We start from the raw sequence: 72,089 nt of genomic DNA, 5'->3' as shown, positions 1-72,089 counted from the left end.
TGGGGGGCGGAGGGCGGCTCCGAGGGGCGAGGCTGCCCGTGAGGGTGGCGGGGCCTCCCTTCCCGCCTCGGGCTGCGGCCCCGGGGCGAGGGGGGGGCAGAGGCCCTGCGCGATCACGGCCCCTTTCTGTGGATTTTGGGGACCGCCCGACGTAGGTGCCTGCAGGGGCATGGGTACCTCGTAGGCAGGTTGTCCCTTGTTGCCCTTGGAGAGGAAATTGGTTCACTCGCCGGCAGCTGAGAGGCTGTTAAACGAGGTGGCCCGTTCAGGAGGAGCCAGGACGTTGCCTCAAGGGGTCTGTGCAAACCCATTAATACCCCAGCTTTTCTGCTTTAGGGGGAGGCTTCAGGACTTGGCAGAGAACAGATCAATGCTTGGTTTACCAAGAGGTATGCCTCCACGCTCATCGTACTCCAAGTGCTTGCCTGAGATACCAGAGAAACCAAAGGACTAGGCGTATGGGTGGTGTACTCACATTTATAGGTTACTAACTAGTAACCTGTATTTTCTTCCTCGTTAGACAAACTCAGGTCACAGCACTGTAAAATTTCAGTAGTAGTAGCAATCCAGGCTTCAAGGGCTGTCTCTCAAAACAGTCTCCACTCCAGTATGTGAGTGGAAAGGAGACCACCAGGCAAAGGCTGGGGGTGTGCCTTTTCCTGGCACCCTGTACATTCCCGCAAGAGAAGACTGGGAGCTATAGCAAAAAGGCTGTCACACCTAGGACTAGCATAGCTGTCTGCATACAGCAGGTCTTAAAACACCACTACCATTTACATAACTTAAGCGTTAGGGTGTGCACCTCTCTGAGCCTTTTCCACTCTTTTACCCAATGTTTTTTCAGGAAGAAGACTGGGTGGCGCACACAAATGAGTAATGCAGGGGACATTTCAGGTCTTTGAAGTTCTCTTAGTGAACCAGGAAGGGAGCAGTAAACTAGGTGTGTATTTATAAAGTAACCCTTCTGAGCACCTAGCATTTAAAGACCATTGGAGAAGCCCAACTACTATCTCTAGTTTTTAATCACTAGAGGAAAGAGAAATGATATGTGAATGCTGTAAGTATTTTTTTCATCTAAGCCTTGGCCTTGCTTAATCCACAAAAGACAAATTCCTCTGCTGTCACTAGCAATGCCTCTATGCACAGACACCTCGCTACAAATACCTCAACGCATGTGCCAACCAACCTTGTGAGATCAAGAAAACTTAATTTCTTTGGTCAGCCCTGAAACCTAAACTGAAGTACATATGTTACTGACCGAAAGGCTGGAAATTGCCTTTAGCTGTCAATACTTTATAAGATAGTAATTATTGTTGTTTTCCCCCAGACTTTTTCCACACAAAATGCATGGTCTGTCTGTAGAAGGTCAAGAAGAAAGATTATGTTCTCATTCTGCCAATATAGAATTAGAACAGAATAGAGTATTTCAGTTGGAAGGGACCTACAACAACCATCTAGTCCAACTGCCTGAACATACGAACTGTGGTCAAAAACACTGACATAAAAAAGATTGCCTTTTTCCAAATATTTAGTCAGCAGCTTTAACTCTTACTTAAGGTGCAGTTGGGGTAAGAGCAGCACTGCAAGGGTCAGTTGTAGCATTTAGAATTTCCTGGTGCTTTTTATGTACGCTTCCAGATCACTAATGGCTCATTCACACCTAACAAAAGAGTTGTTGTAATCTACATCAAATGAGTGAGGTCATCTTCAATGCCTTCCAAGTTTGAGTGACCTTGAAACATTTCTCAGTACTGAACAGAAGTAACAGGTTGCCCTGCAGCTACTGATCATTTATTACTGAGCTCCAAAACAGCAACAGTGAAATACTGTTTTGAATGGTATACTTACTGAATGATGGTAATATGTTGGTCATTTCTCTGGGAGCCACAGACAAGCTTGCATATGTTTATTTAGTTAACCCTTGATTCTTGAATCTTCTGAAGGTATCAAGGACAACTAGGGACTGACATCTAAAGAGACTTCTTTACTGTCTCTTGATGTTTATCTAGTCAGTCATAAAGTCCTCTTTCACCTATCCATTCCTGTTGATGCTCTCTACAGTTCTTACACAGCAATTTTTCTCTAAAACAGATTCTCTCTTGTAAATTACGCATGGCAGCAACTTGCACTCTTCTGATGTGATTGCTAAGAAAAGCACTCACCGCTGCTGTTAGTTTCCTGTAGCACGTAGGGTTACATTTCTTTCTTGTTGAATTAGATGGGGAATTCGTTGGGACATCAAATAAACAGGAGAATTTGAGAGAAACAGCATTTGATTTTGAAAAGTTGCTGAAATTAGAAAAATTGTTCTAGTTAGTTCATGTTTCTGAAAGACAACAGATAAGCCTTGTCTGCATCCACTGACAAAGAAGAGAAGAGCTGGAACTGGGTTTCAGATTAAGCAAGACCAAGCTGGCATCATCATTCATTTCTGCCTTACCTGGTAAGAGAGAACTCAAGGGAAAGGAAGGGGAGAAATATGTTAAAAGCGTTCTGTTGTCTTGAGAGACTGCCTCTCTGCGCCTTCTGCCTTTTTCCCTGTTAGGAAAGAAATAGCAACAGCTACGATGGAATGCAAATACAGATCTCTGGAAAGCCTTCACTTTTTACAACTCTCGCATGCTGGGATGATTTGCGGTTATTTTTTCATTGACATTTTCTTATATTTGTTGTGAGGTTCTAGAAGGTATGCATGTATGCAGGCAGTTACGGCAGAGTACCTGCAAATACACATTTTCATCCGCCAAGTGGTAACTTGTTTGCCTATCTGTACTTTGTCACACTAAATTATTGGACTCAAAACCCAAGTATGCAGATTAAGTTCTTTAGTCTGGTTTACACTAAGGTCAGATTAGATTCCTCAGTGGTCCTTCTGGCCTTGAAATCTGTGCCTCTTTTGTAAACTACTTTAAAATATGTGTTGAGTTTAAATGTTTTTCTGTTTTATTAAGGCGAGAAGCTAAGATGCTGCCTTAATCGAAATCTGTGTATTCTAGCTATGTCTTTTGTCTAGTAATTCTTTTTCATAAAACATTCCACAGATGTTTTCCCTGGAGCCTGAAATTTTGTTTCAAAGACCCTTTCAGCAAATACTTTTGTGCTAGATTTATCAGTGTGTTCTTGTATAAATGTGGTTTAGGACTCAATCTTGCAAACCTATGGCATTTGATGAGTCAGTTTTAGGCTCTCTCTCATATGTCTTTATGTTAACTTGTGTTAACTCATCTGTTTTTGCCAATTTCATTGCAAGAGCATGACAGAATTATCCATCCAGTTCTTTCAGGATCATTTCACCCTTATTTTTATTAAACATTTCATAGCATAGATGCTTCTTACCGTTTCAGTGGCCTTTGTTTGCAATATATTTTTATCCATGTCTTCTCAAAATATTATTACAGTCACCAGTTGTTAAGATTATCATACCACTAGCTCTTCTGGTAAGGTTACTAACGTTGAACTAATATGTCTTTCTTGCTTCTACATCAGAATGTGACGTCAAACTATAGCTAGAATCAGTGGTAATTAACAATTTTCATAATAGTGTATACTACTAGCAGTAGACCATATCTTAACTTTTGAGGAAAAAACTGAAGATACAAACAAATAAATATTTATCTAGTTAGCAAAGCAGTCCATTTCCATTCTCAAACTTCAGGATTTCCATGTGAAAGAAATACTCAACCATTGAAAAGAAGCCATTTAAGCACTTAGAGCCAGCTAATTAACAGATTTTGTTTACTGCCTGCTCAAGTTGTAAAGTGTCATGAATGAAAAGAGAGCCTTTTAATGGTATATGCAAGCCCTTAAGAATTTATATAAAGAGAGCTTTTGCGTATCAAGCTGTTGAAACATGTCCCTCTCCCTAACCTCTGTATTAATACCATACAACATCACCTCTGTTATGTGTCATTGTATTTACCTTGTATTGTCCAATGTATTTGCCTGTTTTCAGGATTAATGCATTTGTTACATTAGCTGCATATCTGTGCTAAGATGATCACCAGTGCAATAGTTAATAAATGAATCATCCCTGAAGCTTCAGAGCTACAAAGTTCACTTGAAATTCATGAACAATTTATACTCAAAACTACATCGATTGTGGCAGCTTATACTTGCTTCATGCTTGCTTTTTCCCTTCTGCAAATCCAAGGAGGAAAAAAAGGCTCATTTTTTAAATGACACTGAGGATTCCAAAGTATTCATTAATGAACAAAATTGTCAACTACTGCAATATAAATAAAACAATTAATAATAATTTATTATAGTTAGCTATTTATCAAATCACAAATATCAGAACCTTCAAGAAAATAGAAGCCAAGGAAAAATACAGAGGTTTGTTAAAAAAAAAAAAAAAAAAATCAAACATCCTTTTGCTCTTCATATTCAGGTTTCCTCTCCTGCAATCCATTTCCACCTTTTCTCCCAAAAGAAGGGATAAAGAACACTGGATATCAGGACAAAAATATGTATTCCATGTCAGTATTTCTATGAGAAACAATGTACGTCTTCTGTTATCGTGAGGAGAGAGAAGTGATAATGGAAAGAGAAGATATTTGCATATACAAAATGATTTCACATATTGAGTAACAAATAAAAATAATACTAAAGAAGAGCTGCCGCCTTCATCAAGTGCCATCGAGTCTGCCATGCGAGATGCAGTGTGTTGGGCAGGAATGAAAGCTCATAATCTCCCTGTTGAATGTGGCTTTTAGAAACCAACCAACCAACCACATTAATCTTTCAATACTACTTTTGAGAAGAAAACCAAATGTGTTGTTTGAAATAAATAGGAATGTGCCCTTAGAATTCAGAGTTTAGGGTAGCACTCCCGGCACCATAGTTCATTCTCTTCCAGCACTTTTGTCATTTTGGACAGAGCAAACTGTTCATCTGTTAAAAAAAAAACAACAAAGGCAATAGTTTCTAGAAGGACTGTGCAACTAAATTAATTAGATTATTTTGAGACCATTTAACACGATGATGAAGAAACATTTAAGTACCTGGACTGACATAAGCAGAAATGGTTCTAAAACAGAAAAAAGAAAAAAAATGCTGTTTCTGCAGCCCCTCAGAATTTATACCATGAGTAAACACAGCTGAAAAGAGTCCCCTTGCAAATATAAAAATCAGAAGAATATAGACCATTAAATATGGCTTTTAGCATTACCAGACTTAAAGATTCCCACGAAAATAATAATCCTCTTGCTCTCCTCTCTACCCCCCACCTCCCTGCCAATATTTTTGCTGTGACCTTCTGCAAGGGAATACATCTGGAAAATATCAGTTTGTCTGAACAAATCCTTCTGGGATAATCCCCACTTTAAAGTGGTGGTAGGGGAACCTTATCTAGTGCTCTGTCACATTCAGGATCTCCCATGGGTCCTTTCTAACTTCATGCTGGATGATAAACATTTTATTTTTACAATGGCTAGTTACAACAGGTGGCTTAATTACTGTCTTATGCATTGTCATATTCTTCTGTTTTAATTTTTAGAACATCTAAATTTGGCTGGAGGGAGCAACTGTAAAACCTGTCAAAGCAAACATCAATTCAGCATATGATTTTGCTATTTCAGAATGCAGCCTCAGAAATTAGCCCATTCCTAAATGTCAGACCAGAAGCTGGGTCTTCCAAGGGTGGTAATTTATTTGCTTCCCATATGAGAAATGTAGCAGAGTGAAGAAAAACAAGACCATGTATTTTCTATCTGGGTTTAGTATCATTAATAAAATTCCTCCTTCAAAAGGGTTCTGTGAAACTTTCTGTTCAGAAAGTGAAAGGTATTAAATAATTTACAGAAATAATACTTCACTGTAGAAAGCTTAGCAGGATCTGCATAATTTACATTTAATAAAATCAAATAATCAAACTATTAGAGACTGGGAAAGCATCTATTTCCTGCTTATTTTTCTCAGAAATAAAACTCCAATGAATGAAAACAAAATAACTGCTCTAAAAAGTAGAATTTAGACTAAAAAAGTATGAAGCATCATTTCCATTTTACTGATGAGAAAAATCACCTACAATGATACAGTCTTTCTGCTATAATCTACTTTGAAATCAGGAAGGAAAATTTTCCTTAAAGGTCAGGTAGATTAAGTCTACACTTTTTCTCCCATCAGCTCCCATCAACTTGCCAACGATGATACGCGGAACTTTTGGTCATGTTCTTCCCTGCGTAAATGCGTTAGCTGGTCTATCACTGTCAAAGATCCTATTTAACCTGTTCTACGTCTGTAGCAACTTGGGCTCTGCCTGGGAGTTTTAAGTGTGAGTGATGAATGCTCTCCTCTTTCCTAGGTTCTCATGCTGAAGGATGGACAGGGAACAGTTTTTGTTTAGTCTCTTAATTTTCTGAGATGCATGGTACAGGCGAAGGTGGTATGAGTTGTTCCCATGCCAAGGTTTTTCCACCTAATATAATCATTCATAATTCATTACCACTGCTTCCAATTAGATAATTTTCCCGCTCTACGTAAGAAAAAAAAAATTCCCTTTGCCTGTTGCTACTTGTATTTTTTTCTGTTTCCTCAGTTAGTGGTCTGCATGTTATGTATGTCTGCATTCCCTTCAGCATTATGGTGTTCCATAGTCTTTCAGTTTATTGTAGTTTTCCAATAAGTATTTTAAATGTGAGATTCACTGTTTGCTCTGACAATGAAACACAGAAAGCAATCATTTCTAGTTTATCACTAAACTTTAGGATACATTTGTCCTTGAAAAATATTGCAATTTTCTGTTACCAAAAAGAAAAAAAAAAGAAAAATAATCTTATTTTTTAAGTATTAGATTTCAAAATTAATATGAACTTAATATATAACTGGATTGAATTCACACTGCTGAAATAGGACAGACTTAACCAGAATAGTTCCCAGGAAATGTTTTAAAAGCACCAGGAGTTTTAATAATAGTCTGTACTAAATTTAACCAGTTCTTTATTATAAAGATGCCTATCATCTTAGCTTTTAAATTCTGAAATGCATTATTTTCTGTGATATTTCCAATTGCTTCACCATCACCTGTTTAGTTTGTTCACTCCACAGTCTCTCTGCAGTTGTTGACAACACTGGGTATTGCACATCTGTACTGTGCCATATCTCCCTCTGGCACTGGGGAGGAAATCTTAATCCTTATTTCCTGCTGTAATCTCTCCTCCTAAAGAGGCAGATCAGTAACAAAAGAGCGCAGTTCTCGTAAAACTGCCCAAATATTAAAATGGTTTAATCTTCTACTAGGGAAAGCCAGCGAGTCTCACTGTGTGCCTTACTTTCTACTGCACTTTGATCCTTTGTGTAAGTTACTAGAATTCAGCATTTCAGATTTGCCACATTTGAATACATGAAAAATCCATTAGCTCCTTCAAAACAGTGCAGAGAAAAAAGGATAGAACGTTTTATCATGCTTTTATTTGATTATATATTTCTCCTTTGTCTTTTATTTAGAATACACGTAATGCTTAACAGTGTCAAGATAAGAAAATGGTTTTTGCTTCTCAGGCCCCAGAGCAAGTGTCTACATGAATATTAGCACTAAGATATGTTTTACATGAAGTGATTCCTGTTCTAATTGATCCTGTACGACCTGGGTGAAGAATTATTTGTATCTCACAAAGACCCGTGCAAACATAGCAAGGAGATTTTGATCTGTATAAACAAAACCAGGGAGGGAAAAAGTGAGGAGAGGAATGCTGTAATGAAGGATGTGTACAAATGGCCACGTGAAGCCTGATCAGAGAACTGGGTGTCTTAACAGGAGATACACTAAGGGAGCCTGAGGGAAAGAATACAAGAAATGGGACAAATGTAGAGTGATCCTTTCCCTAGCCTACTCTCCCAGCTTCTGACAGCCAATGATTTATGAACAACTTAAGCAAGAAGTTTCCTCAGGAGCACCTTCCATATTAACCATTCACAAACCTGCCCTTAAAGAATTGGTCTGATTCTTTTTTCGACTTTCAAACACATCCATCAGAAATTAGTTTCATGCTTTAATTGCAGTGAGTGAAAAAATACTTCACGTTGGTTTTAAACATCCTAATACCTTATTTGGGTAGCATTTGATCTTGTGCTAGGAGAAACAGTGAATTGTTCCCTCTTCACCTACTCCCCTACATACGTAACTGTGGATAACTGTCTTACTTCCCTTACGTGAAGAGCCCTAACCTCTTTGGTTTCACCTCAGATGGCTGCACTGCATACTTCTTAAACTTCTCACCTCTTTCTCAACCTTTCCAGTTCTGCTATATCCCTTGCCCAGCACTGGCATCAGGACTGTGTGCAAAGTCAAGGCAGGGGTGCACAGATGTTTGCACAGAACAGCCCTGGCAGTGGCAAGGGCAGTCAGTGCCTGCTGCTCAACTCCCTCCTTAAGAAGGAAGAGGAATTCTTACAAGGAAAACCAACCTAAAGTCATTCAGCATTGCTCTTTTTCCAACCAAAGCAATCATTCTCTTCCACCATAATTACAGTATTACCAGAGAAATTTCTGATTTCGGGGAAAATTAATTATGACTCTTCTTTAGATGATGCAATAAAAGCTTGCTTGCATTTTGAAGTTAGGGATGGTATTTCAGCATAAGGGCAAGAGAAAATATTTAGGTGTCCATGTCTCACAGCTTAGACACAAAGTCCATGTGATTTGTTGTCAAGAAGTTAATTTTTTAAATTTGTTTGAATTTTCAATACACTTTTCATAAAGAAAAACACTGGCAGCTGTGTTAAAGAAGAAAAATAGACCTACAAAATGCACCAACTGAAACCAGACAGTCTTTTCTATAGGACTAGCAAGGACTCTGGTTCCAGCAAACCAAATGCTACAGACTGGATGGCTGAGTGATGGGAAGAGTCCGATTCCAGCAACTTGGGCTAGGTCATTTTATATATAGTTTGTTTCTCCCCCCCCCCCCCCCCAGGGTAATAAATATTATGTGACAAGATTTTAATAGCAATGAGGGCAAATGAGGATTCCATCTTCTCATATTTCATATCCTTTTTTTTTTTCCAGTTAACCCTTTTTAACTTTCCACTTGAAATGTATTTTATCACACTTTGCCACCTCCAGCAATGTCTTTAAGCTTTTACTCATTTTAAGGACAGGAATCCACAATTTATGTTAAAGTAGAGCCTCAGGAGCTCATCCACACAGCTGCCGTTCCTTTTCACTTGCTCCCAGAGACTGACAGGAAACCCTGAATGAAACTCATTTTCTCCTTACCCTGCAGATGAGGAGAGGTAGCAGGTTCCAAAGACAGAGTTTTCCTTCGTAGTGGCATGTACTTTATTCAGACTTTTTAATGATGGGAGAAATGGGGATAGGGAGAAGACCTAGTTAAACCTGTATTGATTTAACACTCCCCCTTTCTCTTTGTTTTCTTTCTCTAGGGTTGCAATAGGCAGTTCTCAAGACCAACTACCTGCTCTGTGCACATTTCCAGTAAACAGAAGTTACAGTTTAACACTCTGCCTATAAAATGGTCCTATTAAGAAACAGCCTCACAAAAAACTAGGGACTGTACAGTAGCAAACTTCCCTAGTACAAGTGCATAGCCTTCTAATATTCAATTGTATCGTCTCCATCTACTGGCCAGAAGAAACTTAGCTGGAGCACAACACTGGTGAAATACAACCAATTGCATCCACACACTTCTAATTGTTGATAAGGCCCCATTTTAGCAATTCTTGAAGGTTTGGCATTGTTTTTTGTGTTTCATTTTTGGGGTTTTGTTTTTTTGGTTGGTTTCATTTTGGTCCCCGCCCCCCGGAATACCAACTCCTAAACAGACAACACTCCGGACTAAAAACGTCTCTTGGCATTTTATTCTCAGATATTTAAGAATTGTGATGTTGCACAATTTTACTTCAAGTAATTCAGGCAAGGTTAGCTTCCCTGATTCAAGATCCTGTGTTATGATCATATTTTTCACCGGTCTGAATCCAAAACGTGAGTTTTATTCCAAGCTTTTTTGGTTGGAAGATTAGCATTAGTTTTTAAGATAGTATATGAACTGAATATTAAACCTTGTAATTATTTTACATCCAATCCTATCACCTCAAGATAGGACCATGCAGTTATTAAAGAGCAATGTTTTGTTAACAGCACATATTACATGAAAAACCATACTTCAGATGTATTTAATATATAACCTTCTGTTGCTACTTAGGAAAAAAGCAGTCACACATTTAATGTAGAAACAGTAAGCTGAAGAAATATCCCCTTTCTTTTTTCCTCTTTCCCCACCCTCAGAAGACACCAGCCATCCCCAAAAGGTAGCAACTAGTGGTAATGGTGTTGGCAAAATGAGAGACAAGAAACCACCTTCTAAGCAAAACCGACTGAAGTTAAACTTGTCATTCCCATCAGTCACTACTAACTCAGGAATACTTCACTATTTACTCCTGGGTAATGGTCCCCTGGGGAGCATCTGCCAACATGCATCCTTCCCACTTTTCTGGAAGAAAATTCCAAAATTCCATTTCAGCAGCCAGTATTGCTCATCTGGTGCCTCAGGAAAGCTTTGAAGCTCTTCTGCTAGGAGCAACACACACCACCACATCCTCCAAAAAAACCCCCAAACCAACCAATCAACTCCAACCCCCTTAAGGCATTCACTGCTTACTGTTAAATGTTCAGTATCTATTGCTAAGTAAGTGAAACTCCACTACAAATACTTGTGTGCATCTAGTGTTATATTAGCTTGTTACTCTTAAACCAAGAGCAGTACCAATACTAAACTTAAGACATTTTGATTTCGTGGTTTAGCAGTCACAAAAATGCCCTGCACCTGAAGTGAAGTAATGGGCAGCCTCTTGAGTGAGGAAGCAAAATCATAAAAATCAAAACTGTCTTGAACATACTAAGTCCTACCTTACCTTCTTGAAAACATACAGAGAAAATTACGTCACTGGTCTGAACTGGAATGACAGGAACAGATCTGACAGAGATTGTACAAACAGTCTCCTCAGAGCAGAAATTGCCATTTCTTGTCTCCAAACCGAAGAGGTGAATTTCACAGTAACTCCAGCCTTGCAAGAGCACTCAGAGATCATCATCCCAGGGTGCCGTTCCCAGGCTGATTTTCTAAATAGGCTCAGAATAGCTGAGAGGCTATTTGGTTTCTTCTCTATCAGGTAGAGATCAGAGTCAATTCTGCAAGCAAAATCTGTGAACGCATAACAAATGTAAAGACCAAACATTTGGGCCTCATGAGCCGTGAAGGAACAAGACACCGCCTTTGAAAAGCAAATACTCTGATACAAGAAAGTTCTAAACCTCAAGAGACAAAACCTGGATTTCTACTGGAATAACCATACTGTTACTGAGCTTAGCATTTTGTATTCAAAGATACGAAACACACAGCTTTCATGTCCTGAATGGGTCTCCATTCCTCATCTCCGAATGCTGTAAAGATGCCGTAGAAACCTCTTCCTGAACTAAAAGCAAACCAAATTTATGGCTTCTAGGGCTATAGCAGTGGGTACTGTCTCCTGAATGAGGCTCCTGTGAAAGAGGAAAATTAATTCAGTAGTGGCAGAGAGGCACAAACTTGGTGTTATACCTGTTAATATTGTGTTAATAGTATGTTAGTCTGAGGTTAACATAAATCAGAGAGAAATCTGACTAACTTGGTGACAAGAGGAGGTATCGACGGAGGTAGCTTACACCTGCCGGAAATAAAAGCATCTTCTGACTCGCACCTTTGAATGGGGATTAAATAGCAGGTAATTTACCCATCAGGTGAGATACCTCAAGAGTTAGTGAAATCTCCTTCAGAACTGACATGGTGAGGCAGCAGGGGGTCTGTCTGATTTTTAGAGAAAGGGGGTTTTTTTACTGGTTGATTCTAGGAATAGGAAAAAAAAAATAGATTCCAGGAAATCAAAGTGTTTCCAAGTAGCTACATTACAGTACAACTACTGAGACTATTCAGTGAGCCATTGAACTGCCAATTATAAACACCATCCCAAGGACCACCTGAGATACTAACACTTTCTCATCTACCAGCACCAACTCCGATGGTAGTCTCCTTTGGTCTCAAACTCTTCCCTATGACAAAATCTGTCATCATCTAGACACACCTGTTTTCCTTCACTGAATGGGGTCACAGACAATTATTTATGTACAAACTTTGTTACAGATATCCAGTATCAGGTGAGATGAATCCCACAACTTTTATCCAACATTAAGCCCATACCTCTGAAGTCTCAACAGATGTTAGGCTGTCCTGCGAGATGTTCTTTCTTGAAGCAATACAAATATCTTCATAGTAATCATAAAAAAGGAAAAGGACCTCTACTAGACAGAAACTTAGATCCTGTTTACTGCTTCTCAGAAGACAACAAATGCGTTTCTTAGAATTTAAGAGACCATCAAACCCCATGCAAGTAAGTACAGATGGCTACGTTAGCAAATAATAGTGAACTGAATGATTAAATAGCAAAGACTAAGGCTGCTCTGATGCACAGCAAAATACTTCGAAGTTGAAAAAAATAAGGGGTGGCAAATACTTGACTTTTCTATTATTTTTAATACCACCCTCATTATATTTGGAAGACTCAGTGTATGTGTGCACCCCTACAGACACCACGAAGGCAAAAGTAAGGCTCCAGTTCAAGAGCCCAAGGCAGCTGCATACCCAGTACATACATGCATACACAGAGTCATTAGGAAATTCACCTTCCTTAATTCTTTATTTCATCAAAAATTCCAACTGTGCAACATGTCTTACTCTCATGCATGTACCCCATACATGAGACTGAAAGATCTAGATGTGTAGAGAACAACACACAACATTTGGCATAATAACATCTGCTCTATGCTGGGGAATAGCAGCCCTTGCACTCAGCATTACTTTGAAGTCTCTGCAGAGAAAAGGCAATGACAGAATGCCACAGCAGCACACAAACCCCACATTGAAAACATGAAGTTGCTTTCTTACACAGATTTTGCACAGGATTCTCAGGGAAACCTTGTAGACAAAGCCAGGCAAAAGAGACTAGACATTTATCTGCATTAATATCTTTCCATGAACAACCTAGGGCTGCAAACAAAAAGCAAGTTAGTTTCACCTTCAGAACAGTACAAACAGATGAGAGTTCAGAAGCTTCAGGAGATGAGCTACTTTTGAAGCAATGCTCATGAACGCTAGTTACTATTATATGCTTAAATAAGCTAATGAAACTACAATACTGGAACACTATGTCCAAAGCATGGAGAGTTTTCTAGTTGGTTTTTGTTGTTACCGAGTACAACTGTGAACACTTTTGCTTGGATGTCCAGGGTGGATTCGGTACCTTTGTTCTGCCAAAGCAGAGCACTGCTACTGTTTGCAGCACTCTTCATGCTACATTAGGTACATCTTGTACCAAATGCAACGGCTGAGCATTTTGATAAAGCATGATTTGGGTTATACTCAGGAAAAACGGTTGAAATAAAACTATGGCCCTTCCCATATCAGTACCACAGTCAGATTTCTTCAACTCCTTCCGAAGGATGACTTCTTATTTTTGATAGCTGCAGATAAAGCTACTGTTCTACTACACTTTGTTTGGGTAAGAGTACTTCAGTGCTGTGGAAGATGAAGAATGGTTGGCTGCTTAAAAATTCTGTTCTCCTTTAAGCATCAATTAAGGAACCTGAAAAGCTAAGATTAGTGATTCAGGCAGCTTTTAAATGGGTGGAAAGGGAGTGTAGTTTTTAAAGCCTGCGAAAATGCTACAGAAGCTTTTGGATTAATCCCGACAAGTTCAGTGGGGACAGACAAGATGAGCCCTCCAAGTACCCCCCGGAACTGACCTACCTGTGAGGCTGTCAGTGACCAGTGACTCACTCAGAGCCCTTTTCTTTGATAAAATGATTGTTTACAAGGCAGAAGCAACTGCACAAAGTTGCTCTGCACTGGCTCTGGCACACGGAGCAACCCCATCTCCTGGTTGTATTTGTTCTCGTTTACTTGGACTGAAGGAAGATTCAAACTGACCCATTAGGAGAGCAACTCGAATGCTGCTCTCTTACGTTACAGACAGCCAAAGTTGATGCTCTTTCAGGGAAATACCAAATATGCTACTATTTTCTCCACATAGCGGTAGTCCAAAGAAGGAAAAAGAAAAAAATTCTAAACCTGAAGCTTTGAGAAAAAGTAGAAAAAGCAAGCTGCAGAGAAAAACTTGTATGTTTTCGATGGCGGGGAAATTAAAATAAAGAATACTTAAAAAAACCCCAACAAACAAACAAGACGAAGGATAAGATATAGCCCAATTTTTGTAGTCAGGACCAGTGCTTGAGATAACTGACCTGACTTACTAGTTCTCTCACAGTACTGGTGTCTAAACCTTAACAGTTCATTCTCCAGATGTATGAATGTTTGAATTTCTGCAAATAAGATTAACAATATTTAACAAAGTGGAAACTGGACCAGTAGATACTTTGCTACACTGTTTCAGCTGCCTCTAAGCAAACCACAGTGTCAACCTGTACAGTTAAGGCATTTTATGTCACAAACATTTGGATATAATGGTCCTAGGCAGTTTTTGATGCACCTCATTCTGTATTGGGTTTTTTTTTGGAAACATTTTCAAAGGCAAAACTAAGTTTATTCTTTAGTAAGACAGGAATTTATTACATGTAATGTTCTACCTTTTCTTGTTATAAAGGAAGAAAATTTACACCCTCTTTGAAGAGATTTGTATGTTTTAAGAGACTATTGAGACTGACTTGAAGAACACTTCAGTAAACAACTGACATTTTTGAAGATCCATGCGTATACTAACAGCTTCAAAGTAATGGAGTGCAAAAACTTCACTCACCTTTGTTGGAAGTCAGATACTGTATGCTTATGTTTGCTGCTATGTTAGCTGGTACATGATGTATTGTTCTTGCAGCACCAAAAAGACCTGAAAAGTTTTTTTGATTCTTTCAGGTCAGGCTATCAACTATCTGATTGTTTTAAACAAAACACAGACTACTATAACAGTATCGCTGGCTGCCAGATCATGTTGCACATTTGCAGCTGGAACAACACTACATTTTCTAAGTTACGAAATGCAATCGCATCTGAACATGAAAAACTAAGTCAAGATACGCAAATTTACTGTCATAAAAGGAATGCCATTAAGTTTCCATTCTACACACTCGGGTGAAAAATTTGATAAAAAGTCACAAAAAATGCATAAAATCTGTAATAGGCAACAATATACAAAGTTTCAAATATAAAATCATGACTTGTATAGTTTGTTACTTGCATCTGTTCACAAGAGGAAATTAAAAGAACCACACATCACTGAACTTCTACACAAGCTTCTTGTGTTTCAATGTCATTTATTGAGGAGTGAATGAGATACTGTCAGACATGCCAAAGAGACTTCACATTCAAGGGCTGGAAGCTGAACAGCTTTCCTCATTGAATCCCTGTACAAGTTGTTTTGGGAATCTGAAAGTGCGATCAATGAGGTCTTCATGCGCGATGTTTGTCTTCAGTTTTTCATCTTTTGATCTATTAACTTGTTGGGCAGAAGGACACTTTCTACCCTACAAAGACTCACACTCCAATTAATACAATTAACACTAGATGTAGAGAAACGTTTATCTGTTATAACGTACATCTACTGCTGAATACAAGGTCTTAAAGCTGTTTCTTAATTCATTATGTCTAATGAGAAAATTCAACTTGTTTCCCTTTCACCATCATATGGATGGCTTATACCGTTAGAAAAATACTCTTCAGTGCTATTGTAGGGTTTACAGGAAACTTCTTCCGTGTTGTGGGATAGAAACCGATTTAAACACCGTTCTGAAAGAATGCTTCTTCCTGCTGCCGCTGCCTGTAGGTTGCAGAAGAATGGCCTACACGCACTACAGTTCTGGTTTTACTCAAAAAAGAAACAAAAGAAACCTAAACAATAGGGTAAACGTTTATTTGGAGTTAGTTTTCTTGCAGATGATAATTAAGGCCCTTCAAGCAGAGTTCAGGAGCTCCTGTATGGCTGCCTGTTGATCTGCATTGAGCTGTGATATGCATTCTGTCCACAGTCCTCCAGATGTCTAGAAAACAAATGAGAAGTTGTCTTTATGCAGGCTGACAAGCTTCTAAGGCACATGCTAAACTTCCATACGTTTACAAAGATCAACATTCACTGGCCTTATCCCTGTAATATATATGCCAAAGACAACAGACAGAAATTTTCAGTTATACACAGTCCTACAAAGGTTCAACTAAAGATGCTCTAAAATGCTAAACAGAGCCAAGCTCTGTTGAATAGCACCAGTGTAATTGATTTGAAACTCCTGGGAACTCCCTATAACTAAGTGGGTCAAATGATAATTGACACCCTTACGTTAACCACAGCCAAAACCATTTGCTCCATTTTGCACAGAAGTTAAAAGATCAACGTTCAGGCAAAACTGAACCATGCCTAAATGCGAGAGTATCTTTTGAGCACTGGTGCACCAGTAACACATTCAGAGAAAGGGAGCACTGTGATTACAGCACGACAGGCTACACTACATGTGTACGTGCAAAATTCTGCTGCCAACACACGGCATTACTCTTTAGTGAAAGGAATGGTAAATTACGCCCCAGAGAGAACAGAACATACACAGCATCTATCTGGGTAAATGTAAACCTGCACTTCCCTTCCCTTTAGTATACCTCACTTGTGTTACCACAGCCCTTGGCTGAGACATTAGCTTTTAAAGTCACCGTCAGTAGGGACTGGTTCTAATGGTACCAGAAAATGATGAAAATTAAAAAATGTTGGGAGTATTTATTCACTTATCAATAGAAACTGGAAGCAACTGGCACCCTGCTTTCTTTAGAAGGACAATGATAGGAAAAAAACCTGCAAGTGACTGGCTGTAGGTCTTTAGATTGGTTTTTGTGATAGCAGTATGCTTGAAGTAAATCAAAAAGAATTGTTCTCATATTTTATGTTCAGATCTATTGTAATGCCCTTTTCTCACACACTCTTTTAAAAAATAAAATAAAAATGGATTCACAGAATTTGAAAACAAAGTCCTCAAGTTGAGCTTGGGTTTGTGTTTTTAATTTCAAATAATATTAGGCATTTTAGACTCTCAATGTATAATGGAATATTGCAGAATCAGATGTGCTCTTCTAGCATTTCTGACACACATTTAAATTGATACTCTACACTGGAATATTTCTGGCCTGAGAATACCTAAGCATGAGGAAAAAAGTTTATGTTTAATTCTAACTATGACCATAATATTACCCATGTCAGATGCTGGCAGTGGAACACCTTACTGAGATCATTTAAAAAAAAAAAAGTCTTTCTCCTGGAATCTGGGAAGCAGCAGCAGCAGGCAGACTGTTAGCAACTACACAGCCTTTAACATTCCTACCATGGTATAAAACATTTACAGTGCTTTACTAAAGTCAAAGTATTATGTGTGAAGAGAGATAGGATTGGTAATAATTGGTAACAGTAAGCTAAAACTGTATCTTTAAAAAACCATGACCTTTAAAACTTTTTTCCCCCGCACAGTCTGAAGGTAAATCATTTAACCAATGCAGAATTCTTCCTATCATTCCCAGCCAAAACAAGACTTTGCTATATGCAACTGATCTTTACATGTATGTGCCATTGTACTGATCAAAAAAACCAATCAACTAACCTTGAGCGGTTAAGGTAAACTGAACAAATGCATTAGCATACCCTAATAAAGTTCCATACCCAGACTTTAAGTACTAACAGCAAGGATTTCTATCTGTCAGCCAGAATCTAGAGCAGCCACTTACACCACTTTCACTTTGAAACTTTGCTTGTTTTCATTCTTTTTATGCCTTCAGAGTTTTAACAAGTCATTTTCTACCAGGCATAATGGATCTCACAGGCTGATACATTCATCCAAGTGAATCCTTTCCAAAATCAAGTATTCCTAAAATTCTTGAACCTGAGTTTTGCCAAAGCATGCCAGGTAGAATGGACAATAACAAACAGCTGCTGCTCTAAATCCTCTACAAATTTTTCTTAGCTATATGCTTGCCAGGCACACTGATTTCTATCATTAGGTGCTGCAACTGTCAGGTACATCCACCTGATAATGATAACATTTGGCCCTGGATCAGATCTGCCCTACGAGCACTATCACTTACAACACTGTAGAGAGGTGCAGCTTAAATACCAGAACATCCTCATCACCCAGCACCGTAAGTACTCATTATGACATAAAGGAAGTGAACCTTGAGGCAGTTCCCCACAGGTAGGGAAAACATTGAACAGCCGCCTGTATTTGCACTGGATTAAAGAGGGCAGTAGTAAAATTACTTGTGGTTTGCGCTCATTCTCTAGCAAAGATCCCACGCCCATGCTATATTAGTAAGTCACCACAGGGTGCTGGGGAACCTTACAGGAACCACATGTTGGATCAAATCCTGCAGTACTGTTCACTGATACAAATATAGGCAGATTTCTCTCCAGATTTTAATTTTGGGCTCAGAAAGAAAAAAAAAAAAACAACCAGAAACAACTAATACCAGCTAGCATGTTAACTATCCAGCTGCATATCTTAAAACTTTTTTTTTAGAATTAATAAGCTTCTGAAGTTTATCAAAAGAGACAGACTTCATTCAAGTGCAAATGTTACCAAGTTCTATCATGAATGGTTCAAGGAATGTCCAAGAAATTGATTTCCAAGATCACTGGTTGAAGCATTATTCTCTAAGGATACAAGGCTCTCAAAATTGGTTTAATAGTTCGGTTACTTCTGAAAGTAGATTCTAAATGTTGCCTTTATACCTAAGCAAGCATTTCTTTACCTGCACTTGGCGAACAACATTAGCCAACCGCTTGGTACACGGATCTTCATGTTTAATAGCTTCATGAATTTCACCATCCGCAATTATACCGAATATTCTGGGAAGGTTAGAGTTGTTGGGACCAAGGACAACTGGGTTGTTGCTGTTACAATCAAATATATATTACAAATAAATTAATATTTAACTAAAAAATATACTGTAAGCATTTTACAAGTTGAGTGATTTTGAAACATCTTATTCTAAATCTGCTTATTTACATTTAGCTTTCACTCAGCTGAGTAAGTATGCATAGCTTTGTTGCCTGCTGACAGAATGTTCCCTCTCCTGTTAATATTTAACCAGCTGATTCTTTAATCAGCCTACACTTTATCAGGAGGAAGTTACTTTACAGAATAGTTGAGTTCCATGCAGATGCAACTGTAAATAGCGTGCCAGAAATACCCTGCCTAAAAGGGCTTATTCCTCCCTCTCTCAGGGCTGCAAGGGGGAGGTTGTGTTACTGGCATCAGAGAACACCAGTGACTTCAGCTCTCCACCAGCACTCACTGACACAGCAAGTAAGCAGTTCTGCTCCCTCTTTCCCAGCCAAGTGTTGGAGTAGAAGAGTGCTGGCAACCAGGGATCTGGGTGGAAAACATGATCTACTTCCAGCCCTGCCACCTACCACTCCTGGAACGCAGAGGCTGTGAATGTAGGCCTGACAGAGCTGCAGAGGAATACATAGCAAGGCTGAGCCACCTGCACAGAGCTGGGTACAAAATCATGCTAGTACTGTAATTCCTGATTTCCATGTGTGTGTGTGTACATGCATACATGTCAGTATTATTATGTCGGCTCTATACAACTGTATTATCAGTATAGAGACCTCAGTTGCCACCACCCATTTTGAGACCTTGCCTTACGTAAAGCACCAAGAGATACAAGGTATTCACATAGCAGAAAAGACTGTAGGAACGCTAAGTTATTTCCTTTCTACTTTTCCATTAAGATATAATACGGTGTCAGCCAGAACATGGCTACTACATAATGATTCAGAAGCTGACATTCCTCCACTCAATTATGAAGTGCAACTTGCACCCACACTAGAATATTTTTTTTTCTTCCATTGACCTACGGGAGGGAGCACAAATCTAAAGAACAAGCTGTGGGACAAGATGCTTTCAATAGTAACTGAAATTATTATTACAGACTTACTAAGGGAGATAGCACTGTACCATGAATTTATCTGTATTATTTCTCTACTTTATATTTTGTTTTGTTTATACTCAAGCTTTTGGAAAGCAAAAAGGTGCAAAGCTACTTTAAAAGGTTATGAAAAGAAGGCTGCAACGGCATGTGTGCTGCTCTTAAGTAAAAACACCTGGTCAGTTATTAATGCTGATATGTAAGCAGAGCATCAAAAATTTTCATGAAATTTTCTGTAGAAGTTCCCAGCTGATCCTTTCCCATCATGTACATATAAAGCAGCCAGGATTTTTTTCAAGCCATACAGACATTAGTTAGGATGAGAACACCAACTGTTGAAAAAACAGCAGTAACATCATGGAAGGCTCAGTTCTGACACTCCAAATTATCTTCTCTAAAGCATATGCAGATTAACCTGACAGTTTCTCAGTTTTGGAAAACAAATGCAAGGAAAGAACCTGCAAACAGGCTTACTTTCTGCATTGATGTCAAGACTTTGCCTTACCTCTCAATTAAGTCACACAGATAATTGAAAGTATGAACAGCTTCTTCTTTATCTTCATGAAGTGGAAGCCAAGATAACCAGTGTGGCAGGACTTCTTCAACATTTACACAGTCAGGCTTGAACTTCATTATCTTTCCTACAGCTGAAATGCAGTTCTCTGTTGCATTGACATTCTCTTTGGTTTTGGCATCTGGTGACTGAATGACTCTCACCAGCAATGGAAGCGCCTCTAATTGTTAAACAACACAGGAATAAAGTTTAATGCACAATGAAGTTTGTTTTATTAACATTGCAAATTCTACATGAGACTACTACATGTATTAAAACTGGGATTCTTTGTGGCCCAAGCACCAAAACCCAGTCATCCCACTGTCCCACTACTTCTAGGTTCTTCCCTGCTCAATAACCATCATATGAAAACAAACACATAGATAAAGCTACACAAGGAAACACAAGAAAACAGCTACTGCAGAAGTTTGGATTTGCTTCGTAAGTTCAGAAGAAAAAAAATTAAAAATCTTTCAGTGTCTCTCAGTTGGAGTTATGCAATCTACAGTACACAAGACATTGTAATTTATAGTAAAACCAAAGATAACAAGCATTATCTTTTTAATCTAACAGGTTCTATAAACACGGGATGATGAAAAGCACCGATAAAGCAACATTCACATTGATTTGGACTGTAGTGCATGTCTACAGTGTATGCCTGCTGTACGTCTATTGCTTGTGTATAAATATACATGTATGCACACATACACACATCCCACCACTAAAAAGTGCACTAGGAAAAGCTCATAGGAGTAATCTCATCTGGTGAATCACCAGGCATTGTTTAGATAGTAAAAATCAAACATCAAGGAAAAATGCCAATTTTCTTGCTACATTAGTAGCATTTTTTTTTTTTTTGAATAGTCATGCAGGTAACCACTTGCACATGTCTAAATTAACATTAATGTCACGTTTTTTAATTACTTGTGTCCATGCAGACTTCAGAGCAGTCTATGTGCATACAGGAACAACTGTCCTTGTGTTCTTCTAAAAATATAATGCTAAAGCTGTAAAATTCTATATTGGCACAGAAAACAGGTTGTGGAATTGTGCAGAAAGCACACTTCAAAATAACTCCAATTACTGCAGAAGAGTGAGATCTCACACTACTTCATTTTGATGAGTAAGTAGCAGCTTTGCAGTTAAGGAATACACAATGACACTTGGTATATTAACCTCACTGAATTAAGATTTCTGAAGAATTTAGCAGCTATGGAAAAATATAATTAACCCTAAGCTAGATGACGATACTTTTATAGGGCTGATAAACATTACAGAACCGCAGAAACATTGGTCATCAGACCCACTAGCTTGCATATTGAATGCAGGATAACGATGCTGGACTTTTCTGCAAAGCAGAGTTTTTCATAGAAGTCTCCAATATCCAGGCAAACCAAGTCTGCCATTTATACCTCAGGTTTTCATGACTGCTGAAGCTAAATCTCATCTGTGTTTTCTCATACTCCTTAATTCTAATGGATGACTCTGTAGGTATGTTTGTCCTTGCAGCCATAAGATTAGGAGGGCATCAAAATGAATCAGCATAGTCTCCTCCCTACAGCTTAGCAGACAAGTTTTCTTCTTGTCTAGAAAACAGATCTATTCTCACATAGATGTTGTGGTAGATGATCCCTAAAAAACCCTTTTGACTGTAAAAGATAATCTTCTACAATAACAGGTTTTTTTCCAAGGACTGACTGCTCTGACATCTTGCACCACCAAAAGTTTCAGGGCCACTGATGTGATTAGCAACAAACACATGCAGTTTATTAATACAACATTCACGGAGAATAGCTGATTATATTCTTCCACCGACATAAGAAATAGAAGCAACGTTGACAGTCACATAAATTGTAACCTTGTAACCCCATTTAGAAAGTTTCCTGACTTGCTGTAGTTTTTCCTTCAATCTTATTACTTTGTTCTTTATTAATTCTATTTTCAATTATTTTTGTTTCACCATAATATAGCTCTTGTGCTGTTTACAAGTTCTTCCTATATTCCTGTATTTTTTCAACTGACTGCCAAAAACGCTTATGACAATACATCTGCTTTTTCTGAATAATCTCAAGTCTTTACATACTGCTATAAACTTGCAATAGAACTATATGCTAATATTCAGTAAAGAAATTAAATTATAAATAAAAGCTCACAAACATGATGTTTTCAGAGAAGACAGTAAAACCTATGAGGTAGAAAGCTTCTCATGCCATGGTTGTACTTTGTTTCTAAACACAGCACATCATCTATTAAAACAAATCACAAAGTTTTCACATACATACAAAAGTGTTTAAAATACTTTTGAGGTGCCTGCTAAAAAGGTTATTTTACCTCAACATCCAACTAAAGGACAGGCCAAGTGTCTGGGTTTAATCAAGGATGGTTTGTCCAAATACAAACAAAAGGATCAAAGTTGTTACAAAGTTTAAATGGGCCAAGGTAAAGTCTAATCAATGAAAAATAAAATTAGACTTCAACAGATGCTAAAACCCCCCAAAATTCCAAAATCAGAACTATCCTGACCTCAATCTCTACTCCTCTAGTCTTGGGACAAGACATAAAAACCTTATGGAAAAATTCACAAAAAACCCTTTTAGGAAGTATTTTTTGAGACAATTTTGAATTTTAATGCTCTTAATGTTTCACTGCAAGGTTTCCCCCCCGCTTTTTTTTTTTTAGACACACATCATCTTGATTGTCACCATGTGACAGTAACATTTACATTAACAGTGAAAATTACAACTTCTCTTGATACAGTTAAGACTTGTAACCACATTAGTATTAATAAATAGTAACTATGAGACAGGTGTGTACCAGAAAGCTATTTTTTATGAAATTAACATTTGCATGTCAGACCTTTTAAAAAAATAGGTAAATCAAGTTTTCTAAGCCGTAAGTTCTGCAACAGAAATGCTACTAAGTAGAACATCATAGAAAGCCCAAGGAATTCAGGTACTTTACCAATCATCACCAGTTCTGCCACACAGGTCATACTGGCAATCTATTTCACCGCCAAAGGGAAGAGACCTCATCAACCAAAAGGCGAGCAGTTTTTAATTCCCCCCATCCCACCCCCCCATCACACATTCAAATAGCTTTATCAGATGCATGTACGTACCTGTGCAAAAAGGACGATAGCTGTCCCCACCAAATTGTGCCATAACTCCAACGCCATAGGCAGCTGCTTGCCTAACCTCTGGGCTGTTGTCACATATTGACTGTAGCATTGGCCTCAGGAAGTATTCTGCGTACTTGAATGAGGAGGGGCTACAGTGCTCCACAATGTCATCAAAAATGCATAGCCCCCACTGCCTGTCTGGCCATGGCCTATGTGGACACTGCATCAAAACCGGGTAACATTTAAGTCACCTTAGAATTGGTAATTTTTGTACAGTCAATGATTATATCAACAGAACAATCATAAGTAACAGTGGTCTAGTATTTTTGTTAAAATCTTCCTGGATTAATTTTAATCCTACAAACACATTATGTGTTTGTAGTGATACAAACACATTATGTGTTTGTAGTGATACTTGCAGCCTTACCATAAACAAAACAAAATCCAGGTGAATATCTGAGCTAATCAAAAGAATAATGATTTTAGGCTAAACCCTTTACCCCTATTTCACACTCTGTTACCTATTTCAGCATCAATTTTTCCCACTAGCCTGCAACACTTTTTTGGCCCTTTTCTTGAAATCCATTTTAGAGAGTATCAGACACTCCCAGACAAATTAAATTTCTCAAAATCTTTGTGTGTCAATGATCCTGGGTCTTGCAAGACAGAAATTAGAAGTAACACAGCAGTGCAGCTGTTCAAAAAACATAGGGTAACAGCTTCACATTTGATCCAGAATAAACCTTCAACTGCCTTTATTTTGTGAAACAACAATTGCTACATTCTATCTACCAAGTTCTTTAAGATTCCAGCATGGAATGCTTATTACACATGGGAAGGAAAAAAAAAAGCAACCAAAGTCAAATTAAAAGAACACTAGGTACTTACAATTAGGTTGACGATTAGCGGAAGTAGCCTTTCAAACCACGGCAGCACCTTCTCCTTATAACTGCTGAATATTGAGTGCAAAATGTCCGATACTTTAGTCAAAATATAAACGTCACTGTCATCCTGATAGGAAAAGGATACAACTCACATTAAGATTAATGATCTTTAAAAAAGTGAAAGTCACATGAAATGCTAAGGTTTCTAAACTAATGGAATAAAGTTGTTTAATGATTTAGTTTTGTAAAACCAATCTTTTTAAGTCCACTATTTTTCAACTCTTGGTCAAGTCACAGAATGATAGAATCATAGAATGGTTTGGGTTGGAAGTGACCTTTAAAGGTCATCTAGTCCAACCCCCCTGCAGTGAGCAGGGACATCTTCAACTAGATCAGGTTGCTCAGAGCCCTGTCCAACCTGACTTGGAAAGTTTCCAGGGATGGGGCATCTACCACCTCTCTGGGCAACCTGTTCCAGTCTTTCACCAACCTCATTGTAAAAAATGTCTTCCTTGTATCTAGTCTGTCTTTACCCTCTTTTAGTTTAAAACCACTACCCCTTGTCCTATTGTAACAGGCCCTACTAAAAATTGTGTCCCCATCTTTCTTATAAGCCCCTTTTTAAGTATCGAAAGCCTGCAATCAGGTCTCCCCGGAGCCTTTTCTTCTCCAGGCTGAACAACCCCAACTCTCAGTCTTTCCTCACAGGAGAGGTGTTCCAGCCCTCTCACCATTTTTGTGGCCCTCCTCTGGACCCACTCCAGCAGGTCCGTATCTTTCCTGCACTGAGGGCTCCAGAGCTGGACGCAGTACTCCAGGTGGAGTCTCGCCAGAGAAGAGTAGAGGGGCAGAATCACCTCCCTTGACCTGCTGGCCATGCTTCTTTTGATGCCACTACTCAGGATACGGTTGGCTTTCTGAGCTGTGAGCGCACATTTCTGGCTTACGTCCGATTTTTCCATCCACCAGTACCCCCAAGTCTTTCTCCGCAGGGCTGCTCTCAATCCCTTCATCCCCCAGCCTGTATTGACATTGAGGAATGCCCCGACCCAGGTGCAGAGCCTTGCACTTGGCCTTGTTGAACTTCACAAGGTTCACATGGGCCCAACTCTCAAGCCTGTCAAGATCCCACTGGATGGCATCCCTTCCCTCAAGCACATCAACTGCTCCACTCAGCTTGATGTCATCTGGAAACTTGCTGAGGGTGCACTCAATCCCACTACCTACATGGTTAATAAAGATATTGAACACTACTGGTCCCAATACAGACTTGAGGGACACCCCTTGTTATTGATCTCCATTTGGACATTGAGCCACTGAATGCAACTCTTTGGACATGGCCATCCAGCCAATTCCTTATCCACTGAATAGTCCATGCATCAAATCCATCTCTCTCCAATTCAGTGACAAGGATGTTGTGTGGGACCATGTCAAAGGCCTTACAGAAGTCAAGTTAGATGACATCAGTTGCTCTTCCTTAATCCACCAAACACAGTCACTCCATCATAGAAGCCACCACATTAGTCAGGCATGATTTGCCCTTTGTGAAGCCACATCAGCTGTTTCTAATCACCTCCCTGTTGCCTTCCATGTGCCTTGGCATAGCTTCCAGGAAAATCCATTCCATGATATTACCGGGCACAGAGGTAAGACTAACTGGTTGGTAGTTCCCAGGGTCCTCCTTTTTACCCTTCTTAAAAATGTAAGTCAATTGCTAGTATTCAGTTGCCTAGGACTTGAAGGTTTGTTTCAGGGACAGAAAAATTTTATCAAGACAAACACTGTGTTGTGCAAATTTACTGCTTCAACGGATTCCCTTTACAGAAGACAGAAGGCCCTTTTCCTCTTCTGTAGCTTACCGATACTTTAAAAGGCTTTTAAATAAAAGTAAATTGATAACTGCCCCTGTGACAGAAGATTGGCAAAAATGTAAGGAGTATTAATCCTCTCCTCTTATTGCTTAACTTCATTTTTCACCTTGCCCAATTAATGCATCAAACTGATGAAATAAAAGATCCTTAGCTCAGATTCAGCTATCAATTCATGTTGTATCTGCAAGTGAGGATTGTTCCCTGGACACACCTGTGTTGGGAAAACCCTCTAACTTTGTTTTAAAGCAAGTTCTGTTGTACTCACTATGGTTCCTTTAATCAGTTTGTACTTTATCAGGCAGGGAAAACAGAATACAGCTAGCTTCTGGTCCCTAGTGAGAACCTAATAAATATTTGTCATGCAACAGGCAGCTTCCCACAACAGGATATTTAAACCCTCACTGTTAGACAACTTCTGCATTGTCAAGGCATAATTTAAGCAATAATTCTGGAACATATGCACAAATGAAAACAGAGATAGAGAACTGCTGCAGCACACCACAAGGTCCACCTGGCCTGGTGTTGCCTGTTTACTAACCGCTGATAACAGATGCTCAGGGGGAGAGCATAACACTTGCTTAGTGTATACCTTCTCCTACCCTCTATCAAATCAGCAGTTTTAATTACTGCCTAAGCTAGGGCTGTATCTCGGTATCTTATTGAAACTAGTGTTTGAATATCTCCCATGACTTTTGTACTCCCTTATATTTATGCTGCCTTGAGGTAAGGGCTACATAACCATATTCCAGGACCAAAGGTGTATATCCAAATGTTACTCATTACCATATGTTAATCCTGTCCATATGGCAAGTGACATTCTGGTCCCACTCCTACTTTCACAGGGTAATGCAGACAAGTCTTCCTTGCAGTCTTTAAAAAAAATCAGCAAGGTCAAATATAAATTAAAGCATTTTTAAAAATGCCTTCCAACTCTGTTGCAGAGTATGGATTCAGCTTCTCTGAAACTGCTGCTTGCTAGCTTTTTCTCTCATCAGTAAGAGTGACACGTAAGAAAAAAAGACAAACTGCCTAACTCACTGTCTACAAGAATGAACAGTAAACGTTGCAAATAAGAAAGGGAGAAAAAAAATGAGGAAAGCCTCTTGGCTCAGAACTTAAGTTTTGTAATTTTTTTGATCTCAAGCAGTATGCAGGTGCCAGAAATCTATCCTTTTGAATGCTGGCCTTATGTTCCCAAAGGAAAGAGGCTCAAGAACTCATTGTTATTTAAGAAAGTATTTACAGACGAGTGCATGATCTGTTAAGATACATTCTGGAGTCTGCACGCAGGTTAAACTCACACAGACAACCTTGACAATTCAGCTTCAAAAGCTTCACATGTGCATTGTGTGGCAAAAAAATATCCTATGTCTTAAATTTACCAAATATCCTTTATGTCTCATGTTATAAGCAGCAGTGACTTATTATTCTTTATTACTCTCTCCATACCAATAATGATTTAATAGAACTATCATACCTCTTCTACAGTCACCTCCACTTCAAACTAAAAAGTCAGTTCAGTATCTTAGTGGATAAGTAGTCACTTTGGTATTCTCTCATAAGCAAACACATTATGCCAGCTATTCATCCTGCTGTCCTCCCTTGATACTATTTTAGATATATTCTTTTCGAGACAGGCTCCTGACCTGACATGTCAGAGGTCTAGGTATCAGAGGTATGCTCAAGGATTAAGAGCCACCTAGGTCATAAGGCACAAAGAAAAAGCAGGTCAGCAGGGCTAGGCCTTAGATTATCACCAATACAGCATTTGACAGCAGACTACTTAAAGTCATCTAATAATTATTTGAGATGGTGAAGAAAATTAAGAGCTATATCCTGAACTTCTTCCTTCAGTATACTGGATAAGGAAACCTTTTGTATTTTCTAATTCACACATGTAGTGTGACCCATTTCCTACTGGAAGTTTTGAAGGAATATGGCAACAGAACATTCTTCCAAGGAAAAAGTAATTCTGAGGATTCACTATGCTTTAACTGAGTAGCGCAGCATATTCTTGTAATATATTTCCATCCTGGTGCTTTATGAGTGCAAAAACTCCCCAAACCAACTTACTTCATCTTGTAATGACTCTTCGACTTGCTCATCATAGTCTTCATCTTGTCTTTTCACTAAATTAAAAAACAAATATTAAACCATTAGATTTCTACAAGTGCATAAGAAGCCTGTGAAAGGGGAAAAAACATTATGCGGAAACAAATTTAGAAAATAGGAAACAGTAGCTGCAGATGCAGCAGGAATTTTCTGTCTAAGAAGCTTCAAAGAGCTTTCACAGAAAAACAAGTAGTATAATGAGACAGCTCAGTTTAAGAATGTGTAGCAGTGCGTGAAATAGAAAGAAACACACCAGCTTGTCCACAAGGACAAGAAAAGTGCACAGAAATATGAAACTACCATTGCTTTAAGAAAATTGCAAAGACTTTAGATAAAAAAAACTCACAGAAGTTACAACACCATAGACATCTGCACTGTCTTCCAGTAAATCTGTCCACCAACTTTTGATAAAAACTACAGTATTTCTGCAAATGATGCCATCTTCATCCTCCCAGAGCTTACAAATCTAATTCATGGATTCTGTTGTTTCAAAGCCCAATTACCTTACATAAATATGCAAATAAAAGAGATCTGAACTAAGCTTTTTTTGTGTTCAGAAATTACTAGGAATTCTGCTTTAAAGAACAGCCATTATCACATGTTAACTTACCCTGTCTTAATTCCTGATTTTTAAAGTGCTCTTCTAGTTTTCCTTTCAATATTCCTCCAAGTTCTTCAAAGTGTTCATTGTTAAGGCATCCATCTCCCATTACCTCAATGCACTAGTGAAATAAAATGATCAGTTTTTTAGCTTTAAGTTACATGAGCAGTCTCAATGAAATCTAAGCACACATGCTCTGCTTTAAATGATCACTAGCAGAAATAATATTAACAGAATATTCATACTGTAATCAATGCCCAAATTATACAAGTAAGGCATAGTACCACTGTACATTTCATGCACATAACTTCAGTTTATGTTTTGTGGTAAAAATGAACAAATCTGGTAAATATTTTAGGTTAACACTTTGGTATTTTGGTTCTTGCAAAATAAGTACAACTAAGTTTTTCAATCAGCTGTAACAACATTTATAGTCAAACCAAAACTCATGTAGAGGAAGCCTTGCACTTCTTCCACCCATTTAAATGAGTATCAAACCCATGTCCTTTCTTACCGTAAAAAGCTATGAACAGTAATGCCACAAAATTTGTAAGGAAGAAAGTTACCTTTGCAAAAGAATGCATTATTTCTGAGAGAACATCTGAATCTGGTTCTGTCCCAATGGCTTTGATGAGCGCATCACACATGAAATGCCACATCTGTGTGAGGTACTCTGGCCCACGAACTCTAGCACATTCAAGAAGCAGGGGCATCGACTCTGCTGCTGCCACTCGAACACGTTTCATTATTAAGGAAATAAAACAATCAAGGCCCACATAAAGTGCTTAGGATTTAAGCACCCAAGACGATAATGAAGTTATTTTTCTACCTGAAACTGATTTTTTTTTTTAATTACAGTCCAGTGCATTTGATTTCTTAATTAGACACAGATTAAGATCATAGGAAAGTTAAACTGTGTGCTATTTAAAAGTTGTTTCAAGCCTGTTTCAGACCATGACAGAAAAGCTATTCAAGTTCTCCTTCACTTTGTTGGCACAAACATCACTTTCTCTACTGTTTGCTCTTAACGTTCTAGGTATGCTTATTTAAAAGGAACTAGGGGAAAAAGTAGGACACGTTGCCTAAAATAGTGTGTAAAACAATGTTCTTGGAAACAATTTCTGATATAAAACAACAGACTATTTTAACACTAACACTTTCAATTCATTTAAGAAAACAGTAAGCATGACTTTGATTCTTCCAAACTAAGTTTCCATTCTCACAGTAGAATTTGTTAATAGGATATCATCATGGAAATAGAACTTCAACAAGGGAACCATCAGCTTTACAACTTGCTCTGTGTACTCCACGAATCCTTCTTTTAGCTCTTTTGCATAGCAAACCTGAAACACAAAGCATGGAAATGCCACCTTTAAGGGAAAATACTGTTACTAATATTTTTCAACTATGTAATGGTGAGAAAGATTGTTAAGAGTTTAAGGTTTTTTAATTTATTAAAAAAAAAGCAATAATCCATTTACCTACCCCCTCCACTGCAGTATTTTAAGAAACCCTGATAGCAGCATGAGTTCTCTTAGTACATGCGTGCATGTTTTAAACTGAATTCAGAAACATCAAAATTTGCAAAAAGGAACTACTCTAAGATCTCAAATTCCTTAAAAGTTTTGCTAACAAAGGAAAACTATCTGTTCATCCTAAAAATTGAAGCTCCAAAATAAAGAAATTATTTTTAATCAACTAAACCACACAAAGTGTCTGAAATCCAAACTTAACACTCACCTGAAGAACAGAACTATTTCATTTCATACTATAAAGAATATTATCGTTACAGATTTTGGCTTCACACTCAGTTGTCCAGCAATAAAAAGACCACCACAACTGTCCTATTACTCACCAGCATCTGGCATGCAGTTGCTTTTTCTTCAAGGCCTGCAGTTTTAATTCCAAAACTTTGCTGATCTCCTAGGTTTACAAATTCCCAACCATCATCATCACTCATATTCTCCATATCTTGTGCTGTTATACAGAGGGGAAAAAAATAAATCTGAAAGTGCTACAAAATCATTTACTTCAGTATTTTTTCAAGCAAAACATTATCTTAAACCTACTGTCTAAAAGAGCTACTTCAGGTTTAATGGATGCAGTCTTCATTAAAGGTCCCATGACAACAGGAAGGTACTGCTGAAATTCCTTTCCAAGAATTTTACACATTCTGGCCCATGCTGATATCATGTAAGAAATCTATAAAAGAGATTATAATTAATTATATAATATGTCCCACATATTATATTAATGCATACTTAAAAGAAAAGCATAAAGGAAGAACATTATACAATAGGACTTTAAAAAAGAATTTGTCAGCAGTGCATAAAACTTATTTCAAAGAGAACTCATCCAATATGCAATCCATATAAAAATGCATCTTCAAAAGACCTGTCCCAAGTCTTTATTTGTAAGAATGCATTGACAGTACCTCTGATCAAAGTTACTATACATGTAAAAACGTTACAGTATAATGTGTACTTGTAATACAATCGTGACTGTCTTGAAAAGTAAATTTCTTTCCAAATGAATAATTTCCTGAATTTAAATGATACTACTGAGCCACATTCCTGAAAATAGCAAATAGAGCAAAAAAAAGAGCGCAGTACTGTGTTTTCAGAGGAGTATTTGTTTTCAGATGCACAAGTCAAAATAGCTCTGCACTTATTAGAGGAGCTGTCTAACAAGTCTTGTTGAACTGTTTGTAGAGAAGGTGACAGCAAGGGAATACATCATACAATGCCAAACAAAGTAGTTACTAATAGACAAGGAACGATTACCCACATGCTGAAATTTCTTCAGCAAATATAGGTCCTGGAAGTCTCATTTCCTAAATATATTTCTGTGAAAGATTCTAAGGCCATCTTACAAAAATTGAGATTGATTGCCCTAAGGCATGTTGAACAGTTAGTCTGAAGGTGTAATTACATGGTGGGGGGAAGAAATGTCACTTGTATAAAGAACATTTTTAATACTAACTAATGAGCTACGCACTGTAAACATATTTTTTTATTAAACAATTTTAACATACCTGTGGATCATCATCTTCTAGATCACTAAAGTCTGTTTGTGTCTTCAATAACAGTTGCATTACATCTGATGCATCCTGCATAAACTAGATATAGGAAACAACTATGTTTTTAAAGGCAAATTAAAAGGGTACATTTCTGAGACTTATCAGCGAACAATTTAAGTGAGCATTTATGTCCAACACACTATGAAGACACAAGCTAAAGCTAGAAATAGACTGAAATGTCGATAAAAGTGAAAACACAAGTTCTTTTTCTGGAAGTTATCACCAAGTCATTCTTGTCTTAAGCTTCACTGTACCTCTATTCACATACTTGAAAGTAGAGGACTATTTAAATAAAACACATCATAAATAAATATTAATACTCACAAAACATAATCTGACAATTCTAACTTCCCCAGATACCCTCCTTACAATTTTGACTCCTTTATGGAACTGGGATAAAAGCTGACAGCATGAGCTACTTACTCATACCCTAGTAATATTTTAGGTCACATCAGATGCCCCGATGATGTTACATCTCTCCTCTTTTCACTCCTCACGTTGCCAGTAGTCCTCTAAGAATAATTTGTTAAACATAACTAATGTTTAACATCTGTTTAAAATTTAGTTGCATGGATGGTAAGTTTACTGGTAGTCCTTCTAAGCCACAGGAAAGGGCTGATAATTTGGGGGCTATTAGTATTTTTGTACTGCGTACATCACATTATTTTACTTAGAAGTGTGATTTTCTGTTTTCTTCACTCAAAATGAAAATCTGTAAACCGTAATGCAAAGTTGCTATGAGAACATCACTTAGACTCTTATATAGTCCTTCACAGTTGCTTCTTGGTACTTTTACAGGGACACGTTTTAACCAACTTACCATCAACAAAAAACTGCTGCTAAATACATCAAGCCTCATGGCAAACAAGTACTTCAAGTTCTATTATAAGCACATTTAAACTTTTTAAGGCATCCATATACAAAAAACAATGCTAAGTTTCCTTTTAACTACATACATTTTACCTGCCATTCTGACACTGTCTAAATGAGATGCTCCAGTATTTCTCTTAAGGCAAAAAAAACCACCAAAAAGGAAGAAAAAAATGCTTGTTTTAATATAATAACTTAACTTTATTTTAATATATATAACTATAACAACTTTAAGAATAACTTAAGCTGAAATATTTCCGTAAGATTCTATTCTGAGTTTGTGAATCTGAACAGCAAGACAGTTACCTCAAAAATGAAAACATGAAGACAAATGCAGAAAGCAGCAACAATATAGCTATATGTTTAACAAGTGAATATATTAATTCAGTTTAACTCATAAAACAAAGGTGCTTTAAAATATATTTAGACCATTAGATAAGATCTAAGCTTACCTTTTCTTTACCAACAGCAAGACCAATTAGGCTGATGCATTCAATAGTCTTTCCTCGTAAAAGTCTTAGTTCCTTCTGAACAGCATTCTCAACAATGTGTTTTAAAGAGGGCATAAATAAGTCATAGTAGGGAACAAACTTCTCCTCTGCTGTATCTGCAACTGATGCAATTGAAGTCACAACTTGCTCCAAAACTAGCTTAGTGCCTTTCTGTATCAACTTGGAAAGAGGAAGAATAAAGCGTTATATTTCTAAAGCACATATTTTACTTAAAAGCATGCCAAATCTAAAAAACTCTCTCATATGTATCCTAATTCTTGTCAGTTTATAACAACATCAGCAGATAGGTCTACTGGCTTATTTCAGACATCTTAGTTCAGCTAAACTTATTCTGCATATGTGACAGATTACCCTCCGTGAAGCCATTTGCTCAGTATATTGTACCTCTTGTAATTTTATCACCATAGTGGAATGAAGGTGCTTCACTAGATTATCCAAATATGGAATAAGCAGTGACTTGGGACAATCTTCAGTGAAGTTTATGAGTGCTGCAGCTGCATGGGCTTGAACACGCTGGTTGCCTTGATCCTCCATGGTTTGCAGAAGAGCTGCTATCACCTGAAACAGAAGTGTTTATTTTCAGAAAAACAAGTTTCTGAAAGGGGCATAGTTGTACCACTTTTTTTTTTTTTACTATTCTACTACTTGCCTTCTCATGAAATTTCTTTTGAAAACCAGGTGCGAAGTCAGTTGCCATTTGTCCAATAGCATTACAAGCAGCATATCTTACTCTTGGATGCTGAAAAAGTATTTCCCTCAAATAGTTAACAAATAGTCATGAGAGCAGAAATAAAAACATCTTGAAATAATTAATTGAATTAGACTCACAGGATCCTGAAGGAATAGCAAAACGAAATTAACTATCTCATTTAAAATTCCCTCCATCTGTTGGTGGCAACCTTCTCCAATGGCTGAGAGTGCCATCAAGCCAGCATGCCTGTACTTCCAGTCAGCTACAGATGAGTAAAAAGAAAAGAAATATATATTATTCATTTTGGAAACTACAAAGCACCACAAAGACAAATCACCTTTTTGGGGGGGATGGGACAGGAGGAGGAAGAGTGAAGGGAAATTGATGCATCTACTTGATTTGTTAAATACTTTTCACTTTTCCTCATACATATTTCCAGAAAGGCACAAGAATTTGAGTATCTAATCCAGGCCAAATCCAGACCTAGAAAAAAGAATTCTAAACTGCTGATACCACTATGTACATGGTACGTACCGGGAGCTGCATTTTCATTAAATGAGCTAATAAGGGAAACATCAAGAGAGTATTTCTCCCCCCCCGGCCCACCCCCCCTTTTTTTTTTTTTAAATTATATCAAAACACCCTATACCTTCCTTTTTAGCTCAGGAAGGGAAAAGGTCTAGTGAACCAAACGATGTCTAAATTTAAAACAAATAATCAGAACTAAACTTTTCAGCAGTCTCCCCAAGACTGTTTAAAGAACAGTAACATTCCATTTAGGGATGTAAAGCTTTACTTCCCTCGAAGTCCTATTAGCCTATTCTCAGGCTAGCGGGTATTGTTGCAATGGATCTTTCACACCCCTCTCCTTTTTCTTTAGGCCAGGGAAACATACGAGAAACACCAATCTCTTTCATTTATTTATTTTTACAAGATCTTTCTCTATGCTAGAAACCATGGGGATTACAGAAAAGAAAACCAGAAGAACAAACAGGTTTATCAAACGACCTGTGGCACATAACAGAACTTTTTACCCGAAATAATGCAAGATTTCATTATTGCTGGTAATGTATTAAATTCCTGGAATGGAGAACACCACAGTTCAGAGTACTGGAATCCTGACACTTAAGCTTCTGTTTGATCAGGATGAGATGAAATATCACCCTGACAGAAGGTACAGTGAAGAAGCAGTTTATTTTGCTGCTATTTAAGTTCACTGGATGTTCCTAGTTAAGCCTGCACCTCTTGTTACTCTCACTGTATTACTATTAGCATGCATTCCAGACTTTAATTAATGATACTGCAAAATGAAACACAATCATGTTTGGACCATCTGGCTACCTGATCCAAACCCAGAAGTTTTAAATTATTTCAATAAACATTTGTGAGAAAAGTGGTGGGGATAGGAGAAGGGGAAATTTGATTTCTGAGAGTATCGATCATGTTTTAATCTAAATGTCTTAATCTTTCCCCCACACTCCCTACCAGTGAGAGTCTCTGAACCAAACAATATGTATTGCAATTCCCTTTTCCAAAGAGTACTTATTGTTATGGAAAGCTCTGACCCAGCAGAAAGAAAGCATCAGGCATCAACTGCATGACGACTTCTCCCCTTCACAGGGGTCAGGTCTTACAGCCACTAAACTCCACACCTTTCTGTGGGTACTACAAAACTAGCCATTTGCTAGCCTTAAAACTATTGACATCAGGAGAGTCAGGTTAATCTGTTTCCAGAATAAAACTTTCTTTACCGAAAATCTTGAAACAGACTTTGTAAGTGTTCACACTCTGCAGATGGTGCCCTCAGTAGCCCTATATCCCATATCCAATATGGTGACAATCTTTCTGAAACTGGGTTTTAAATCATTAAGGTAGGAAAAGTACTCAGAACTTTTGCATTAGCTTCTATTTCAAAGGGTCAAAGCATAGGTCAATTAAAAGTGTATGCAGCAAATGCACAGTATTTTTTTGAATGATTGCCTGGGCAAGCATTACAGGTATTTTAAGAGGAAAAGAAGCATACGAAGCAACTGATAAGAATATATGGAACCACCTCATGAAACAAATATTAAAATTGGCATACCAAAACACAGTCAGCCTACCACAGACTTCTGCTGTATTTTGGTCCATCAAATTCCAGGGAAAAAAGAACAAATTTTCCTTTATGATCTACAACATATTAGAATTTCACTTAAATGCAGCACTTCCGAAGAAATGAAAAAAAAAAGCTACAGAATAACAGGTGGCAGTTTAGGCACTTAAGGTACTGTGGGGCATTGTGTATTGATTTAGAGAGAATATTATAAAGTAAGAAAAAAGTCTTCCCTTATTTATATAAATTACAGACTGAGTTTAAAAAAAAAAAGGACTGTTTTCTTTTTGACATCTTTATTCAGCTGCCCCAAAAGTTGTAATGTGCTGTACATAAGCTTAATAAGTCCCAGTTTAAGTAAAGGTATAAACTTCCAAGTTCACAGCATTTACAGTTTTTGCTGCTGAAATCAAAAGCGCAGGAAGATTTAAGAGGTATCCAAGTTCCTGGAAAGGACAGAATTGTAAAATAAAAAAAAAGCAAACAGCAGTTACTTACGATTCTGAAGCATTTGCATAATATGTTCTTTAATCATAGGTAACACAAGTTTTCCTCCAAGGCCACATGCCATCCTGTCCAGTGCACTCTCACCAGCAACTGCATTGCTAAATATCAGTTACAGAAATATCAATAGTTTGATATCTACAATAAAACAAACAGTCCAACAAGGCACAGAAGTGCCGTTTCCTGCAGTTCTAGTCTTCAAACTTTTGCCATCTGAATACACATGAGCCTCCGTAAGTAAATAAAGCATACCCCAACCTAAAAGCACACACACCATGGATGCTTCGGTCACAAAATAATTACTTACCCTCCACTTAAATGTTTATTTGAATTGCCCATTCAATAGTCTCATACCAGAGAAACTTGGGCTTTACTTGCACTGAAGTTAGAGACTGAATTTTGCAACAACTACACATACCTAGAAAGCTGTAAACTAAATTTGCAATGAATTAAGTAATAATACTGGCCAGCATCTTTTTGTCATGAGAACACAAACCAGTTCGGACTTGCTATAAATCAGGTGAACCAGCAGAATTCAAGCTTTAGCACGTAAGAGACCTTTCCTGCATGGCTGCAGTACCACTACGCTAGTAGCATGTTCTCTTGCCAATGACTTGGGCAGAAAACATCCAGTCCAGGTAAGGAATTTGTGGCGCGCTCAGCCAGTTCCAGAACTGAGAACAACCAAACATTATCTGTGTAAGGTGACTTGGTCCATCCAATAGAATTATTCCCTACAGAAAAGCATAAAAGTTTCCAGGACACAGCTAAATACTATTACAGTCTGGGTCTGGCTAGAACTGTAATAACTCAAGGTTATTACAGTCCACCCTAGACACCCATTCTGATGCAAAAACTGAGTAAGGGTTCAGAAAGAGATAAATCTGCTGCCTCTTTCAAGTATCAGTCAGATGGGTCAGAAATAGAGGTCTTCAAACTATTATGCTTGAATCGCCAGGCCTCATTACAAACCATAAATAGCCTAGAAACTCACATGCTGTGAACAAAGGTGTTTATGCAAAGATATTGACAGTATTGTATTTGTTCTTCAAATTAGTCAAGTTCAAACAAACAAGCATCACCAGCAGGACAACAGAGCACAGGCACACAGGTTTTGATTGTAGCAAACTCACTGAAGTTAATGGCAACTTTCATCTGAAATGACATTCCTTGAGCTCTTTCCTTCCACCGTTAATTCATACATTCGATTTGAGGAAATATAAATAGTATATCTTCGAAAAATGACCACACACCTCCCTGCAATGTTTGCAAGGCTTTTGCCAGGGAAAGAGGAAGTTGGATTAACCTTTTCCTCCTTTAGAATTTCACTGCTCTATGAAGTCAGAGCAACAAAAAACTGGAAATGCTACAATATTCCCTGATGTTTTTGTGTAGGCTGACTCACATCCCCCTTAGTCAGATCCGAACACACCCTAACTAGGCTAGAGCCTGGTGATCATTAGCCTGTTTCTTGGACTGCACAAAAATTCCAGTCTTCTTATACATCTATGAAGACTCAAGCACCAGAAGAGGTTAGCATGCACATCAGCTAATCAACAGCTGTCCACAAAGGTGAACTTCAGTGGTGGGAAATGCATAGTAACATGAATGAACCTGCTAAGAGAAAAAACTAACACCACACACACAATCACCAGAGACTAGCTGATGTCCAGTGTTTTGTGTCTAAGCCTCAAGCTGTCCTATTACTTGGAGGGCCAAAGGAGCTACATTTCTCCTTTAGGCTAAGGTTGCAGAGCATAACTCATTTTCTGATCTTTCCTCGCTCTACTTGCAACTTGTAACAAAAAAAGGAAAATTTTCACTCTAAAATCCATAGGCAGCTAACTTGTGTTTAGAAGAACAAAGTTACTCTGCTGACAATAAAGAGAAACTGGCATGCCTCAAGGCGCTGGATGATTCAGAGTACTTACTGCCTAAAGCAGCCCATCTGAATAAACCTCCACACCCTGAAAAGGCTTGATGAGGATTTGAACTTTAATATTCTATTTCCCCTTGAAATCTAGCTGAATGAAAAGATTCAAATACTTGACAAACCTGAATGCAGTGGTGTCTGGCAGTTCTACCTGTATGGCAAAATTTCAAAGTTAAGGAAACAAAACAGGTTAAAAGGGTGAGAGGAGGAAGAAAGGACAGCTTACTTTCAATTCCATAATCAAAGGGAACAAAAAAAAGTATTCCAAGTCACGCAGAGATTGAACATGTTCTTCCATAAATTCCTACGTGTCGGTTTTGCAAGTGTCTTTATATGTCAGATATCTAGTAGAAGTCACTATACAGTTCAGTGGTAAATCAACATCTCTTGCCAATCTTCACAGGAAGATCTCAAAGTGTTCTGTGACAAATTGTTTCAAAACACTAATTACATTTGAGTCTTCAAGGAGATGCCAGATGTGGTAAAAAGTGTCTAGACTGGTAAATGAACATCCGTGTCTTTATAGAACTATGGAGATAACTATCTCCTACACATATTTCTGCTTTCTTCTACTTCATTCTAACTGTATTTGGACAAGAGCAGATGTAATAAGATGCTGTAAACAAACCACTGTCATTCTAGTGAAAAGTTGGAGCAAGCTACAAAGCATTCAGGAATAAGCAAATCAGAAAGACTGGACATCTTTAGTAGATCTTTCTCACCTAAGACACAAAATAAGCTACTGCTAGGCATTCCAAGGGATTTAAAATAATTGCAACATCATATTTTTGAGCTAGATGAAATCCAGCAAGGAATTCCACTATGCATTCTGAAGTCCTTCAAATATAGGCAGCTTTTTTCTTTAACACCACCTTTTCAAGGGCATAGATACAGAAAAATATGAAGAGATTGGTTGTGGATGATTAAACAGGTCAGTATCCTTCAGCTTTAGTTCCAGCTAACTTCAGGATAAGCCCTCAATTTAAAGGGTTAGAAGCACTGACTTCTAAACTGAGTAACATAAATGACAGAAGAAACAAAAGTTTGAAAAGTTAAAAAGTGTAAAAGTGGACATGCAACTTGTAGAAGTAAATTACAGCAATACACAAGTACTGAAAGAATTTACTTATTTGCTGAACAGTACCTAAATAACCTACATACAAACTGTCTGAGAACAGTCATATATACTGCTCATGACCAAGGGAACAAAATTAGAAGAGTTACTTGAGTAAAGAAAAAAAGTAATGCACTGCAGTCATTTGCATCCTTACAATCTGCCTTTAGCCACACAGTCTTGATAATATATTGAAACAACTAGTTTCATAATTACCTGTCAAAATCATCATCTTCAAGCTCATCTGCATTTGCCCAATCTTCATCTTCTTCCAAGTCAACCATCATTGCTAACATTTGAGGAACTGAAAAAAACAAGTTTTAAACTCAGGTTGCTTTCTTAAAATAGATTTTCAAATAACAAGCATAAAATTTAAGTTATCTCCTTTCAAAAAATCATTGAAGAAAAAAGAACTGTTCTTCCAATACCAGACAGCCAAGTCGGTCAAACTGCATCAGCCAATAATTCAGAATAGATTTTCAGAAGAGTATTTTGAGAACATTAAAATCAAGAGTAAAAAAAATTGTGTATTTCTTACCAAGACTCATAGTACAACGTAAGATTTTTTTTTTAAATCATGAAGATGGTAAAAAGTCAATTCCTTTAATAAAGTCTAAGTTCCTTGAAAGAGTTAAAAATAGTATTATATGCTTTAATAACTCAGATATACTTCATTCATTTTACTGAAACTCCGACGTCATCCTTTGAACATTTACTGAGGAAAGAGACTATATTCATTGTAGAAGAATACTCAACCCTTAGTTTTACTAGCATCGTAAGTTTTGTTAACTATATGTACAGTAGTCAGTCAGCATAAAGCTTTACTTTTACAATAAGGCAATGGTTTAGAACTCGAGATCTTTCCCCACTTAATGTAAATTTTTGTTTTGTATCATGAAAGTATCTTGCATATAATCCACCAGTTTTCTACTTCTACCTCTGTAGATTGATTCTGTCTGCTCTTCTCAGTGTAAGTGTTTATAGAGGCTATTACACAATCTTATCATAACATTCAACTACTATGTAATAAGCGACACCTATTCTGAGTTGTTTTCACAGGAGGAAGGAGTGCAGTGATTTGTCTATTGTAAGCCTGCCTGCTCCTGTGCACTTCAGAAGCCCAAGGGGTGAAAAGTATACCTTGCACTTTCAGAGCAAAGTAAGGTGCACTCAAGTATTAAGGTGTTCTTTAGGTATATTTACTTCATATTACACTAACTGCTCAGAGCAGTCATTTGAATTCAACATCATTTATGCAAAAAATCTTCACTTTGCCCTGGAAACAAAAGTTTTCAGTCAAATACTCAACCTTTGAACTTTACACTTTTTTTTTAGGACAGTCCACCACACATCTTGAAGACAGGCATCATAGTTAACTGTCCTTTACAGCAAACTACCTCAGAAAACTAGTACACATACAGTAGTCCATGCTGCTGATGAGATTTACTGCAACCAATTAGGTATACAGCAACTGGTGAATTTCATAATATACTTACACTACTGTAATCCAGAATAAAGGCACAACCCTAAGCAAACTCACCTCACCATACATCTGGACAGATGAGAAACTTCTGGTCAACTGATGACAGAAGAAAATATTGCTCACTGACAGCATTGTAGGGCAAGTATCAAGAAAAAAAAATCAAATTATGGATTGATTTGCTTGACATGGCTATGTATCTTCAGCCAGAGATTATACCATGGCTGCAAAAACCTTCAGAGAACTTTTACATACACATCAAGACAACTTAATGGACACTATGAACTATCTAGCATGATACCCATGTCAGAATTTTATATACTTAATAGTCACTGAAAAGAATTTCCTCAAAAAAAAAGTATTATAGCCCAGAAGCTTTTCAGACACAGACACTCATAAGCACACATGTGAAAACTATGTATCGTCACATCTCTGAAATATGGAAGTCAACCATCATCTGCCACAAATGCTATGCGGTTCCAAAAACCGATGTCATAGTGTTCTTTGCTAGTACAAGCAAAGCTAAGAACAAACTGTCATCCAAAGCTGCCTGGCCATCATTATATCTAGAACCTGCAAAAGCTTGTAAACATGTTGTTTCTTCTTGATGTTTAATATGAATGTGGTTACCAGTAACTACAGTTTCACAAATAAATTTTTAAATGTAGAGTTGTGCATTGAAGTTTCAACATTGTTCCAACAAGCCCTCAAAATTTAATTATTGCCAATATATAGACTGTTTACAAACAAGCTAAGGATGAGCCCACTAAGCCTGCTTCTTGTCAGAACATGCCATGACTCCACTTCCTGGAGACTGAGCAAAACTACAGCCAAAGATAGGCTGCAGCTCTAATTTCTAGGGCAAGAGCAATAAAACACTGCTATCTTGAATACTGAGCTCAAGGAGGGATGTCTGAACCCAAAAGGAATTTCTGAGAAGATAACGGGTACACAGGACACAGACGTACTCCTAAATCAGCATCATGTTCGATAAAACCAGCGTAAGATGACAGTTTTGGCTAAGACTCAGTTCTAGTTGTGAGATTCAAGTGATCTAGTAACTTTTTAGTTGAATGAAAACAGAAAGCCTTTTAAACTAAGGCACAAAACCAATCCTTTTTGGCTACCTTTTTATCATTCTCTGAACATAACTGCTTTACTAGCTCTGCAAAATAAGTGTCTTTCACCTTAGTGATTCATTAATATTAAGAGCAATTTTACAATGGGTTACAAACCAAAGGCACTTCATTCCCACATGGTGCCTTATCTTGATACAATATCTTTATATAAACATTTCATTCCTAAACAGCAACTAGCAACCCAATATAAAAGTAATACATTCTAAAGAGATATGAGGTACTTCTCCACTGTGCTGCCTAACCAGATAAGCTTGTAATGATTTGGGGGACAGGAAGTGTCAAGCGTTAATATTCCCAACAAGCTACAGGACAGAGTGAAAACACAGCATTCTAAACATTTTCAGACTTCAAAATATATTCTAAAAGAATCTGTTCTTTAAAAAACTATTCTACAAGCAAACAAAACTTCTAGTCAATAATTTAAACACTTAAGCCAAGGAGATCCAGTTTAGAACATTTTCCAGAAGTTTTATGATTATTTTAGTGACATATGTATACGTAACTTTCCCCAGCCTGAGCACACAAGTAAAAAAAGTTACCTTTTAACAGATTGTCTTTATGCAAATTTCAGAAAACAAGCAAGAATGTAGACAAATACAAGTGTGTGACAGAGAGCGAAGAGAATCCTTCCAAAAAGCAGGTTACACTGCTGTGTCAGTTTCCTGATCTACTCACAAAAAGGGTTTAAAAGGCAGAGAAATACCAGTGCGCACAACATTGCTGCTGGGGCTGTCCAGAAGACAGTTATTTTTAGTATCTCAAATAATAATGCATGATTAAAAAAGTGCCTCTCCAAAGAATTTACAATCCGCATGTTAAACAGACTAATTAGACTATCTCTAAGTATTTATATAAGCATCTGATTTTTAATTCACAGCTTTAACTCAACACAGAAGGTCAACATGCACGCTGAATTCCTTCAGTCTTCAGTTGCCAGCACCACAGAGTATCTGGCCTACATACCAAACTTCAAACGTAGAACTTCAGAACTAAATGCATCAACTTTTTCTTTTACAGTACAAATTTCCAAAGCCAGCAGAAAAAGCATGAATGTAGTATTTTCCTTGGAAACACCTAATGAAGAGTCTACTGTATTTTTATTCAAATCATTAGTGTAGCTGCATAAGCACAGATTAATTTATGAAGAGTCATACTAAGAAGGGTTTTTCTCCATAAGAAAAGTTAATTCAGTGTCTCCTAAAGTTATCAGCACCAGCAAACTCTGAGTTAGATGTAGTTTTGCCACTGACCACCTGCAAAGTCAGTTTAACATTGTAAAGGAGGACAAATTATTTCAGCAAAGAAAATGAGTAAAATACTTACTGGCTTGTGCAACAATGTTTGTATGCCTCCTCAACATAGCAGCAGCAGTTTCTGACAAGGTCACAATTACTTCAAGCGCCAACTGACGCTGCATGTTACTGAGACTGGCATCTGCACACAACTGCAATCCAGAAGATTAGAGCAAATGATTAGAACAGAAGTTTCGGGGTGGAAAGAGTAATTTTTTTTAATAATTCCTAGCTTTACCTTCAGGCTTAGTTGCAACGTAGGTTCTAAATGTGGTCGCAAATACTTGGGAACAGAATCTGCAATTTCTACAAGGGATTTCAGGACAGAATCATCATTTTGGTAGCAGGAATCATTTACAGCCTATAAAGATGAAGATAAGATTAAATACAAACAAATACTACTATGAATGGGACCACTGTTACAGAAGAAATTTGATTAACTGCATTCTTCTCTCTCTGAATAGTCTTGTTTAGCATTAGTGGCTTAGCACTAGTAGCTAAACTAGTTGAAGCCTTAGGCCGCAAGAACTGACCAAGAGTAAACTTGTTGATAAAACTAATGTTGCTAATAAAGAACTAGCTGAATCTGGCAGTTACGAGCAGTTACGAGCAAAATGAAGAAGGTAAGGACCAAGGAGACAATTCCAAGTGAATGAAGTAACTTCAGAAGAAGGCCAGCCAAGCAACAATGAAAACCAATAAGAAATCAAGAGACCACCGACCAGAATTAAGTGATTGGACTTGGGGATCAGGTGATGGGTGGTACGGGTATAATTGAGAGGCGTGAATTGGGGTAGGGGCCCCTCTCCTGAGGCACCCATCTTGAGCTGTAACCTGAGAACTAACAAAAGACTAATTGGAAGCTTTCACTTGGACTTTGCATTTTCAGCAGGATCCTAGGGTTGGACCCTGCTATGGTGGCCAGTGGCAGTGGCTGGCATGCGTGAATCCATCACAGGTACAAAGAGATAATATGTTGGGTCCAAAACTACAAGTTTTCTACAAGTAAGTTATGGCTCACAATGTTACATGCCACCAATTTTGACCATTATTAGTTTAAATCTAACACAGTAGACAGACACTCAGAAAAAATTAAGGTCACACATCAGACACGCCAACACACACTATGCAAAAACACACACTATGTTTTGACAAGCACAACTTCAAAATGTATTTTAAATAAAGAAAAACTCCTCAAAGTAACTCTGCCCAAAAGAAGGAAAATGAGCCTAACTCCTTTTTACGGTGTTATGCGAGAACAGCTTTGAATAGCTTACACGTACAAACACCATGAATCTCAAGACTAAATAATTTATTTTTTTTTTCCAGACAACTCTGGAGAGCCACCAAATTAAAGCAGACCTTTCAGCCTTCAGTCACAGGACACAGAAAAGAGAAAAAGAATCAAGCTTTTTGCAAGTACCTTTCCTAACCCATAACTACATTCTGAAAAGTAATTTAAAACTTACTTTTAACTGACCGGGTTGATACTCTAGTACCAAAACAGCACAGTTATTCAATGGTGTTAAAACTCTTCTAGAAGTAGGACACGAAAACCCAAACATCCAAAGAAAAAACAGTCTTTAAACACACTTTTGGGGTTTTGAAAGGAATTTCCATTAGCAAAGTATCTGATGTCTTCCAAATGTAGAAACATCTTTTTAAAGTGAAAAGTTAGGTGTTTTTTAATACTTAAATCTAGAATCCAACACTTTTAGTAATGCCACTCAGCCCACACTTCCAACATAGAAGCAGCATCTTACCAGTATCAGAAATGTTGGGGGGGGGGGGGGGGGGGCGGGGGGCGAGGAACCAAACAATCTATCTTGGTTAAGGCCTTTTGAACTAATAGGTACCACTCGCTCTCTGACTCTGGCAAACCATAATGTAAAATTTACTAGGAGTTTCTGTAAAACTCTATTTTGTACCCATTGCAACTTTGACAGTTTTTTAAAGCAAGACTTCTGAAGGAAGAAGTTCAAAATGCACGGTGAGCCCTAAAAGTCAGAGGCACTTTTCTGTATATCAAACATCAACAACCACAGAAGTCAGCTGAAGTTCCAGCTGCTTTTATCTTCACTGCAAGACAAATCTCTTGGACACAAGTTTCAACTACTAGTTCTGAAAGTTATATGCAGGATAACCCTTATAGAAATTGTACTCAAAGAACTGAATTGCTAAGTCAGACTTTTATTTATTTTTAGCTTTTTTACCACACCAATATCTCAACCAAATTAACTTCAACAGCAACAAAAAAAGCATCCAACTGTCTCCAAAGGTCACTCACCACTATTCTAACACATCCCATCTCCTATTTATAAACTCAGATTTTCATATCCATCTTGTGTTATCACAGCCAGAAAACCTAGTCCTTCTCGCAATAGGTACTTTAAAAAGACAGATTTCATAGCATAGTTCTGTGCTCTACATTTGCAAATTAAAGCCTGAAAATGCAAGCCAAGTGCATGTGTTTCTACAGCCTAAAATAGAAGCATTGCAACTTAGATCACACAAAGTAGGCTATTAGTCTGAAGTCTAAAAACAGTGTACTATTTAACTGCCAAACATAAAGACGAATAGCATGCCCACCCCAAATCCTGCCTCACTCCCACACATACAGTACTCAGTAGACAAGGTCCTCTCAGCCAGTTACAATTTTTGAACAACACAATTGCCATAGCCAAAGTCGCAGACAGGGACTAATCACCAAATAGTGACCTCAATATCAAAATACTTATCATGTACACACTAGAGCCCATTTTCAAGTTGAGTTGATCTTAATAAATTCCTCTCAGTTTCCACTTAAGATCAAGCAGAATTGCATCAGTTGTGCCAAGTTTACTGGCTTCCGCAATTTTTCCTCAGCTTGCCACAAAGCACACACAGACAAGGTTTATAGCTTACACTGTCAACAGGAATCTGCTGTACTGACTGTACCAAGAAGTCAGTCTTTAACCTAAATTTAGCCTAATTTAAAATCGCCAAAAGTTCACTACCACTGTTACCACAGGTGCTTAGTTATTTCCATTGTTTTCTTACTATAGAAAAGGAACTGTACTGTGAAAGTGTCGTCCTTCAGAGCTCAAACCATTTCTGTCTCTGCTTTCGTTTACAATAGGCTCCCCCCCCAAACTAAACAACCTTATATTAGAATTCCAACTTTTGCTCAAATTCATCCATCCTAAAAGAGATCTAATTCAGCCTCAGAAATTATATGAAGCTTAAAAAGACATTTTGTTTAGCAAGTTCCTAATTTATCAAACAATAAAGATTGTTTGTCCAGACTGTTGTTCGTACTCTGAGAATCTTTGTTCAGAGTAATTCTACACTTTCCTGTAACGTAAAGAGATACAGGATATCATGAGTCAATTAATTTCCCCAATTACTGATTACTTGAAATCTCCGGGCAGCCCATATTTAAAGTACATTTCAATATCAAGGTTAATTTAAAAGCTGTATGATTTTGAGTTAAATAACTTACAAAGAATTTTAACTCATTTGTCTAGGTAACGCTGCATAAATTAACCAGCATTGAACTATTTTCCTTAAAACCCTATCAATTAGTTTGTGTTTACAAAATTTCTTATTGGTGACTGATGTCAGGCTAACTAAGATTTAGTTAATCCAGGTCTCAGCAAAAATTCATATGCTACACAAATTTGCAGACCAATAATTTACATTCAGATACAGTCAATACAGACAGTAATGGCACATTAAGCGTTACTTGTGTGGTTTCTTACCTGCAAGATTCCAGGTAGCAAGTCTGCAAAATGTTTAAGAAGGGGAAGATTGTGCTCATTAGCAAGCACAAATGCAGCTGCAGCTCTAGCAGACAGAGTCTTGATCTAGAAGACAGGCAGGGTTGGAGAAAGAAACGTGAAGAACTTGTAATGAAACATGCCTTTGTTTTCTTTTAACATTAGGCCTATTACGAGACTACATTTTGTATTATCATTTCCCTTTTACATTTTCCTAATAGATACAGAAATTAGTTTTTAACATGAACTTTTACATCTTGCTTCAAATTAAGGTAAAGCGATAATGAAGATCTTCACCATCTATGTCCTCCATGATACAAAAAAAGTTTATCATATTACAAGGTGGCAAGTATTCCCTAGTTTTGTTTTTGTTTTGGTGTTTTGGGTTGTTTTTTTTTTTTTAAACAAAAAGAAAAAAACTATTGTTTTTAACTTCCATCCCAATTTCAAATGTGTATGCAAGTGTCAAAGTCTCATTTTTCAAAAAGTGTGATTTAAGTGTTTAAAACATGCTTCTCTAAAGGCATGACTTGTGGTACTTTTGAAAATGTTACTCAGTTGACTTTCAAAGGTCAGAAAAAGGAATCCATGGGGGAGCAGCAAACTGAACCCATATACCACAGCAGGGTTTCCTATCCTTGCCCAGCATTTTCCAGAACAAAAGAAACATTTTCAAAGTACAATTCTCTGCACAAATCAACAAATCTGAAGCCTTCCAGAAAAGCAAGACTTGCTAACATGCCCTTACAGCAAAGCGCACACAAACAGTTCAAGGAACTGTCATACATTCAGAGTTTTGAGACACACTGTGTACAGATACTATGTGTAGAGATACTACGTATCTATACTGTTAAACACAAGGGCCAGAAAGAGAGCTTAACCAAGGAGTTTCTGACCCCTCATGCTGCTGGCTAAAACCTCTGGCTCTGCTTTGGGCCACTACAGCTAGGTTTCTCCAAGCATAACTACTAGGGTAGAGTCTGGGCCTAAGCAGTGCAGATATGAGCCAGCCAGTCAGCTTTAGGACCATGAAAATGTTTGACCTTTTGTTTTGCAGCAGGTATAGTCAAAACTTCAGATGTACATCAGTTTCAGGTAATGCAATCCTCTGGTTGGAATCTATGGTTTAACCTTTATGTCTGAGACTACTACACTAAGTTTCTATGCTTAGGACATACTAAAAAAAAAAAAAGAACATAAAGGCCTTACTGATGGATGCTCTTGATCTTGCATACACTGAACCAGCATTCTCTTAATGACCTCCAAATAGTGTTGCTGCTGATTCCCAAAAATCCCAGGAAAATTCCTAAGGATAAGACCAAAACATTAATAGAAATGCATACAGTTTAACCTTAACTATTGTTTTAAACTTACCCATTGTTCAAGCTACAAATTGTAACTGTACATGTAAGAGTTAAATAAACCACAATACAACAGAATAAATGAAATATATATGATTGCTTGTTAATTAAGTTGTGACAGTTCTTAGATTTTTACAGACATGATTTGGCTAACCTGCAAAAATGTTGCCAAGTCTGAAAGCTTACCAGAAAATATGTAGAGCAGCCTCACGCAGTCCCACGTTCTGAGAGCTGACAGAGTCAAATAAGAATTTCAGAACTTCTGGCCATTGGTTGTTGCCATCTTCATCTAGATTAAACACAACAAAGTTTTAGGATAAGCAAACTTAGGAGTGGTTAGATCTCAGTTGTGCAGGGCAACAAGTCATCACTACTGAAATAAATTTAAAAAAACTGATGTGGCCAAGTCACAGTGTAAAATATGGCTGAAATGTTAAATCTAAAGGCACTCAGGAACAGAATACGATCTCTACTTACTGTTATGTAACAGCACTTAAAAAAAGAAACTGATACAGATGTTCAGCATAACATTCATGAGAATTTGAACAAAAGTGGATTTCTAACCTTAATACAATCTCACCTAAACTCACGCAATTTAAAAAACAAAGTTAAGGAATCTTATTGTTATCTGATCAAAGATAAAGTAAACAATTATAGGGTTTTATTTTAAACCATGACATCAGTTAGTACATCATGTGCAAATGTCTACACAAGACTAGAGAAGAGACAAAAAGACAACTACTATCAATACATAAACATCTTACCACAACATCAGCTTATACAAAGTACCTATTAAGTTCCTGGCCAATTCAGCAACAATGTCACAGATTTTTTTCCTCATACTGGACTGCGTTTCCAACTGAATAATCAACAGCAATCCACTTTTGATAGAGGTCTGATCATCAGGTGAAAGAGCTGGATAAACTTCTTCAAAAGCAGAAGACAAAAGACGTCGTAGAAGGACAGCTGCCATTTGTCTAGCCTATTGAATAAGAAAGTACGTATGTTAAAGTGGTTTCATGTGATAATCATGCTCTTATGAGGAAAGACCACTGACATCATGCTTCCAAATGATCAGCTTTCACTGTGTAGACTTGTTTCGTGAATGGAGTACCTCTCAGGCAACAGATGACCATTATGATAGTAAGTAAAAACATAGTAAAGAAACATCAGCTTACAACCATGTTTCTGACAATTACAGCTCTTCAAAGAAATAATCATGAAATCCACTGAGGTATTCAGTTTTTTTCTAGAGCTGAACCTCAGACATATTTTGTGGCAAGTTAAGAACTTAGCTGCATTATTGAAAGATGTTTAAAGCGTATCTTCTTTCTATTTTAAATGGCCCTCTGAGATAATTATGATCCAGATGGGTTTTTTTGGATTAACAAGTGACTTAATGGGACAACTTTGTCAGCCAATTAACCTGTAAACCCTCCTTCACTTTCTCAAACAATCAAATTTCACACTAAAGATTCAGGAACCTAGAGTTAGATTTTGGCAAATAAAACTCTGCTCTGAACAAAAAAAAAAAAAGGCAAAAAACCCAAAGCTCTCAGCCTTTTGCAGACCTATGATGAAACATTTTTCTTTAAAATTGAATTTGAGCATCGGAACCTCAGTACCACATATTACAATCTTCTACACGCTTCCTGCTTGCATACAGCAATTCTACAAAAGTATCATTGACATTTCTGTATTTATTTCCAATTATACAAGAACTAGAAGCAAAAAAACATGGCTGAGTAATTCAAAATGAATAGAACAACACGTGCAGTAAAGGCAAAAAGACACATGAAGCACACTGAACAACTTAATAAATAATAACCAGTGTTTCTAGAAGGACTTAAAAACCACCCCCCAAACTTCTAAACTTTAATATGTGTAACAAAACCTTACACATGTCAAATCCTTAAAAAAAAAAATCCAATGCAACATTAACTCAATTTTTTTCCTATTCTTATTTAATGTGTACTTGAATAAAAAACAGTTTCATTTACAACAGCCTTTGGAATTAAAAAAGGTTCAATGAGCAGCAGAGCTAACGGATTCCAATTTCCAAAAGATCTCTCAACTATATTACTACAGCATAACCTATAGATGAGAAACACAAACTACTGAAAAGTCTGAACTTCTAACATATCCTGTAAAAATCAGGTATTGCTAGAACATCACACAAGATACCATTCTTCTTGTGTTCTGCAGTCTCCAGACTCCCTGTGCCTTTTTCCAATCTACCCAGCTCTCTTCTATACAGCTAAAGAGTAGTGCACACAAAGTGACTCTATACCAGAAGGGAAGGACTAGAATTGGACCTTACTCTAGATCATGCCTTATCTCCGCCTCCTCAACAGCTCCAGTGTGAACCAAAGCCACCACATATGTAGAATTAGTAGATTCTCCTTAGTAGATCTAAGGAAGACAGCAGGTGAACAAAAAGGGTCACAGAGCCCACCATGTTGTAGCTCCCGCCATAAGCCAAGGTCCTCTAGCAGTAGGTCATCACATGGGGAACATGAGTTAGGAAGGAGGAAGATTCTTTCCCCACTGCCTCTGGGAATCCCATGAACAATGTGTCCAGAAACTTTAACGGTACCACAATATAGTGGTCTCTTTCCTTCTCGCATCCCTAGAAGCACCAATATCGTGAAAGATTAAAAGAAGCCTTGACTGGGGAGCAAGTTTGCTGGGACTAAACAGGGCACAAACTCTGATGCAATGTTTTCTCTTACTCAGGGCGTTGTGTTTCTGTGCATGTTCTCTGACATCTCATAATGACTGAACTCACATTATATTCATTCTTTTCCTGAAGTAATAATAGGTAGCCAGATGGGGAATACAGCTTGTTTTCATAAAGCACGTAGTCTCAAAGATAAGAATTTCCACCTCTGAAGAACTTAATTTAAAATATTAGAAGACTGACAAACACAGACTGATTGCAAAGTGAAAACATAAGTAACAAGGTATGCAGAAAGACACAAGACCAGCACTACATGAATTAGCTTGTTACTGTTATTAGCTTAGAAAAAAATTCCCAAATTCCCTAAAGCAAATTCAAATGTTTGAAGAAGTGGCAAAAGAAGCAATTGACTTCTAATAATAAATGGCATATTTTCCTCAGCAAATATCCACCTATATATGAAAGTTAACATTGTCAATTTAATTATGATGAACATGGCTGGATTAATGGCAGTTCTGGGGCTGTTTCTTCTGCTTTAAGGAAGAAAGTATGTATTTTTCACACACATCAAAGGCTCTTCTATATTTAAGTATTATTATATTTAAGTATTACAGGATATGTACCCACACAAGCATTTTAAAATCCCACAACTTAGCGGCTATAGCTTTTAATGAGAACAGGAACAATGGGCGGAATAACCCCATGCATCAGTACAGGTTAGGGGCTGACCTGCTGGAGAGCAGCTCTGTGGAAGGGGACCTGGGAGTCCTGGTGGGCAACAGGATGACCATGAGTCAGTAATGTGCCCTTGTGGCCAAGAAGGCCAGTGGCATCTTGGGGTGCATCAAGAAGAGTGTGGCTAGCAGGTCAAGGGAGGTTATCCCCCCCCCCCATCTACTCTGCCCTGGTGAGGCTGCATCTGGAGTACTGTGTCCAGTTCTGGGCTCCCCGATTCAAGAAGGACAGGGAACTGCTGGAGAGGGTACAGCAAAGGGCTACAAAGACGATTAGGGGACTAGAACATCTTTCTTATGAGGAAAGGCTGAGGGACTTGTGTCTTTTTAGTCTGGAGAAGAGAAGACCGAGGGGGGATCTTAACAATGCTTATAAATACTTAAGGGGTGGGCGTGAGGAGGATGGGGCCCATCTTTTTTCAGTGGTGCCCAGTGACAGGGCAAGAAGTAACGGGCACAAACTTGATCATAGGAAGTTCCATCTAAACACGAGGAGGAACTTCTTTACTTTGAGGGTGGCAGAGCACTGGAACAAGCTGCCCAGAGAGGTTGTGGAGTCTCCTTCTCTGGAAGATACTCAAAACTCACCTGGATGCACTCCTGTGCAGCAGGTGAACCTGCTCTGGCGGGGGGGCTGGACTAGATGATGTCCAGAGGTCCCTTCCAACTCCTATCATTCTGTGATAAAGTGTACATCCTCAAAGAACTTCCATCTACCAACAAAGCATAAAAAAAGCAGAATTCTCTCCTAGCACTGGATTCTTCTGCATGTCTGAATTACTGAGGGGCTCACATACAATCGGAATGTCAAAGGTATTAACATAAAAGGTAGTCACAATACTCAAATTTCACCATACCGCTTCTTATTAATAGAATTTACAGTGCTTTAAAAATGTTCTAGGATTTTATGGATGATGGAACCAAGGCACAAGAAGAAAACCAACTTGCTGAGCAGGGCAGCAGAAGAACTATGAACAGAAATCTGGGATACCATGTTCTACACTGGCATTCAAAGTGTGCAGGTAATCCTACACATTTTGTAAGAAAAAGAATGACCATATTGTGTAGCACAGTCATGGTGATTTTCACTTTTGTTTTACCGTTCCTTTTAATTCCTCAAGGAGGAAAACATGCATGGATGGAAGCAATCAATATTTAGGTCCAAAGATGGTCCTGCACAACCTCATTCAGGGATCCAGCCCCACGGGGAATTCAAAGCACGCAGTGCCCAATGTTTGCATACAACTCAAAGGCAGAACTGTGGTGCATCAGAAGTCCAGGGACTGGCTGCCTTCCCCTCCAAATGCTGAACAGGAGGCTGCCCACAGCAGTGGTTTTCAGACTAAGAAATGCAACCCCTTCATGTGACAATACAGAGAGGGGGATGGGAAAGGTCAGAGCCCTCTAAGAGGGCTGCAAGTACAGCAGAAACACAGTTTTACACAGCATTTCTTACTGTATTTCACAGTACTTGAAATTAGTCAGCTGTAAATTAGGATACAATTGAAAACTGCCAATCTGGAATTAACCAGGAAGAAAACAAATGCAAGAGAATATGGAGAACTTCTGTTCCTCTCCAAGATTTAGGTGGTAAATCAAAAGGAAGAAGCCTCTAACACCTCAGACACATTCTGAGAGCAAAAATCATCAAATAACCTGAATATATACCACCTTTCTGTTCAACCCTTTAAAATAAGGAAAAAAAAGTAGTCCTAACTTCATAAGAGTGAGACTACAGGTTCAGGAAGCTGGAGACGCGGGTTCAAGAGCCTCTTTAGCCTGAGGTGTACAAACTTGCATATCATCTGGCAGAGAAGCGTTCTAACTCCGAGGTCATGCGCCTCCCTCCACTTCTGTGAACAGTGTTACTCTGCTATCAGGAAAATATGAAATGAGAACAGAGGGAAAAGGTGTTTATTTCCACAGTTTAGGCATTTCGTTAGAGGGAGAAAACCTGTTATACAGTTAGTTTTTAAAAGTTATTCCTCATCTAGCTTAATGTTTTTTTCCATGTCAAACGCAAGGGGTCCTGGGAACAGGATCTGAATCCCTGTTTCTCCATTTAAATGCCAAAATTACTAGGCTGCAGAGTCAGGATTCCCTCCACTGCTGTCCAAATAGTCCTACGAATCTTGTATTCTCTACAGCACAGCAGCCTAGCTCCTGCAAACAGGATGGAATATTTTCTTCAGCCTAGTTTTCTTGGGAGGGGGTAAAGCAATACAGAGGCTTCAGGATGAACAGGGATCTGAACCCAGCTTTCCCATAGCCTGGGCAAGGCATCTTTAAAGTTCTAAGGGTTCTTCCAGCAGCCTGTGTTCAGTGGTGCCAGCACATTCGATGTGCTCAAAGGACATATACCAGGCCCAAAGTCCTATCCACTGGTGACATATGCACTATTCTGCCCAACATTTGGATCTGCATGAAACATATGCAGACATGAAGTGCCTAGCTGTTCATACCAGCACCATACTGAACATGCACAGAATGCTTCCCTGCATGTTTAAATGCAATGTTTATATCAAGCATGGGGATGACTTCACTTAAGCTCTAATTAGGCCACTATGTATTTGGATTTACAGGGAAGAGAGGTTGTTGGCAGGTTTTATTAATCAGGATTTTTTGAGTCCAGCACCTCATGTCTACCTAAGTTATGAGATAACATTTAAACCTTTCTTTGATTTATCCATTGGTGTAGTTAAATGGCAAGTTATTCTACAAATGTTAACCTTCTACAGGTGAAACGTTTCTTTGCACTTGAGTAAGTTGGACGCCAAGTCATTGGCAAGATTCTGAACAAGTTTTAGACTGGGCTGTCTCCTTAGGTGATGTAAGGGGAATAAAATCAGTAAATATATGGAGCAAGTATTTATTTATACAAGCATGACTGTAGTTGCCAATTCAGACTTATCAAATGCATTCAATACAAAAGAGAAGCATGTGCAATGGAGCTATGACTTCTAGGGCATAGTATTATCTTCTGATGAAAAAGGGGCAGCGGTAGATCTTATTTTTCATGGCAAATTCAAATACAGGAGGGACTGCTCTACAGCGTTCTATCATTTGAAACACTTTAGAGGGGCAGGAGGGAAAACTACATAGCTCTTATGCAACCAGTTGCTAGTATAATATTGAAGGATTCTGCCAGAAGAACATTGCTTTGTAGGTAGATAAGCATCAGTATTAGTAAGCTGATACCTACTGAGCATTAAAAAGCACAAATAGCTTCTACCTCTAAGCTGAATACAATCTACCAGAAGAGATCATTATCCAGAGAGAAACAGCACACTTACACTCTCCTTACAATATTGTTCAGAAATTCTACATGCTACATCCTTCTGTTGTTCAGTAAAACTCTAGATTTGAAAAAAAAGTCAAACGTGTTTACTTTTAAGTGACTCTGAAGTTTGTAATATCTTGAAAACTTAGTAGTTCTTCACTCTGCATATTCAAGTGAAAAATAGTTTTACCAAGAAATACTATACCTGATTGCTAAAGTGTGGGAGCCTTTACAAAATTAAGGAATAACTAAAAGGCACAGTTACTGTATGCCCACAGAAAAATTTTATATAGTGCTTAGACTGTTCTCCATTCAGTCTATAACACTGCTAGATGACTTAATGAGCATATCCTCCCCAAACAGGATAAAATGCAAAAGCCATACGAATAAAGCATGCAAAACAACTGCTACCTTATCTTCCCCCAATTCCAATTTGAGAAGCACAAGACATTTCAGACGATACGTAAGTTTAACACATTTAGGCACAGGACCCCAAAATGGAAAGCATTTCTCAGCTGTAACTTGAAGGAACATCACAGTAACAGTCATATATTAGTTACACATTTTAAGGAAAGAACACATTCGTTAAGCAAAACACACAACCAGAAAACAATGGAGATCTAAGCAGTCACTTCTGAAAGACTACTTTTGAAACTAAATATCCTACACCAAAAAGTCTCATCTAGTGAACCTGACATGCAGCAAACCAGAGAAGTGGTCCCTCTACACATGTGCAGTAACTTAGGACGATTCAGTTAATGCCCTACTTGTTCATTTATCCCAAAATGACCGACACTGATTTCTTCCCCGCTTCTCCAGGTTCCCCTGAGTATCTGCAGAATTCAAAGATTATTGGGACATACCTCCTCAGCAGCAGCAGTATTCCTGATTGCTTGTAGGAGGAACGTGATCTTAGATTGACCTGGAATATTCTCATACGTCTCCTGCGTAAAAAAGGATGCAGCTTATTGTAGACAATTACTAGAAAGCATGTGTTAAGCATTAATATGAATTGAATTCCCTTTTAAAACAATTTCAGTAACCATCCAGTTAATAGAAAATAACATAGCAAAAAAATTAAACCTATCAAAGTAAAAATTTCTGACCTATTTTAAAATCATGAGTAAAGTCTTAGTTACCTAATAAGACCTGCCAAATGATCTACATATGCATTTGTGGCCACTTAAGAGATCAGTTATGAAATACAACTTAAATGGCGCATGTATCCTCCTGGAAATACAACGTATACAGAACACGTATCATCCTGGGAATCCATCGTAGCTTCTATCACATCAAAGGATTAAGAACTTTGGAAGCCTGAGACTGAACTATGACCAACAGGTTAATAACCACTGACAAATGTATAGTCCAAAAATTTGTTCAGTTCTTTTTTTGAACCTTTTTACAGCCTTTACAATGTCATGTGGTAGTCACACATCTCAACTACATATTTTGAATAAGAACGTCTCATTTTTAAACTCCTGCCTGAATTTCAGAAAGACAGACTATTTAGTCTCCCCCTTACGGAAACCCTCTTAATAAAATGGAAAGTTTAATGCGAAGTTCAGTTACATTGCCTTACACATTTCTGGCGTGTAGTTCATTCACTATGGCTTTTTAAATTACATTGCTACTTAGAAGATAGAGTGAGCACACAGCATATGTAGGTAAGAGCAGGGGAATTACAAGCTGAAGGACAACCACTTAAAACATTCAGAAATAGTTCTATACTTACTAACTCTGAAAGAGTTACTTTTTGTGGACACAATCTTGAAGATAAATTACTCCACCCTTTCCAAATATTCACTATCCCATCCTGAACTCAAGGAACAAGCTTACTACACAAAGCCCAGGTTCATTTCAATCAGTTCCCTGCATGCCTACTTCCCATTCTTACCACTGCAGCAGCTCTTTCTAATAGTCTAGCAAGTTTACACACCTTGACAGTATACCTGCTATTTTCAATAAAGTAGTTTCCCCATCACATGTTTAATATTAGACATCATCTTCCTTCACTTTCCGTACCTGTTTCCTAGTAGGCCTCGTTCACGGACTCAATTCTTACTTCATATTCTCTCTAGTTGCTAATATACACTCACAGTCAATGAGACTGAATCCCCAATGAATCCCTGCATTTAATCTAATCATTTCATGGAGACCGCAAAATTAAATGAGGTTTAGGGTCAGAATAAAAAGGCTTCTCAGATTAACCATTTCCATGAATGTGTATTGCACTATTACCTACAAATGTAAAGACACATACAGAAACAAGAAGGTTCCCTAAACACAGGCCCAACAAGGACCTGAAGCTGTGCCTTCATGGACAGCTGAAGCCCTGTAAAAGCTGGCTTCCCTCATGCCAATTCTGATAATAATGAAATTCTATTTTGAGTTGTTTCAACTCACCAGAAATGGCAGCAACCTATCCAGTTGTTCACTGGCATAATTCTGTCAGGTCAGTAAAATGGATTCAGAGGACACTAAAGAACACCAGGGCCAGGTAGGCAAGAGGAACATACAGCCAAAACCAGAACGTTTCCCCTGTGCTGGTGGAGGACTACTTTGCTGGCTCCACCCATCTTACTACCAGCTTGGCTACGCCCTGACTATGTACCTGGATCCTGCTACATCTTTGCTGTGTTCTTTTAGTTCACAATTAGTTCCCCAGCTACCTTATCCAGAGGTACAAATTTCTTACACAGCATGACTAACTTTCAGAATACATGCAAGCAAATATCTATTATCTACACTTAGTACTCATGTTCTTCCAAACCTGAGAAACGTATTTTAAAAAGAGCATAAAATCACCAAGACAAAGTAGATACAAGTTTCCCTATCAGAAGACAGACACACAAATAAGAGAAAGACAGGCTTTTATAGTAAATAGACAACATTCCAGTAATTTTTCATGGGAGATAAAATGAATGAACCATGTTCCAGCAAACTGGTCAGAATAAGTTACGAGTATGCTAGCACATACATAGATCCATATACATAAATACTTAAATAAAAACAGCTTTTAGGTGATTAGACTTTCCTCCTCCCCTTCCGTTTTTTTACAGCTTTCACTACACCCCCACCAAAACAGGCTATGACTCTACATCTCCATCAAGTCTAGTCTTCAACATAACACCCCTCATCCTAATTTCAATGACCAGACAGAAACGACCCAAGTCCATCTCCTTCAGTTCCCTGTCCATCCATTTCTCATTCTCACTGGGTTTCACTAGACTCAAATGAAAACTTGCTATTCAATTTACCTGCAGTTATATGAATCTCTATAGTATTTAATATTGCCTTCCAACAGTAAGTACACTTTAAAAAAGCTGATTGGACTATGCAGATGTTTAAGATCAACTATGAGTCCTGTATGATTTTAGTAAACAGATATTCTAAAGGCTATGCAATACTTGTCTTTCGTCCAAAGAAATCTTACTTCAAGAAACAGACAACTTAAAATAAAAGTCAGCCTACCTACACTACAGGGAGACAGATTTGTGTTTCTAGGTACAGGTTCGCTAACCCACCATGAGAAAGACTGAGCTGGGATCTTCACAGCTGTGCATAGTGGAAGAATGAGAAGCAACAGGCATAAATTGAAAAAAGGAGGTTCAGACCTCTTTGCTCTAATGAGGACAGTCAAGCAGGAGCGGGTTGCTCAGAGAGCTTGTGCAATCTCTATTCTTGGAGGTTTTCAAGACCCAACAGGACAAAGCCCTGAGTGACCTGATCTGACCTGATAGCTGACACCGCTTTGAGCAGAAGATTGCACTACAGACCTCCTGAGGACCCTTCCATTCTGAATGATCCTAACCCATAACAATACTTTCAATACACCTTGGAAATATGCAGAAACCAATGCCAGAGGCAGTTAAATAAGTAGAAATTATATTACTTGCTTGTATCTATATAAGAAACTAATGGACTTGAAAGCTTGGTAATCTATAAGGACAATTAAGATTTCTTACTCTGATTGACCATAGTGCATATGTATCTATAAAGATTAAACAAACTCCAACTCAGTTCCAAGCAAGTTTCTGACAGAATATGCCAGTCGTAAGAATCTAAGTTTTAGACTTTCTTTTCCAAGAATGTTTTATTTCACAGGCATTGTGACATAGCTGTCCAATAAATTTGCTTTGTTACAATTTTAATACAGTTCAAAAAGTTGTGAGAAATGTTGCTATGTTACATGCAGGCAGTTGAGAAGAGAAAGACATTGAGCTCCCAGGGGATGGCCTCTATTCCATCCCTATGTTCAGGAGTGTGGGAATAATTCTTGCTGCTTCTCCAGAAAGTGTTTGTAGTAACCAATATTGAACTTCGCTGGGTTCCTAAAAACGTACATCTCCCCTCCTTCTCAGTCCCAAATTATATTTTAGGAATTTTCACTTCAGCATCAAGAACAATACTACTTTTTATTCTTCGCCAAACAATGCGCTGAACTCTGCTGACCGCTGAAGTGATGAGAGTGATAAAAGACCCGATGCAGCCATGCAGTGGGAATTCATGCTAAACCTAGACGCTAGTATTTAATTCAATGGGAGAGATTGCCCACTAGGCTTGACAATGGAGTCTTAAGCATGACAAGAGAGAAAGAATTAACGTGGCTTAGCCATCACAAAGAATTTTAGCTGAAATAACACATGTGAAAAGTTTTTGCTGATAACAGAGAAACTCAGTATATTGAAAACGCTTCTTTTAGTGAAATATTTCTTCGCTGACGAAACACTTGAACACACAGCCCATCCCGAAGTTAAAAACCAAACTACCGTGTGGAAAGAGAAGAAGTCCTCACGGGCGGGGGGGAGGCTGCGGCCCTGCTCCTGCCCCAGCGCAGGCGGCACCCGCGGGGGGCGCGGACCCTCTGCGAGGGCCGCCTCGGGAGCACAGAAACGAAGCTACAAGCGCAGCTGCCCCCCGGGGCCCGGCGGAGCGCTTCAACGATGCCCCTCCGAGCCGCGCACCCACGGAGGGCAGACACCCGCCCTGACCTCGTTTGGGGTCCCCCCTCCCCCGCTCCCGAGCCCGCGAGCACCGGCCCTACCACCCGCCGCCCGCCTGGCCGCCCCTCCCGGCGGAGCCGGGGCCGCGCTCCGTCACGCCGGCCAGCCCGGGCGGAGCCAGCCCAGGTCCCGTCTCGCCATGGGCAACGGGGAGAAACAGCCCCCGGGGGGGGCGCGCGGCGGGGGGAGCGGACACAAGGCGGCCGAGGGCCGAGCGGTGCCAGACACGCAGCGCCGCCTGGGGGGGGGGGCGGGAGGCGAGACCCCTCGCGCCCTCACGCGCACAGGCGCGCGCCAGCGGCCGGAGACCTCGCCCTCGCCAACGGCCGGAGCGGCCCCCGCGCCCCGCCGGGGAAAACAGCCGCAACCGCCGGCTCCTCCGCGAGGGCCGGCGCCGATGGGGGGAAGGCCCGGGCCGCCCCGGCAGCAGCTGGTGCCGCTGCTCACACGTGGGGCTCGGCCGGCCGCGCCGCCTCCCTGCCCCCCCTCCATCCCTCCGGCAAGGTCTGGGAGGTCTGACAGGCCGGCTTGGCGCCCAGCGCCGGGGCGAGGCGGACCCGTTACCTCGGCCTGCTTGCGGACCGCATTGTCTGGGCTGAGCAGGTTGCCTAGGAGAAGGTAGAACTGCTGCTGCTCCTGCTCCGCCGTCGCCGCCATTGCTGCGAAAGGGAAAGAGAGCGAGGCCGGCCGGGCGGGGACAAGGAGGCGGGGGAGGCGGGGAGGGGGAAAGCCGGCCTCGCCGCCAGCGGAGGGAGAGGGGGCGGAGCCGCAGCCGCAGCCGGAGCCGGAGCCGCCGCCGCGCTCTGCTCCCGGCTCCCCCCTGGGGCCGGCCGCGCCAGCCGCACTCTCGAGCGCTCCCATTGGCTGCGACGCACGGGGCCTCGCCCCCGATTGGCCTGGCTTCCCTATGACGTCCTGGCGACTCGGGGCGAGGGGGAGAGTGGAGAGCGACTGAACAACCGTCCCTGAACGGGGGTTTGTCTCCTCTTGTCTCATTGGTGCGCCTCCGGGCCGGAGGCGGGAAGCAGAGGCGGGGGAGCGCCCCGAAGGGCACTTTCATTGGCGGGAGGCTCTGGCAATCTCGGCGCGATTGGTCAGAGGCGCGGTCGGGCGGTGCGGAAAGGGAGGGGTCGCGCCGGGACGCCGAGCTGGGGCAGGGCGGTGGGGGAGGGGAGGGAAAAGAAAGCGCGGGAGATTGCAAGGCGCCTCCGCGCGGGGTGCCGCCTTCTCCCTCTCCTGCTCGGTGACGTCGTGCTGTTGCTCCGCCCCCTGCCCGCTCCTTCCCCCTGAGGGAGGGGGGTAGAGGTGCCTGTGAGCCCCAACCGCCGGAGCGCTGCTGGGGGGAGGCTGTGCGTTACCTCACAGGGCGGGTAAAGGCACCAGGGCAGTGCCTCAACCAGATCTCGGCTGCTGAGCGGCACTTTGCGGGGGGTGTGTGTGTGTAACAGTGGTCGCGGGTTCTTATAACGGAGTATATGTACGTTAAGGGTTGCCGCCCCTATGTTGGCATATGGCAGGTGCACGTACGCGTCTACAGCATAAGGGTGTAAGATCCAACGCATCAGCCTGCTTTGTATACGTGTCTATGGGTCCTCGTCTAGCTCTGCTTCAAATGAGTCCGGCATCCCTCACGTACCCCACGTGTACTTTCACGTTCAGATGACTTGGTCAAAGCTCTGTCGGATCTCAAACAACGGTCGATAGTAGTCTACATTCACGAATCCCAAGTCTGTGGTTGAATAAAAGGTAATTAGTATTCCCTGCGCTCACATAGCTTATAAGGTTCGTAACGCACATGGTCAGAGGCTTTGAACACTGCCCTGCTTGCTGATGGATGGCTTTCTGCTTCAGGGTGCCCTAATGAGCTGCTTGGGGTTCAGCCGTGAGGCAGTGGCTGGCCAAATTTGGTCCCAACGGGGCAGGCATTGCAGCTGGGCTGTGCCCAGGGGACACGAGCACTTCAAAAGCAAGAGGGAGCAGCCAGCGAGCTGGTGGGAAAGAGACAGAGCCGTCTTCTTGACTGAATTAAGAAAGAATTGCAGGCAGAGCTAGAGAATGATTTTACGCTGACTGAAAGCTCAGAGGGACCAAAAGTGAAGATGAATTATGAAAGCAAGCATGCTTTCTAATGTGAAGTGCTCTTCTGTAAATGTCCTCACACCCCAACTATGTGGATTAGGTGTTTACAGCTTTTCACAGGTTCTGGAGAGCCTTTTGGATGTGATCTTGAAATAAGCATGATTTTCCTGCCTTTCTATCACTTGTGGTTTGTATGAACTTCAGTAACATTGCTGTCTGCTTTCCATGTGTAAACGAATAAATGTATTTGCTTTCATCTTAACTTGTCTTAATGGTGATTTCACCATGAATCTGTAATAGGACTGTTAGCTAAAGAATGCGGTCTCTGGTAGGGGTTGGGGATAGAGTGTAAACCGTGCGATATAGAAGATTTTTTTTCTTGCCCGTGCTGTTTTTTCTATCTGTAGATGCAGGGAGTGGGTTGTTACATAAAAACTGGCTAGTTGTCTTTGAGAAACAGCTAGGCAAATAAAATCAGTAATTTGCCTAAGACCTGAAAAACAGTTGCCAAATCATCTTTGGAGTACCAGTGTTGAAAGTCAGAGTCAGTTAGAACTCCCTTGGAAGGGGAAGGCAGGAACAACCTGATGCAATTTGTCAGAGCAAGCCTAGTGAGAGAGTCTATGTGTGTGTGTGTGTGTGTGTTTCCATTCCTGTATGTAGAATGATCATTAAAGTCAGGTAGTATAATGCTCTAGGAATGCATTTGATACATTTTGCCTTCCTATTCTAAGCGTAGAAGGGAGCATCTGCACTGGATGGAGAAGAACATGCTGGTAAACCCAGCAGATCAATGCTGTTCTGCTTCAAATCCTAACAGAGTTTGGTGAAAGCAGATTAAAAACTTCATTTAGGTAAAAGGTAGCTAAGACATTGGAAGGAGTCCCAAGGAATTCAAAATCTCGCTAATGCAATGTGATCAGAGAGTCTGCCACGTCAGGTGCTTGTTCTCAACTGGGACAAGTTTGAAGCCGAAGTCTGGGAAGCAGACAGAAACTATGCTGAAGAAATAGGTATCAGCACCAAAGGTGGTTTGAACAAGTACCTGAGGAGAGCTCAAATAGACACAGCCAGAAGGCAGGCAGCAGCGATGTTGGTGTTGCTGGATATTGCCCAACTTCTGCAGTCTGTCTCAATTAAAAAAAAAAAAAAAGACAGTACAAAGTACTGAAAACTATTCCACATGTTTTGGAAGAAAGGAAAATGTTCATTAAATAGCATAAATCAAAAGGACTACCTTGACCTTTTCTAACAGTCTAGACCCAAGGAGTATGTTGAACTGTAGTTTATCCAAAGAAACTTTATTGATATTTTAAAACTCAGACAGACTGAGAAATTGGAAATTCAGGTCTTCAAAAAGTGGAAGCTTTATTGAAGTATCTATTGAACTTCAGAACTCTGCTAACGAATGGATTATAAAGAAAGGGAGAGCTGGGAAACAATTATTTTATTATACCTGAGGAATGCTCTAAGGTTTCTGCCAGAGTAATAGGAGATGTATGATAGCAGACAAAAAGGGGAAAGGTGTCTCAAGCTCTTGTAAAATACTTTCTGATGCTGACTTGCAGGTTAAGGACTTGACATGTATGCATTACAACCTTCAGAAGCAAAGAATGAGTTCAAGGGAGAGTAGAGAAAGATAAAGAAAAGAGGATAAAGCAAAATAAATCCAAACCTAGTTAATAAGCATTGTAACAGGCCAACTGTGTCCAGAGTCCTTAAGATGTCAGCCCTACCGTGTGAGGAGATCTACCATATGTTTAAAGTGCCTGTTGATGGTCCATATGGATTCCATATCGTCTGCATATCACGAAAGTGCAGCCATGATAGCCTGAGGGGCCAGAGAAGAGTTAAAAAAGTGCATGAAGGCAGATTTCCAGCAAAAGTCAACAAAATGGAGTAAGTTGATGTCAGTGGCAAGCTATGCTCTAGCGGGGGCTGGCTGAAGCTATCTTGGCAGAGCAAGCTATCTGCTAAGAGAATGCCATGTCTGAGAATTATTCTGGCCAAAATGTGGGGCAAGGCAAAGAATTACAAGCTTGTCAGTAATGAGCATCAGTAGTGGACTACAGTTTTCACAAATCCTTCATTCATCTCTTTCTTGTACTCAGAGCTCAGGAAGGGCATAGCGGTCGTCGGTTCCCATGCCCAAAGCACGAGGTGTGGGATGCCTGTACCTGAAAAGGGTGCTGATGGAGATGCTGCTCTTTCAACTCTACTCCAGGAAGCCCTGACCAGTGGCTTTCTACTGCTTTTCTGTATTGGGAAGGCACAGCTGGGTTTGATAGAGGTGATGGAGGCACAACTGTGCCTAGCCAAGAGCTGAGAGGAGTACCAGGGTGGCAAGCATGCTGGGAGCCTGGAGAATTGCCATCAAGCATTAATGAGATCCAGAATTCTTGGGCGAGAACTTTCTGAAGTCATTGGAATGGTTAATGAGCTTAATGACAAGACAGGGAAGCTTCACAAGCAGGTTATACTGCAGACCCTACACACTGTAGATTTGAAAAGCTACTATATCTATGAAGAAGCATTGAACATTATGTGGAGCTGGGAAGAGGCATCTCAGATTTCCCCCCTGCCAGGTTTACTCACTGAAAGTCAAATACCCCTTAGAGGACATCGGACTGAGGGAATTTTGCTCTGCCCAGAAAGCAGAAATCATAGGGACTTCTATATATGTCTGGAAGTATCTTCTGACAGACCAGGTATAAATGATAAAAGAGTTCACGCTAACCTTACCAGAGACCACCAGACAGCGCAGACTGAAGTGTACTGGGCTGGGGTAACCTGTGGACATAAGTGACTACTCAAACAGGGTTCTTCCCACTGGTCATTTTACTGAGGAGTGATAAAGTGGAAGAAGTACGAGACAAGGTTTTTGTGTGCATGACAAATAATGCTATGCTGAGGCTGTGCCCGCTGTATCGTAAGACAAGATGGATAATTTACTGAAGAGCCTGAGCAGTACCAAGTGCTACAACCTGCTGAACTTCGCTAAGCTGCACTTGCAAATCCCACTGGAGGAATAGTAGTTTGTATTCATCATGAACGTAGGCCCTTCGGTTCCAGGCAAGACCATTTGATTTTGTTAATTTAGGAGGCATCTTTCCAACACTTACAAACTGAGTGTTTATAGGACTGTGTGGTTTGATGTATTGACAACGTAGAGGTTGGGAAGAATGCAAAACCCATGGGGGCTGTATTGAAAAAAAATGAATAAAGTATGAAAATATAAATCAGTTTTAGTCGATAAACAGCAAGAGGCGGTAAGGAGAGATGTAATTACTCTTTAAGAAACTAAGATAAAGACACAGGGGATTAACCAAAACCAAATAAAAAATTGGTCATTCATAGAATTCCTTTCTTAGAATTGAACTGAGTATTATAGAATTTAATTATCACTGAAGACTTATAGATTACTTCAGTGGTGTTGTTGCTTTTATTAAGGCAGTTTGTCAAAAGCATTGGTGTGACAAGTTGTTCTGAACAGAGTCTTGTCACAGAGGCTTTGGGCAGGGTAAAGAAACTTTCTGGCCCTCCCTGTGTTAGCCTGGACTACAATAAAATAGTTGAACAACCTACTAGTGCTTCGGATGCAGGTCTATGGATGATGCTTTTCCTGCCATGGAAAGGGAGCATTGCTTTTAAAGGCAAGATATGAATATGAACAGAAATACTCCAAAATGAGTACATTGCCATTGTGTGGACTATTAAATGAAACACCATTTCCTCAATTAGAAATTCAGGGTCCTCAGGGAATGAGTGGCAGTGAGATTTTTGTCAATGTCTCATAATAGCCACAGTAAGTGTCCTTTAATCCTAGAGGGCAAAACTTGACAACCTTAAAATGAATTCAGTATGAAAGAATGTAGTTTTGAATGAGTGAATGTTGGCAGGTCTGATTACATATTTAACTCTTTGGCAAGCCTCTGTGCTCAAAGTGTCTTTCCAGGCTGTGTGGGAATAGGCAGATTCACAACCATTTTCACATGTTTGTATTAGTTACTCGCTATCCCTTTTATTGTATAGCACATTTTATAAAGAACACAGAATGAAAGTAAAGCGATATTTTTTCTGAGGCAGCAGTCAAGATACTGTGGCATACCTGCTGAGCTCCTGCCAAAAATTTTGCTTTTCCTACTGAAAAAGTTGAAAGAAGCCTGCTGTATCAAGACGGTAACTAAACAGCCTCCTTGCTGTCAGCTGTACATCAGGTTTGACATTTCATCAGGTATTATTCAGAAATAATGTAAAATCATGAAAACCATTGTGGAAATGCATTACTACTATATCCAGGTTGGCTTGCCAGAAGTCAAGATTCAGCTGTAGTTCCTGCTCCCCCTGGAACTGATTCTGTCTTACTCTTGCACAACTTCATTTCTCCTTCCAGCTTCCCTATGCGTGGGAGAAAAGGGATTGCTAAATAGTCAAAATTCAACCCGTTTTGCTCTATTGATAGAAAAATAGACCTTTCAGCAGGAATCAAATTTGCAATTGTCTGTGCATTAGACAAAACATTAATTGGTTTGGCATATTAGTTGGCTATGACTGGGAAATCTATTGGAAGGAAGCATATTCTGTAAGCGCATAATTATAACACAGTGCGTTTCCAAATTACTAAGATTTACATGCCCAGAACATGTGTTGAATGTAAAATTTCATTTATTCTGTGGTTTATATCATAAACCACTTGCTAATTTTTTGCATATAATATATTGTATTTGTCACACTTTTATAAAAGTTTAGCTGCTGTTAATTTGTTTCAACACACCTCTGAAAGAACATTTTCAGATCTTCAGATTAAAGAAAATATTTATTGCAGATTTAAATTTAAAAATATTAATAAGAGATTAAGAAAAACATGAAAATGTGACTCATCGTAAAGAAACCGTTAAATAATCCATATGGAAAAAAAAGACCTGAATTTCAATCAGTTAGTCAAAATCTTTGGTAAGCAGATGGAAGGACATATGGACACAAGACAGGTATAAAATTAGGTATGATTTGGTCAAGTGATAGAGTGGCGAAACCACCAATGTACTTTTGGGTTGCTCTGACAGAAGCATGGCTTCCTGGAGTGGAGAGATGATCGTTGCTGTGGAAGCATCACCTCGTGTGATCAAAGGAAAGTAGCAAACATAAGCGCAGATTACAAGTTGTGTATGTGGCATTTCCATTCCGTTTGATGAAAATTGAATGTGCTTATCACAGGAAAGACTCTAATCTAGAATTAGGGGGGCTGAGAGGATGCATGTAAAAGGAAAAGTTAAAAAAGATACTCAGCAATTACCATGATAGATATTACAAACTCAAATTACACTGTTAAGAGTTATATAAAGTATTACATATCTTTACACATGGGCTAAATTAAAGGAAAATTTTGGGAAAATTTCCCTTGAAGCTCCTTGATCATATGGGCTCATGTATGTAACTGTGCTGTAATATTGATAAAAAGTCTGAAATGTGTCTGCATAGGGAACCTTAATTTTAGTATTTTCCAAATCCTGAGTGCTTGACTTTGTAAACTTAAATATTTTTCTAGACTATTACTAAAAAAAGTAAAAGATCTATCATATGAGATTAAGATAGAACATCTTAAAGGTATGGTCTTCTCTCTGGCCTGGCTTTCCAGTGAGTGAGTATTTGAACCTGTTCCTCTGTACTCTCCAGGTCCTACAGGTGGATTCCAGCTGTTAACCTGAGCAATGCCGGCTCGGATGTGCTCATGCAGAGTAAAAATCCAGCTCAACAGGGGCTGATAGGATTCTCACTCTAATCAACATTTCTGAGAAATTTTCTTGGAAAAGTCATAACAAGTCTCTATTCAGCCTGTATGAATTGTGACTTTTTTGAAGGTTGAGCAATGTTTTGAAAGTGTGCTAAGTTAAAATGGCTTTTTCCAGAGGTAGTTTATGTCATATAATTGCATTAAAAAAATTCCCCAGTGCAAATTTCGAGGCCTTTCAAGCAGGCATGTCTCAAAGAAAAACTTGTAAGAATTTGTTAATGTGGGCGAACCAAAATACTGTCCTTTAGTCCCATTCTTGGAAATGCCTAACTGTTCTGCAAGAAATCAGAATAGAAGTGGTAGTGGAAAATGCTAGTACAGGTTGTACTGTTCGATAAAATTTAAAAAGTAGTGGGGTGCCAGCTGAGTTTGTTTCGTGCTTTAATTACCTTCTAATTTATAAGATACATAGTTGTGTCATCTCATATAATTCTGACATCTTCCAGCCATTAAATTCCATTCTTGCCTGTGGCTCCTGGGGTCTATTAGACATAGAGTACGAAGTGGCATTGGTTCCACTCACTTGTTTTTCATTATCCCTTAGAAACTGAAAGTTGTTCCCAAAGAAGAATGAAGGTCAAATTGTTTAATTAAAAGAAGATTTTATTTTATTTTTTTTAAATAGGGATGGAGACCGAGAAGAGTCTGCAAGATGTATTGAGCTCCAAAGAGTTTCAGTTTAATCTAGTTTAGACTTAATTTAGTTTTAATTGCCCTGAATACCAAACTTATCTTAGAAGTCTAGAAAGTACTTTATTTTTCTTCTTGTCAGTTTTAGCTTCCTAACATTACATTTCTCTAGCTCTCTTTCACCACATAAATCTCACATACACTATCTGTAGTTCAGGTATCTGTATTCTTTGTGCTGTCATTGAATTTAGTCGTTTGGAGTCTGTGATTCTTTTTTATGCCACAGATAGGGCACAATATTTGTCACTTCAGTCAAACTGAAAAGATAATACCAGAATTTGAACAATATATTGTTGGATCATGCATGCTATTTGGGAAGAAATGTACAGTATCTCTTCTCTCTGTGCTAATGGTTGTTTCTGTTCTTTATAGTATATAACAACTTCTCCTCCTCCAGCTCTACCGGAAAACATTTTTTATTGTATTTTTTTTAAGAAAAGCATTTCAAGTATCTCTTTGTTGTGCCTTACACCTTAATTAGCCTATGATGTCAAGGTTCCAAGGTGTTACTTTGCCTGTCAATTGCTTCTTACTAGTGTAGTAGAAAAAATCAAGCTCAGTTTCTACAGCCACAGGAACATGTTTTTAGTAGTACTGTCTTGTTATATGGTTCTAACATTTACGTATTTTAATATACTATGTAAATAAGTGTAAATAGTATAAAGACTTCTTTTTTCAACCAATGTGCCGAAGGGGTGGGTGCTGAAAGTACATGTTGGACTTTTTTCATATGGTTCAGTAGAACATATTACCTTTTGCTTGCCTTCTTTCTGTGGGGGAGATTGAAAAGGATAATGCAAACCATAAAAAACTCGCACAATATAATCCATTGCAAGGGGTGATGTGTCAATGGTAGTTTGCCGTGGAGATATTTTGTAAGAAGAAGATGAAAGACAGACAGATGTTTGATGAAACGGTTAATGAAAAAGAATGATGCTTGGAACAGTTGATAAAACAACTGCCAAAGGGACATGGCCTATTGATGGAGAGTTTATCTCTTTCAAGTAAGCTATATTGCAGATAATAAATACTGGCAAACAGTAATGGCCATCTAAACAAAAGGTTTAGAAATCACCATACCTCTGGTTAACCTTAACAGAGGAGTATTTGCTTGATTTTGGCCGAATCTCATTATGGGTAAATAAAGATCTTTCAGGGAAGATCACATTTATCTAATGAAAGTTTTTTGTGGGACAGGGTATTTAAATTCTGATACTTCTGGTAAATAAAGTCTAATTAATTTTTCCCCAGCTTTTCTATTGTTCCTAAAATCCAACCATAGCAATGGTCAGATAAAATGATTGGAAAAAATTGGATGAACATGTTTTTTCTTTAAGATTAGTGAAGTAAAATGGAATAAAAGCTATCTGCAGGAAAGCACAATAAATTTGCAAAAAAGTCTCCTGCAGGGTTTTTCCTTATTTTTCTTTTTCCTCAGATTACCTTTTTTTTTTTTTTCACTTGCTGATACAAGTACATCAAAAATGTAGAGACAGACACATTTTGTTGTTCATATAAATTCTCAAAGGAAATCAATGACACACTGGACCAGCAAAAAACTTTGCCCCAAATTTTTCCCTTTAGGCATATAATGCAATATAAAGAGAAAATCTATGGAAAAAGTAGATGTGTGATGTTTTACCTCTGTGTTTTCTGTGCTGGTTATTTGGATGCTGGGCACGTTTCAGTCATTGTTTTTGTCTGCTACGGTCCAAGTTTTAGATCCTGGATGTGTTGTAATTTTAGAAGTCTTCCTAGGCAACCTATGCCTAGCTTGGAAAGTAGGCTGTTTGGGAAAAGGGACAGAAAGAGAACCATTTTCATGACTCTTGCTATATTGAACCTCCTTTGGAGCCATAGCCATAAATAAATGTGCTTTCCTTGGGAGGATATAATTCTGTTTTGGAAAATAACAACAAAGATCCAGGAGAAAAAAATGATAATTAAGTACCCCTGGGAAAATTCAGTGGTGGAGGTGCCAGGTGAAAACTTAAAATTGTATTAGGGTTCCTCCTGTGAGTCTAAGGTCTTCACTCCTGCCTTCTCCCCTGCATGCTTTGCTCCTATGTGGTAAGGCATGTCTCCTTACGCAGAGCGCATCCTTCTCTAATATCAAGCATCTGCCACATGTCTGTCTGGAATATCCATCAACAGGTGATGACAGAGCATCTGAGATATTAAACTGGAGGCATTAGGGCAGAAGCCTTTCTCCAGCCATTGTAAAAGAAGTTTGAGAGTTCCTTCCAACCTTCTGATTTCCCATAAAATGTCTGAGTTTGCTTCCGATTACAGAGAGGGCGCTGGGTTAGAAGGATTTTAAGCTGGACTCAATATGGCAATTTTTTCTGTTCTTAGTGGGAAGATTTTTAGCATAATGAGTTGGTGGTTTATGAGTTACAGAAAATATCACCTGGAGAGTATCCTGAAGTTATTCCCCAGAAGGAAACACTCTTTCCCCCAAATAGATTATGAATTCAAATAGACCTCTGCTTATCCTCAGTAATACTAGGCAAGAAACCAGCATGCTGATGCAACAGCATCCTGCTTAGTATCTAATGTTCTCCAGGCAACCAGCAGCTCTGCCTTGGTTATACTGAGTAGTGTTCCCACATGTCTCAAAAGTCATTTCCATGCCGCAGTGCGAGTGAGTTGTCTGATGAAAGCATCTGCTTGTGAAGTGTATGTTTCGAGAACTTTTTAAATGGTTAGATCTAGAAAAGTATGAGGATCCAGCAAGGAGAAAATTATTTTCCTGCCAAATCTAGGACCAGCAAGATTTTTGAGGCAGATAATAGTTCAATTTCCCAGGTAAAACACAGTCTAATTTCTGTAATAGCAGCAAGCAGCTTTGAAGACATGACAGGCAAGGTGTGGTTGCTTTGACTAAAAGCACACATTTTGATGTTT

General features: G+C 39.0%; 1 protein-coding gene across 1 annotated transcript; it reads right to left on the bottom strand.

Annotated features, from left to right (window-relative positions):
• Positions 1-15,222: 15,222 nt before the first annotated feature.
• On the bottom strand, positions 15,223-61,301 carry IPO5 (importin 5). Its single transcript, XM_059826612.1, has 26 exons — positions 61,187-61,301; positions 56,480-56,560; positions 49,712-49,904; positions 49,109-49,211; positions 48,771-48,867; positions 47,544-47,648; positions 44,042-44,164; positions 43,835-43,955; positions 40,109-40,196; positions 36,840-36,946; positions 34,387-34,511; positions 34,208-34,297; positions 33,943-34,116; positions 33,499-33,717; positions 32,132-32,215; positions 31,167-31,299; positions 30,953-31,074; positions 30,344-30,440; positions 29,664-29,836; positions 29,107-29,218; positions 28,458-28,513; positions 24,518-24,640; positions 23,630-23,849; positions 20,464-20,692; positions 18,774-18,915; positions 15,223-16,036 (listed from the first exon to the last, which is right to left on the bottom strand). Exons 1-26 carry the CDS (start codon positions 61,277-61,279, stop codon positions 15,950-15,952), a joined length of 3,297 nt encoding a protein of 1,098 aa, XP_059682595.1. The 5' UTR covers positions 61,280-61,301; the 3' UTR covers positions 15,223-15,949.
• Positions 61,302-72,089: the final 10,788 nt, after the last annotated feature.

This window comes from Gavia stellata, chromosome 1 (assembly GCF_030936135.1).
Source record: "Gavia stellata isolate bGavSte3 chromosome 1, bGavSte3.hap2, whole genome shotgun sequence".
Taxonomy (NCBI): Eukaryota; Metazoa; Chordata; class Aves; order Gaviiformes; family Gaviidae; genus Gavia; species Gavia stellata.
The sequence above is the reverse complement of the archived record's forward strand: the minus strand, read 5'-3'. Positions and strand labels throughout refer to the sequence as shown.

Coding starts and splice junctions, on each gene's coding strand:
- IPO5 (XM_059826612.1), bottom strand. CDS start 61,279: ATGGCGGCGACGGCGGAGCAGGAGCAGCAGCAGTTCTACCTTCTCCTA. Junction 49,905..56,479: donor ATACTGCTGCTGCTGAGGAG/GTATGTCCCAAT, acceptor CTTATTCAATAG/GCTAGACAAATGGCAGCTGT. Junction 24,641..28,457: donor AAGAGTCATTACAAGATGAA/GTAAGTTGGTTT, acceptor TTTTCCTATCAG/GATGACAGTGACGTTTATAT.